The 71,288-nt window shown below is 48.7% G+C and overlaps 1 protein-coding gene across 2 annotated transcripts; it reads right to left on the reverse strand.

Moving 5' to 3' along the window:
• Positions 1-13,774: 13,774 nt before the first annotated feature.
• Positions 13,775-54,180, reverse strand: TBX5 (T-box 5). Of its 2 annotated transcripts, XM_026075196.1 has the most exons (9): positions 54,147-54,180; positions 51,584-51,759; positions 49,588-49,682; positions 46,573-46,692; positions 45,648-45,795; positions 42,887-43,039; positions 33,635-33,726; positions 23,258-23,484; positions 13,775-14,787 (listed from the first exon to the last, which is right to left on the reverse strand). In XM_026075196.1, exons 1-9 carry the CDS (start codon positions 54,163-54,165, stop codon positions 14,204-14,206), a joined length of 1,614 nt encoding a protein of 537 aa, XP_025930981.1. In that variant the 5' UTR covers positions 54,166-54,180; the 3' UTR covers positions 13,775-14,203. The 2 variants fall into 2 exon arrangements, with proteins under 2 accessions (XP_025930981.1, XP_025930980.1); XM_026075195.1 differs by lacking the exon at positions 54,147-54,180 and having other exon boundaries at positions 51,584-51,832.
• Between the last annotated feature and the right edge of the window lie 17,108 nt (positions 54,181-71,288).

The following is a 71,288-nucleotide window of genomic DNA, read 5'->3' on the forward strand; positions in this document are numbered from 1 at the left end:
GACGGCGCGTGGAGGAGATCTACTGCTGCTAGGAACATTGCTGTCAGCATGTCTGCAGCCACACGGGTCTAGTTCAATCCGCCTTCCCCCAGCCAGAACGGGGGTTCCCAGACCGGGGGGCACAGAGCACTCAGTACGCAGCCCACTTCAAAGTGGTATTTGAAGTGCTTGAACGCAGCCCAGAAAGCTAAGTGCCTTCTCCAGGGCAGCACGTGGTCCCTGCACAGAGCCAGGAGCCGCTGCTACTGTTGGCCCCTGCTTCCGATTTGCACACAGGCAGCTTCCCAAATGCCTGCTCCTGCCCTGGGGACCAGACGCTTCCCTCTGGCTGCATTTTGGGGTTGGTGAAATAAAGGGATCAGCACAGAGGGAGGAAAAATAATAATAGTTGTCTCTCTGTGTTACTGCTCTGAAGACCTTTGCTTGGGTCAAAAAATGAAAAGTTTCCTGAGTTGATTTTTTTTTTCCTCCATAGCTGATGATGAAATTTGCAGTGCATAGGAAGTTATCTCCCCACCTTGCTTTCCCAGGTTTATTTACTTGAGAGCACTGCTCTGAACCATCACTGGAGCTGCCTGAAAACCTTGGGTTGCCCCAACTCTCTGAACCTATTTGTGACACCGTAAAACAAAGGATTTCCCAGGAAGGAAAAAAAAAAAAAAAAAGTTTTCTTACCAGCATTATTATGTAGCCACAGGAGGCCCGGCACTTCTGAAATTTAGCCTGTAGTGCCTGAAGTGTGTTAGACATCCTATTAAAGTGGATCCTACCTAAAATAGCACAGAAGAGTCATGGTMTCTTCCCTTTTTACATCTATTGCCTAGTTCTGGAAACTATCTTGTGAGTAGCCTCTTCCACTTTAATAGGATGAATCATTGTTAAAGCCATTATGTGCTTTTAAATGTTTACGTGAGTGGGCCTTAAATGGAGAAATGCTGCAGGAAAAAAGAGAAATGAAGCTAGAAGTCAGAGCTGAGCAAAAGACCCTTGTCTGGAGAGTTTCATATTTGCTGTTCCTTGATTTGGATTCAGACTCTGATCTTGACTTGGAGATCCCCAGAAGTGGGTGCCTCTGCTAATAAATGACACCAGTAACAGCAGTGCCAGTCTACAGGGGTAAAGAGGTAGTTAATTCAAGGGAATCAACATCTACAGTACCAGGAGTCACAAGACTCTTCACACGCTGGGAATGGCTCAGAGAAGGGATGAAATCTGCGATGAGAAACCTCTGTTCATCCAAATGAGGACATGACTGAGAAGAAGCAAAGAGCAGCAGAGACAGGGCAGCCCAGCAGTGACTTTCCTCTGAAAAGCATCTGGAACACATGTACAGACACTTATTTTGCTCCAATGAATGATTTTGCCCTCTGCCATCTACTCTGAAGAAAAGTTTCCATGGTCCCTCAGTTAAGGCTATGTTTTTCTTGGTTTATCTCTCATTCAAGGTATCACATTATATTTTTGCATACGTGTGACCAATTCTAATCTTGGACCAAAGTTTAGGAAACTTTTGGAGACTGTTTCTTGCAACCACGCATGAGTTATTTTTAAATAACGTATGCACTCAGGATATGCTACTGGCCAGATAGGCAGGGTATATTTAAGGGCACAGTAAAAAAAGCTCCTCAGGGTTAGTGGTAAGATTCTCACCAACATGAGCAGCTTTCAGATCAAGCCCTCTACGAGATAAACTTTAGGCCCCTACCAGACTTCTCTGGCATCAGATCTGGGAGGTTTGCCGTTGGCTTTGAGACTTTGAATCAGGGCCAAATGATTGCAGCTCCTGGTCTAGGGAAAAAGGAAACAGAAAGGAACTACAGGCTTAAAGGATTAGAAGGAAGAGCTAAAAATAAAGTACCAGCAATGCCAGACCCCAAACTTTTACTGCTTTCCTTGCAAATGGAATGTTTTTTCCTGTTGTTTTTCTGAGAGGAATCAGACTTCGGCGCGACTTGGAAGAGCAGGACGCTGCGGTGGAAAACTTTGTGATATTACTCTCCAACAGCAGAGTTGTTCCTATTCTGTTCTTCCCTCTTCATGGGACTCTTCCTCCAGCTAAACACAGAGGATAAGAGCCTCTTCCAGTGGCCATTTTTCAAACACTTCAGCTTATGTTCAGCTTATATTGGTTGATCAATGGCAAAAAAAAAAGTTAAAAAATAAAAGCTGGACATTTCTATTTGTGCAGCCTATGATAGGGACTTTTGAGAACATAGAAACAGCCCTGCCCCGACTTTGTCCTGGGTTGTTGTGAATATCCTCCCTTTTCCTTCAGGCCTACACTCATTTAGACAGAGATAACACCCAGGAAATGCAGGCGGAAAAGAGGGGTCAGGAGCAGTAAACAGGAGAGACTAGGCTGTCTGGAAAGAAAACAGGATGGTAGGATAAGACAGGGAGAGCTGCATGGATGATGTAGACCTTGAGAGAGGGAAAGGCAGTCCCACAAGCACTGTGGGCTGGAGGGATGTTGTCACCTACAAATTAAGAACCAGACGTGATTTCAACCACAGAGGCATGAGTGGGCTCCAACACAGCTGTAAGCCCAGCTCCTGGGTGAGCACCAGCATAGTCGTGGGACGCGAGCAGGCACCTACAGAGCTTTTGCACTCTGCTTGCTGCTGACGTCAAACTCCAGTGCTGCATGGGGTGTAGACCACTGTTGGGATTACCAAAATCCTGCGCAAACCCTTGAACCGAAGTTCCAGTTTTAAAACTAGTTGAACCTGCCTTGGGGTCTGGGTGACCTTTTGCAGTCCTTCAGATTGTATCTCCCACCCTTCCACTGGGTCCCTCTCCAGGACAGATCTGGCGCAGACAAGAGAAAGGAGGAGCAGGTGCCAGTGGGCCGATATTGAGCCAATTCAGGCTCCGGGAGGGATTTTTCTGGGAATGAAGGTACAGAGATCCATGTTCAGCTTCTCTTTTCCTGAGCAGACCTGAACACACAGTTCATTCTTGAGAGGGAGCCCAATGCTTGGACCTAAAAACTGTACACACAGAGATACGTTACATATTTATTCGAGGGAGAAATTGGCCAGGAAATGGCTATAAAGCACACATTTTGAATAAAAGGAGGGAGATTTATGGCTCTTTTGCAAATCTGAGTCATATCTTTCTGCATCCCCCAGGCAGGAATACCCTAATCACTAACATACCCCAAACATGTATGCACAGTGGGCTGAGAATTGCTTCCTTCTGGCCACAGCTCCAGCTAAAGACGTGATAGGGATTGAGCTACTTTATCTGACAGTTGGTAAATGAATTGCCAATTCATTCTGAGCTCGGAGGGGGATTTTTTCCCCTTTAAAAAAAGGGTCCTTTTATATGTGTCTTTGATCAGTCAGGGCCTTGACAAATTATTTTCCAAGGAATTTCTTTAGCCTTAATGCCACAAGGAGGGGAAAAAAATGGATTTGCTCTCAAATAAAAGCTTTTATGTTTCAGAAATCACAGCAGTGTAAGGGGCTTTCCTCCATTTCCCCTTGTGTCCTTCACTTCAAGAAACAGAGGCAGGTAGCCTGAAGATACCCAAAACCAGAAGGTAGGAGGAGGATGGGAAGGAAACTCCACCAGGTCTCGCAGCCTTATTCCTCTCTGGTGCGGGGGAGCATCATGAACTCCAGCAAGACCAAACGGAAAGGTCACTGGCATCAGTGACACTAATAGAGAGGCACTTAGGCACTGGCACAAGCAATCGGAGCAGCAGACAGCTCGGGGCTGCGTCAACAAGATGCATCTGGAGAGAGGACACGCAAGCCACTGTGCCCAGCACTTTGGAACGGTCTAGATACCAGGAAACATCTCCCCACCTGCTGTTGGGTTCACTCCCCGAAGTGCAAGAACACAATGGTGTTTGCCTTTCTTTTTTAGTAGAATTTGGGGCCAGGGAGGTGGGGGTGACAGTTAGTTTCACTCTGGTTTTGCCACATTATTGTGGGTTTTTTATCCTATTGCTTTAATTCCGCATTTTCCTTTTCTCCAGAAATGTGTTAAATCCTTGATTGAATCCCAAGTGATGTGGGCAATGAGTTGCACAAACCAGTTCTGGGCGATGCCTGCACTTTTTGTTATTATTAATAAATATATGAATAACTTATCCCCCAGTTATCCCACTACTTTGTCCTCTGGGATGGTAGACTCCCAAAAGCACAGGATCCCAGGAATACATTTCTGCTATACTAAACCTTATCAGACTGGTTCAAAAAAAAAAAAAAAAAAAAAAAAAACACACCACCACCACCACCACCAAAAAAAACCACACGTATCTCCACACAAGAATTTTTCAGGCCTAACCCTGCATGGGCACATACATAACCTGCCTACAGGACTATTCCCATTTGAATATCAATAGCAAGGCTGCTTGATAAAACCTTTTAGTTAGAGGCTATTTGGGCCTTAGAAACTATTGTAGTTTAACTTCCTAAAGAGATGAGCCTAATCAAATCATAGCACCTGTCTTTTGGGAGCTTTTAAACTTCATCAGTCAACAAAAGGACAGAACTGAAATATTCAGGTTGACTATTATTGAGGGGCCTTAACAAGAAGACGTTAAGCCTGAAGAGTTTTTCAAGCTGCTTCGCTCCTTGTTAAAAAGTACCTGTTAGATTTTTTTCTGGCCTCCAAAAGCCTCTTGATTTGGCTTCAGTTTAAGCACCAATTTAGGTTAGATATAGCTAGCTTCAAATCTCAGCGAGATTTGACCTCTCAGATAGAGTGCCACCTCTCCTAGCTTTGGAAGTCAGGAAAAGACTCCAGGAAAGAACAGCAGGTCTATCAGCTGGTGTGAACAAGTGATAGGGCTATAAACTGGACCCAGCTAATGAACCAGAGGTTTCTTGCCCTGTCCATCAATAACTGATCAAGTTATTGCACTTGTCCTTAAACCTGCCCCAATGGGATGAGAAAGGAGATATATATATATATATATATATATATATATATAGCTTCCTTAATTCTCATTAACAGCTATGCAAATACAAACAGAATATGAGCAAATCAGCATCAAAAATAATCCCATATAGAGATCAGCAACACCCTGTGATGATGATGACCCTGCTCAGCCCAAGAGCTCACCTCCCTAGTAGCAGGAGTCTTCAAGTGTTGGCGTAGGCTAAGGCATGCTTCTGCAAAACAGGAAAATATTTAAGACTTTTTTTTTTTTTAAGATTTTCTTTTAAATGCTATGGAGTAACTGGAAATGAGGTGGCCCTTTTGGTTCCTAATCCTGACTTTGCTGCGTTTCATTTTTCCCTTGAAAAACAATTAGTGCTGAACAACATTTCGGAAAGGTGGGGCAGCATGGGGCAAGAACTGTGTTTCTACACCAAAAAAAAGGCGGACTGGATCAAGCTGAACAGTCTGTGACTTCTTGTAGCACTTGCTGAATCCTTTTGCCAAGCCAGAACTACCCTCACCAGCAGCAACACTTTATGTCAAAACTTAGGAAGCTTTGCTGTTTCCTATTTGATTGGGTGCTTTACTCAGAAACAGACTTTATTGTTTCAGGCGATTTGTTTAAAAATGGGGAGCCAGGCGGAAGTACAGTATTTCTTTGTAAGCTAAGTAAATGATCTCATTCAAGTCTAAGCAGAGTTTTGGTGCCGGTTATCTACATCACAAAAAAAAAAAAAAAAAAGCAGCGGTTATCCACATTGGTCCGAGAGTGGTATTTAATTTCCTTTATGAAGTGCTTTTAGAGGCTTTGAAGGTTGCTCAGCACTACAAAGTTCCTTGAAATGCAGCCTGTGATCCTGGCTCTGTCATGCTGCCTCCATCCCTTGCTACACAATCTCTACCAAGTGGAAGACACTTGGAAATGAATCAAACAGGGTTTTATTTGCTCCCCGCATAGGCAAGTGCTGCAGTCACTGCCAAGCTGAGTTTGTCATCACCACCTTGACTGGCATAGACCCAACAGTAATATTGGTGCCTGTCACTCAGCGAGGCTATTAAAGTGTCTGTGTACATGCACACACTTCCATAATTCACTGACCAGCTCCAGACTGCTTATGGCATCATGGACCATCCGTGGTCCGTTGACCCACCGCCTTAAATTAAAAGCTCTGAGTCTGAAATTCACTCTGCTTCCATGTCTGGGCATGCCAAGTGCTAGCCTGGGTCAGGGTAGCCAACGCTACTTTAACAGCGGCAAATACATCATGCTAACCCAGCTTTTCAATCAGGCCTCAGCCAGACTTGCTTTTCCAGGGTATGTGACCCATAAAAACAGTCCTGTGTTTAGCAGGCTGTAGTGTTTCCAATTAAAAGTTCTGATGAAAAAGGTGCATGCAGACCCTCTAAGGTTTACAGTGATCTTTAGATGACAAGYATTGAGGAACCGAGCCCAAGTTTCTGATGAATGTCAGAACTTGCGACTGGTAATGGGGAGACAGAGAATCACAGCGTAGAAGARTCCTGTAGTTCCTTAGGCAAAGGAACTACAGACAAGAGTAAACAGAAACCCTGACTTTAGCAAAGCCATTGACACAGTCTTATATAATATTCTTACAGCCAAATTGTTGGGGTATGGACTGGATGAGCAGAAAACAAATCTACYGGACCATTGGGTGCAAAGGGTGGTGACCAGAGGGATCTCAGCCAGCTGGAGAAGGGGAATGACAGGCACCTCATGAAGTTCAAAGGCAGAAGTCCTGCCTCCAGGGTGCATAACCCCATGCAGAAGGGCAGACTGGGGAAAACTGGCTGTAAAGCAGCTTTGCAGAAAACRGTCTGGAGGTACTGGTGAACAACAAGCCAAACAAGAGCCAGCAGCATGTCCTTGCAGCAAAGGAGATGAACTGCACCCTAAGCTGCACGAGCRGAAGTGTAGCCAGCGGGTCCAGGGAACTGACTCTTCCCCTCTATTCAGCACTTGTGAGATCACATCTGGAGTACTGTCTCCAGTCTCACTGATCACAAAGGACATATTAGAAGTCCAGACACTGCGCATAGGAGAAGAGGAAATAATGCTCCATCACGACCACCTTATTACCATTTGATGAGAATGTTCCACCAAAAAACCCCAAGGACAACAAACAAGTTTCTGAATCAGGACAGCCAAGGTCTGAGAAAAAGCTGAAGTGAAATACTGATTACTTGTGGTGCCCTGGAGCTAGCGATGAGGAGCTCATAACAGCGCAAAGCCCAGTAGTGCTATGAACAGAGTTAGACCTGTGTTAGCAATTGCATTCGCTGCATGCCAGATGACACAGTGTGGAGGAAGAGCAGCAATATGTTATCATCATAGTAAAAATAGTAATATATTTGGTTGGCCTTATACAACAAAAAGATCACAATACCAGCATTTATGGATATAAGTACTACGGGAGCCTTCAATCCCATGCTACTAAAGAGCTTGCTATGTGTTGTTGCACATTCCTGTCCCCTCCCCCCGCTCCAATTTACGGCTGCACTTTCCATCCATAATTCAGGCAATTCAGTTTTTGCCTTGAGGCAGGTTAAAAGTCATTTGTTTGGTCTTAAGTGGAGGCCAACCCCCCCCCGTGACTTTTAGCACATTAGACACCCCTGAGTAAGAGCACTGCACAGGTTACATAGAAACCCCATTCATACTAACCAATTTCCATCACAGCTTCACACCCTCATTTCTGACTGACCCCCAGCTTGTGCTTAACTACGTTCCCCAACAAGCAGCAGTATCCGTGAGAGCAGCCAGCCCCCCACAGCACAGGGCAGCTCGCTGCTGAGCCACGGGATCGCAAGGTGCTGCTGATGCAAAACCTCCACAGCAGAGCCCAGCTAGCAGGCTGCCTCTGCCTTTAATCACTGTGGTGGGAGGGCTCATGCAGGTGGGAACAGTGCTGGTGGAAAGCCTTGGATGGGGCCTCCAGCTCCTGGCTAGTTCAGGATGGCCAGAGACCCTACAGCCCTCTCCTCATGCTAAGAGGAAGCAACAGGCATTGCCCAGGTGTTCCTAGGGTGCTTTAATACCCAGCAGCATTGCCCCACTACCAGTCCTTCTGATCCAGGGTAGGAGCCATCTCACCTGAAAGTATTTATTTATCTCATGGGGGAACCACAACAGACACAGCTGGCTGACTTTTAGCTCTCTGCATTATTGTAGCTGAGTTGTCTCAGGTGCAGGGTGAAGCCTGTAAAGCCCAAAGCAAAATATAGTCTGTACTGGCTGCTGATGCTGTACAATATGTTTCAATCTAAAAAAAGGAAATGAAAGACATTGGACCAAGCAGGTTTGAGGGCTTTGAAGGGAAATACATCAGTATTTCGCTTTGAAATGACTTCAGGTTGAAAAATTGCCTTTGAAATTTCAAAAGACTAAAATATTCTAAATTTAAACAAAATGTTTCTCCCTTTTTTATTGGGGGGGGGATTTATTCAAGCCACTTTTTGGACATTTTGCATTCATTTCAAATTTTGATTTTTGATTACTCTAAAAAATGCAGCATAGACATAAGGTTTTCTAGAGAGAACCCAAAATACCAAATCTTTTTTTTGTCTCGTGATGAGTTCTAATCCCAGATTCAGACAAATCACTTCTCTTCTCTGCCTCACTCATTAAAATTCCCTACTTTATTATATACCCTAGGGACTAGGAAAACCCAACAATGAGAAATGAGGAAAACAAATCCCTCAGAATCCCTTTAGATTCTCACATAATCACAGGACTCCAGAAACTGGCATCTTAAAAAAGAAAAAAAAAAAAAAACACGCACACTTTGCAAATCGCATGAGACCCATCATAAAATTGTCAGAGTTGGCAGCACTGTAAAATCTATGATATTGCGGGCTGGATTTATGACCAAGAATTCCAAGGCTTTGGGTTATTTTTTCATTCAGCCCTTGAGGCACAAAGGCTGTTTTCTGCTTTTGTCCACCGCTGACCTGGGACGCGTGGAGGAAGGACGGCTCTGGCCCTGCCATCGCTTCCGCTGCCCGTACCAGCGTGCCCACCTCCTGCAGCAGCACTCGCGGGGAGAAGGGTGCCCGCAGCCTTGGGGTGCCTGTCTCTGCCCTGCCAAAGTGACCATGTCGCTAGGGCAAGGCTGATCGTCGCAGGGTTTTGAGCTGCTGATTCCCGCAGGTACCGGAGGGAAAAGCCGCCTCCCCAAAACACCCAGCGGTCCGGCTGATGAGACTCGAAATGTGCAGGAGAGCCGATAGGAGCACACAAAGAGCGCTCTGTTTGCCCACCCAGGGCATCTGTAAGCTCCCCAGGTACAAACTACGGTAACTGTAAGGAGTATTTTAGCCCAGGAAGGCAGCTGAAAAAACAACACTTACAACCACAGCCTGGGAATTCATGTTCACTCTTTAAAGGATGTTTTTAGCAGAGGTTGGGCTGGGTTTTTTTTTTCTCTCTTTCTCTGGTTGAAGGAATTGCACAGCCTGAACTTATTTATTATGGTAAAGCCCTGTTTTTCTACTGCCTGGTGATGTTTCATGGCTACTTTCCGTGCTGCTAGCATACCGCCTTGCTCCAGCACTGTCACCAAAAGGACCAGGGGAGATGTTTGCAGAGAGGGAGGTTACCTGCCTGGGAGGAGGAGGATGGGCCACCACTGACCCCCTCAGCCCGCTACACCAGCCCTTCTCCCTCCGCTTTGTAGGGCTTCTCCCTCTGTGCCAAGCTCCTTCCTCGCACAGCGCCAAGGTGAACCCATCAGATCACTTCTCTGAACTCTAAGCACAGCTGGTACTTGGCAGCAAGGGACAGCAGATGCCTTGAGTAGTTAAATGTTGCAACTCCAAGGTCCGTCTTCTCTGGAAAGCCTTATAGGCTGTTGCTGCTGAAGGAAAGGTCAGGACACGTGGTGTGGGTTTAACCCTGGAGGAGTGGTTACGTGCCCAGTAACAGCAGGTGCTGCTCACCGCTCTCACCGCTGTGACGTCCGTGCGACTAGCAAGTCCAGCTCCCCCGGCTCTCTTCGGTGGTAAAAGCTGCCTAGATCCAGCCCACTGCCAGCACCTTTGGTGTTGCCTACAGTGCTGGGAAGCCACCACCAGCTCTGACTTTGAGGATTGTTTTATGATGCCTGGGACTTATAGGCAAAGAAGAAAAGGGTGGTGGCGGCTGTGTTCGGTCCTATGTGCCAAGCTAGACTGGTCTTCCTCATGTTTCAAGCCCTCTAAMGGCTGAATTGCCAGTTTAGCTCCGAACAAGGTGAATTTTGCAACCTCTTTTGTCTCCTTCTTTCAATGAAAGTAACTCCTATATAGTTTTTTCCTCATTTTTGTTTTTTATTATTATTATCATCCTCATCATTCTCTGTTGCAGAATCAGTCTTTAAGAAGAGAAATGAAGGCAATTGCTTCAGGCTTTGTAATATACCATYGCACCCAAAGGGAGAAAACACCCTTCTTGACAGCTCCCAGTGTTGTTTTGGGCCAAGTGGTGAGTTGGTGGGCTGGTAAGAAATACAAGCTATTCCTCAAGGAGCAGGCGCAGATAATGCACATTCACTTCCCAGCCAGGACTGAACACTTGCCTTTGAAGAAATCCCCTCACCTTTTTCTTCCACATCCTATCTCACTCATTACTATCCTACTCATTCAAATTAAAGAGCAGGCTGTGCTCATCCACTAGCACAGCTGGGGTCAATTAATTAAGGCTAAAACCCAGAAATATCATATTGAAGCTGTAGCCAGCAACAGACTCTTTGAGAAGAGTAGGAGAAGACTATACTGTGTCCTCCCACCCATCCTCGGCTCCATCCCAAATTCTGCCAGTCAGTGCAGTAGGGACTTTCTGAGCCAGAGGTTGTGTCTCTCCCACTCATGTCGAATTGCCACTGTCAGGTCTACCTTCCTCCCATTTATGCTTCTGGCCTTACTCCTCATGCCAGCATAGCTCCACAAGGCTGTGGCCATGGGRAGCTCCCCAAGTTCAGCAGTAAAAAGTCCAGAGACCAGAGACCATCGCAGCATTGCAAGAATCCACCTCATCATTTCCCTGAAGAGCCAAATAAATAATGCAAGGAGCACAAAGGAAATTAGTCAGGTTGAAAGCTTGAGGCTTTTCCTTCTGAAGCTTGAGAAATAATTTACCATGTGGGTTTAGTTTCCTTAATACTCTTTAAGATGCATGGCACACATTTCTGGTAAGACCTCTTTACTTATGGAGTAACCACTGGCCATTTAATTACATGTAAATTACCATATAGTGATAAGATGATTACATGATTAGCAGTGGGATAAYGAAGCCTGGAAAGTACAATGTAATTGACAACTAAACACAGTGTAACTTTTTATTCCTTAACTCAAAATGCAATTTAGTCAGTCATTAATCTTGGATAACTGCATATTCTGGAGAAACAGCATGTGATTTACTAAGCAATGCAACATTTGAGTAATTCTCTGGGGGTAGCCCCACCAAGAGAAACGGCTTTGCRTATAACTTGAAATCCCAACCACGTCCACAAAAGGGTTACATGATTCCTATGCCTCCTTCTGCCTGGAAAGGTGGCTGATAACCAGAGACAGCTCCCAGCAAAGTCATGGTAGCACAGCACCCCGCTGGACTGTGCAAGTCAAGTCTAACCCAACCCTGGATTCAGTGCTTGCAAGTGGACAACAGTAAAAGCAGAGACAGATGAAGGAACACAACAGTGTTGCAGCTAGCTCTGGATAAYCCCAGTGGACACCATCCCCCCAAGTCCTGCCTGCCATAAGGTGGCTGGGTGGGAGCGTCCTTTGCTAAGTGGCTCTACAAGTCCTACTTGCTTTCTGGTCTCCTTCAAGTAGCCCTACATTCCCGGAGCACAGGAGGCCAGCTAAGGATGCTGGTCATGAGTTCACGGTGCAGCTCTACAGTCAGCTGAGTTGCTGCCCGTGGGGTGGGCTAGGCTGGACATGCTTCCTTGGCCAGTCCTACCGCCTGGCTGACCTGCTCTTGTGGATGGTCATACAGMCATCTGGAGGGATCTGCCAGCCGCCACCAGTCACGCCTCTTTGATACAGCCCACTTGCAGTCAACCTGTTTATTTTTCCGGCGCCAAGTTTCCATCTCATTTTAGATCTGCGAAGAGTGGSTGCTCCTGTTCTCCTTCGCTGAGGCTGGGATGTGCCCCACACTACCCATGTGCCAAGGGTGCCACCCCCCAAGATCACCCCTGCAGACCTCATCTGCATAAGGAGCTGGACCAGATCCTTCTCCACGAGAGTTTCCTGGTGMCACCCCAGCATCTACCTGGATTCCCAAGGTAGCTCCCAAGCCTAYCTCAACAGGAAAGGTGGCAAAATGATACTATCTGGAACGAGCCTGAGAGTGAATCTCCCTCCGTGTCCTGATTTGGACGGAAAGGACTTGGTGGACCTGGGCTTACATCACCTCCACGCTGCCTCAGGCCACTGTGCCAGMGGCCTCTTTGGGCAGGGGCAGTTTTGTAGGTGAGAAACACACAGCCCCAGACACGGCAKACTCAAGCTCAGCTCATCACCTCCTAACAGCTTTTCCCATTGTGATGATGGACATCCACTGGAAACAAATAAAAATCAAACTTACAGGCATTGAGCAGAAAGAACTATTAAAAAAAAAGGCAAACCAAACAAAAGGTGGGCAGGTCCCTTGCACTTCAGAGCATGTGGTATTTATTAGACATAAATTGGCACACAAGAATAGGAAAGAGTAGCTAGGYAGGGATTTTTTTTTTTCTTCTTAGCTACATGGCTTTGGATATCTGTCTATAAYCCCTCCCACACACATACCAGCATTCCCACGCATTCACACCCACATTCTCATTTGCTGATACACAGGTATGCCTCTTTTGTTAATTAGAATTACTTTTAATTAAAAATATATGTAAATTATATAGAGAAAGTGTGCACAGTTTAGAGAGGGAAAAAAAGAAGAAAAGAAAGCAGACTTCAGTATCAATAAAATTTAAACCCCTCTGAATCAGATGCTTTGTTGGCTTTATGACATATTATTACTTATTTGAACTCCCATGTATAAATAAATAGTACCAGTAAATTTTATGCCTGAAGATTCCTGCAGTAGACATTTTTACTTACACAGTTTTGCTTTTTCTTCTCTTCTTGCTTCCCCCACTCCCATTCTCCCACGATCATTTTCTGCTCCGTTTAAATACATTTGCTTAATGTCTCACTTAACATACCCAGAAGAGTATCCCTTTTTTTCTTCTTTTCCTTTTTCGAGAGGAGGGAAAAATAAAGACTGATAAAACAAAAGTTGAGGATTACAAACTAGCGGCATCATCGTTTTTAAGAACGTAGTTTTTCCCTTTGCTGTCCGCATCTCTTCTCCCCTCCCTCTCTTCCCCTTTGCAGCTGGCTCGCAGCCTCGCTGTCCTCATGCCGGTACGAATTCGGCAGGAGACAAGCTGTGGATGTTTTCCAGTTTGAAAGATACCCCAAGCTTGCACCTGAGAAAGTTGATGGAAGAGAGAGGCAGAGAGACATGAAGGAAAGACAAATGAGAGAATTACAGCACACAAATTGGAAAGGAGATGAGTTTACTGGGCTGGTTCCTTCCGAGATGCATTTTGGGGCKTGCGTGGCGTTTATAACGAAACATAGCGCACTGCGGTGAGCAATTTCACTCATGGTACAACGTCTGGTCGAGGTAGGTACCTTAGTTTTCTCATTTGTGGGTTCATAATACCTCTTTCTGTTGAAAAGTAACAATACTAATAAAAATAAAAAAAAACACTCCAAATCCACCCTTTTAAGCCTTGCTGAAAAGGGTCGGTGTCTTTTTGAGAAAATTGAAAGAAAATATATATATATATTATTATTTATTATATAACATTGTCAACATCAACACCACAAAAAAGTAACATCCTAGCTGTTTTCGTTCAAGCACTCTGACTCTGTTGAGAAAGGCAGCAGGAGTTTCGTGTCCCTTTGAAAACCAAAAGAGCAGGAGGGCAGGGGGGAAACGAGGACACGGGGGTTTCRTGGCAGCAACACAAATTCTGCGGGAAATGTGTCAGGGGAGAAGTGTGTTGATCTGCTCATTTTCTTTCGAAACAAAAGAAAAGGGGGGCAAGTCACAACGAGGCCGATGAACTATTTCATCTGTGGTTTCAAACAGCCGACGAGATCAGTGCCTGTCTCTCTCGAGTGCTACYGGTGAACATTCAGTTAAAGGAGTCTCGCAAAACGCTCTTGTTTTATTACCGACTGGGTATTTTTCCTTTTCCTTTTTTTTTTTTCCTCAATTTTTCATGGCTGATCCTCTTGCACTCTCCTTACTGCCTYGTTAGCTGTTCTCGCTCCACTCTGGCACCATGCCCACGCCGTGCACCGAGTGGTACTGGTGGGGCGAAAGGGTTCGAGGCACTCCGTGGGAATACAGGAACTCTGCCGGCTGCAAGCTGCTGGGGGGGGACTGGATACCGGTCTGAGGTCCGCACTGCCGCACGATGGGCTGGTGAGAAACCGAGGTTTGATGTTGGAACATGCTATGGGTATCTCCTATTTGGGGGGAAGTATGGTTGGCCACGCTGCCGAGACGGGGCATCAGCGGCCCGGAGGTGAAGTGGGCAGAGAAATGCTGGTAGGGTAACCTGTCCATCGGCTGCATGGCAGATACTGTGCAACTGCTGTAGGAGGGCACGCTCGGCCACGTGTTACAGCTGATGTCTTCTAGGCTGGGCACGGGGTCCGTGGGGGGAGCCGAGCTGGCGTACATACATGCTTGGCGCTGAGCTGATTCAGTCCTGTATGAAGTGTTCAGTCCCTGCTGCTGGGGGTAACTGGACCTGTAGAAAGGATCCTCTTCTGCCGGAGAAGTTTCCATGTAGGGCTTCTTGTAGGGATGCTCGGTGGTGGAACATTCCTCATCTGTTGAGAGAGAAAAATCCTGGTAGCAAATAACAATACCGTACCCTCAGCTGAACGTCCTGCTCTGCCATCTGTCAGTATTATCCTCATTTTACCAAGGCCACAGCCTGCACAGAGCTGATGCAGAGACTCTTCTCAGTCACATCAGCATAAATCCAGACCCATTTCTTGGAATCGGTCTGAATCGATCCTGCTGCAACAAAGTGGAGTATTTGACCCTGTCTGCTGAATTAGGGAGGGAGGAGGATTAGCTAGGAGCTCTGGGAGGAAAAGCAAGGCTAAAAGCTGCTGAAGGGGTGTTGAGACTTAACTTTCTTGGTGAAATCCCACGCAAGCCACAGCACCACCAAGTTCCTTGTCTCCTTTTGGCTGCCAGCATTTTCATCAGAAGAGTATCTCCTGCCTGCAGATACACTGTGCCTAACAGAGCTCCGCTTTCATAACTGAGAGTCTCAGAGCTGATGCTGTTAATTAAAAAGGCCTTTATAACAATATATTTCCACGATAAATGACACAAAATGGAGATCACAATAAAAATCACCCTGGGACGGCATCAGTGATGGCAGAGGTGAGATATTCAGATTTGGAGTTTTACAGCGCCAATCTTTAGTTGTGCCAAGGGAGCTGGGCACATAAATTCGCTCAAGGCTTTGTGCTGCATGCTAAAGCCAAGTGTAATGAAAAAGAAAAGTAAATCTCACAGCTAGAAACAGCAAGGCTCAGCTTGCAGAGCTCTTTGTTTCCTGCAGCATCCCTGGCGGAGCCGAAGTCAACAAGAGAAGGAGATAAACAAATTAGGTGAACTCTCTAGAGTGAAAAAAATGATTAAATGAATATATGCACTTATTTATTCATTGACAGGGTCATCAAATGAAATCCAGCTCTGCTGGAATGGATGGCAAAGTTCCCAGGGACAAGCACTTCACCAAGAGATTTTAAGGACAGTGAGGCGAGGGCAGGGGAACTTGTTCTGGCCCAKATTAGCTTTGCTGCTGCTTCAAGAACAGAAATTCAGGTTCAGGCAGAAAAACATCCCACTTAAATTAAAGCCCTTTTGAGACAGAAAGCCCAGCACCCTTTCAACAATGGTAAAATCTGAAAGAATATTGCTAGAAATATCCCTTTTCAATTGTTTTAATTAAAATACATTTTGAGTCGCAATACTTTTCATCCCCAAAATACAAAGAAAAAGAAATAGTTCCAATAACAGAGCTAAAACCACCTGCCCCGCAAGAAGCACTTCCAAGAAACACAGGTGTTTTTGTTGTGCTGGTCCAACTACAAGTGCCAACTTTCAGGAGGTGCCGAGGGGCAGCGCGGACGCTTCTTGTTTCTTGTAAACATGCACATACTTTTATTGCTGTAAACAGCCATGCGCTTTCTGCTGAAAGGTGCACCCACTCTACTTGTGAAATAACCCGTCACTCCCACTCAGGTGCCTGCTGAGTCCAGCACATACAGCTGGAACGACTGCTATTATTAGTCTTCTCGGCCTGACAACCCCAGGAAAACTTCAGGTCTTCTGGTGCTGTGATACCCACTGTGGGGACTTTCCCCTTGGTGTCCTCTGATTTTATCTGTAATAGCGGTTGCCTGTAAATTCAGCTGGAGAACTGCAGTCCCGTTAAACACTTTCTGCCTGACAAACGCAAAACCTGCCTCCCTGGTCCCAGCAACGCAGAACCCTTCAGATAATCAACGGTTATCTTGCACCTCTGGCTTCTCTTAAATATAGACTGAGAATAGGACAGGGGAACCAAGCAATGCAATCACATCTTAAAAATAGCTGGAATGGTAAGAACCGGTTTAAGTTCCTTCCTGAACATGGATCTGTAACAGAAGGTACATCTGCAATAATAGCCTGAGCTCTAGCTTTTACAGACAGCTTAAAAGTTTTGGATCCCTAACCCACCACTGAGTTAGAAGAACACTAGGATGGAAAAACAATGTCTTGTAAAATGGGGCATTGTTCTGCTAATAAAGTTTTCAGCATTAAACCTCATTACTCTGCTGGCATTAGAAGTCATTGGCTTGGGGTTTGACTGTTTATTTTATTTTTATTTTTTAAAATATACAACACAAAACAGTCAAACTCTGTGTTTTTCCATTGTGCAAAAATGTGCCTGACTTACAACCTGAGGTTGCGGATTTTTCCATTTAGTCCAGACATTTTGCTCCCTGCCACAGCACAGCCAGGCAGAGCTTCAGTGAGTTACAGATCCTCTTCCAGAATTAATCACAGGTGAAGAAAGAAAAACAAAAACAACTAGCATTTCAGTGGAAACCTTATAGGTGCCTTTTCTTTTGTAAACTCCAGTGATTGCTCTACCGGCCTCTCTAGCTCCAGGCTCATTGATGTCACATATGGGAAGGGCACTGCCAGTCCAGACCACAAGAGATTTAAAGACACCACACCCACCTCCAAAGAGAACACAGTGGCTAATGAAGAATTATAGCTCACCTTACCTGTTCCTGCCTACCTTCTGACCCCTTTCCCTCATGCTTTTTCCATCTATGTAACCGCAAGAAGTTCTCAAGAGAGAACAGCCCATCTCAAATCTAGATGGGATGAAGCAGACCAGAGATCCTCAGCTGGCATCAGCTGATGAATTTACACTGGTCCAGACTCCCTAGTCCAAGCTGGCATTTCCCCATGACTCTTCGCAGAGAAGACGGGAGCCAGAGCGGAGCAGGTGAAATTCATTCCCACAGTGCACAGGGCAGACCTGGGGTGGGCAGGGAACATCTTCAGGCAAGAGAATGGCAAAAGGGACAAGTCAGAAAATGCTCTCCTGCATTGCCCTACTGGAAAAAAGCCCCTTAAGGAGCCATTTCCATTTTGTGCAGTTTAGAGTCATCCCCACCTGTTCCGGTGCCTGGACAGTGCATCCCAAGGCCATAATCCTCTTCCTGAAAGTCCTCTCACCTTCTCAGCATAAGATGGACATAGCAGAGMATTGTCTGGTCTGCCCTGGGTTTGTTTCTTGATGTTGGTTCCCTGATAGCATTTCATTGTCTTTTTTCTTCTTGGCACTGAGCCCTAGGAGGTGCTGGACACCTCCAGGAGATGCTGACACTCCTGGGAGATGCTCACCATTCTCCACTTTCGTTGCTATTTTTCAAAGCAAAGAGTGGTGATCAGCTCTTGTGACCAGCCCCTCGATACTGTGCAAACCTCAAAAAGCAAAAGGTTCTGCCAAGCAGAAGGAAGCAGCCAGCACCTGGGAGAAGCTGCTCCAAAGTGTGTCCAAGGAAAACGGAGCCTGCAGAATGGGGTGGAAACTGRCTCCCTCACAAGGAATTTGATGATCTAATGAAGGAGCTTGAGCGAGAGCATAAGCTGTTCCAAGATTTCCGGTATTTACTACTTCCAGCTGCATTGTAAATACCACCACACAAATGGCTTTTTAAATGGAATTTCTCAGTTCCAAGATCAAGTCCATCCAGAGTGAAATACAAACATGTAAAATCTCTGGACTGCAGGGTACGCTGGGCCCACCTCTTCCCTTGGTATACATCAGGAGAGCTCTTTCCAGTTTGTGACATTCAGCTCCCTGGGACCAACGACAATGAAGAATGAGACCCAATTGTTTTGCTTTTTAAAACTTGCCCACGCTTCGAAGGCATAACAGTACTTTCATCTTGACATTGTGAGGGAGACACAACGGATGATTATCATTAACATTGCTGCTTTACCCAGTGTAGCTTCTGACAAGAATCTAGCAAGAGTCTGAATAGCCAATCGCCGTGTGCAAAGCTGGCAAGGGTTGTCAAAGAAGAGAAGAAAAGGGCCAATCTGATCAAAATGTGCTTCCCTAAAGAGTAAACCAGACCTGCTTCCTAGGATGTGAAACCTAAGATGTCTTACGGCTATGCTAGTTAAGCTAGCAATTGCAAGGTTTGCAATATGGCTGTGCTGCATTACAGGGGAATGTGACAGAAATGGTTGTGAGGCAGAGACATTCAACACCAAAAACTGGAGTCTCTTACAGAGACAGCGAGTTGCCAGTACTGCCTGCAGAGGAATAGGAGGCACCTCCTGATGGAAGAGTAGGTTGCCTGTATGAAGCTGCTGAAACTGCAGCCCCACAAGCAATGTGGCTACGCAGCACGGAGCTAGGTGCACACCAGCCACCAGGTATCTCCCCACCTTGAGGGCAGTTTCTGTTTCATTTCTGGTGCTGCAGCAGCAACCTTGCTCTGGGCTCCAACCTTTCTCAGATGTGTCTACCCAAGCTTCAGACACACCTCCAGCTGCAGTGTAGCTCAAGCCATGGACACCTCACTGGATCTCCTAATGCTGGCAGGATGAGCAGAATGTCCTCCAAAGAGACCTCATATGGAGGGTATCTGACTTCTTTTCAGTCCTGGTCCTACAGTTTCTTCAAGTCAAAGAAAAACTAGGTGGGATAAGGAGAAAACAGCTCAGAAAATGAAGAGGTCTGTCCACCCTAACAGTGCCTGTCCTTGAAGAGAAAGGAAAGGCATTGCTGTACCACCACTGACCTCAGTAAAGCAGGAAGGAGATGAAAGATATATTCTTCCCCATGGACGGGGTCATGTGCAAGCTAAGTGGCTCAAGGATACGGTCCTCACTGGTTGGAGCCGGTGAATTCTGCCTCGTTCCCTCTTCTCCCTCAGAGTGCCAACATGACAACTTTTATAACGTCCCGAGGGAGAGACTGTTCCAGTCGCCTCCTGTTCAGCATCACAAGCATCCCAGAAATCTGCCAAGTGGTTGAGATTGTGTAAGGCTGGGAGGGAGCAGAGGTTTAGAGAGATGACATTTTAGTTCACGAGAAGCCTGAGAGAGAGGAAAACACAAGGGAAAACAAGCCCTAATGCTGCAATTGGGAAGTGGGCTAAAATGAAAGACAGAAAGCAAGCTGTCTACTGGAAAGTCCTTTTGGGCTTCTCAGAGCATAGAAGTGAGAGACAGAGAGGTGGAGAACAAAAAGAAAAATGCCAAAACTAACTGAACTTTACCATAGCTTAAAAATCCATATCAAGAACTGAGGCAGTTCCTTGGTAGGATACAGTTTTGGAGTTAATCCATCCTTTCAAGACCGGTCTCTATGAAATACCATAAGCAATCTCTACATGGAGCTGGGATACGGTACTGGACAATTCATGCCTTGAGGACTGCCATTCCCCAGCCTCCCAGCCTACGACATGTTCAGAGGGTGCCAGGAGCAGCAATCCCCATTATACCGCACTGGGGTTATTCCCAAAGTTGCATCCCTGCACTGCTGCCCAGGCACCAGGAATTCCCAGATTTGGGAGTCTGGGACATGTCCTTCCTTCTTTACCCCGAAGAGGATCAGCTGCTCCCTGAACCACAGAGGAGCCTTCAGAGATAACATCCCCTCACAGCCCTGCTGCTCACCCATAATGTAATGCCCATATCAGATCTCTAGAGCAAATCCATCTTGACTTGACAGCTAAGAACAACAGTCACCCACAAAGCTATATCTCTGCCTTGAGTCACCAAAAAAATAGAAGAGGTTGAATAAGGTGCCTTTCAGTTGCTAGAATACAGACCTCTTCCTAACCAAGCTTAACCAAGATTTTCCCTCCTGATTAAAAGTAATAGAGGGAAATACTATGAGATGTCACAGCTGGAAGAAGTATCTGAGAGTCTGTCATAGAAATCAGTTGAGGTATTTGTTAAAGAAAGTAATGACAACAGCTGGTCTGGAACCCAGCTGAATTGCCCTCTGCCCTGCGAGCACTTGTCCATACCCACAGCCTTGCAGAAAGGAAATAATCCGCTTGAGACAAATCTTAAACTGACTGAAGAGGAGTCAATATGTTTGGGGCGCTAATGATGCAAGTAAATCAATCAAATTTCCAAGCCAGGAAAAGGTCAGATATGTATCAAGAGTGAACACACTGTTATTTTCATTTTTTTGTTAGATTGTGAGGCTTGTTAGAAATTATGCAGAAAAAGGTTAGAGTAGGAAAGTGGGAGAGGTGTGAAGAAAAGCTTAATATTTCACTGAAAAAGGAAGGACTGGGAAAGAAGAGGAGGAAAAAGAGGAATGTTATGGGTAAGATTATTCTTCCTAGTCTAATAAAGATCCTTGTTCAGTGCTAGAAGAAAGTACCATGCTCTGTCTGAGTTTGAGATGAAACCTTGGATCACATTCTGATTTATCTGAACCAAATTGCTCATCTCTAGTTACTTTTTTTTTTTTAATTAATTTCACTTTGCAAAGAGCTGTTTGGCAGCTTATGTTGGCTCTCTGTTTCCCATTAACTTTGTGTTTCTTTTCTTTAAGCCCTGGTGGCTGTTTTCGATTTACTAGATGCATGGGGAGGGGGAAAAGCACAATAAGGAAAGCAGCGACTCAGGCTCCTGAGACGTACAGCTTCGCGGAAGAAGCCAGTGGTATCGGACAGGACACTGCTTCTCTTTGATTAAAGCATTTGGCGGCTTTGATAAAAGGCCCTTAACTGCTTGTGCCACTCAAGCCATCGTGGAGATAATGAGGGGCCATCAGCAGTACAGACAAGGACTCTCTTTGCCAGTCTCCCGCACTTTTGCAAGGGCCATGCAGGCCAAAAGGGGCTGGGGCACTTATTACAGGGCAGATAGTCGTCTCTTCTGTGACAATAAGAGGAAGTGAGATAATTGGGGGATTGAGGGAAACCACCCATGGAGACACCACTTAGCGGGAATCCCAAAACTGGAAGGAAACCTCTGTTGATTCCTTATCGCTTTACAATGTGGAGGCGAATGATGAATTGCCCTGCGGTGCGGGGACACACAGCAGCCACAGATTGTCCAAAGGGTTTATTGGCATTCAGGCTAGCTTGTTTTGTTTAGTTTTTGCAAAGGGGAAGAGGACTGGTGAAAGCTCAGCTCCCAGGGCAAAGGAGCACTGAGGCCGGATCTTGGGCTGAGGGACGCCAAGGGTGAACGTGACCTGCTTTCCCATCACTAACAGTGGGGCTTTGTGGCAATCCAGCTGCGTCACACGCACATTCATACACCACTGTGGGGATAGGGGGATAACACACCACCTCCAATCTTATGGGACACTCTGGGAGGCCATTGCTGCTCCCGTTTCCCAACCTTGGAGCTAGCTCAAGTCCAGCATCACAATTTCCAATCACAGTTTTGGTACACCCTATACGAGTGCAAGGGATCCAGCCAACTGCAGGGGTTAGAAAATGATGCCTCTGTTTTCTACTGTTTGATTCGATTTCACATCAGGAAAATATTAAGATTCTCAAATTTTTTTTATGACTCTATATGTATATATACATGCACGCACACGTGATGAAACAGTGTTCAGAGGATTTACCAAGGATGCAAGAGACTTGCATTTCCATTAGCCCTCCTGCCTCATCTGCATGGGACTGCCAATACTCCCCACCATCTGCTGCCTCATATTGTGTGTCTACACTGCACATCACAGCATCCCAGGGGTTACATTACTAAAAATAATACCATATAGCTGACTGATAGGGCTGTGTGGGGAAGCAAGAAGGGATCTGTTGTAAGGAGAAGCTACTGGGACTTTAGCAGCTCTTGGTGCCTCCCAATGCCATGGTGCAGGTCGATGCCTGTTAATCATTTCCCATGGAACTTATAGTCTAAATCCTGAGAAAAGGGAACAGTGGTGGGCTGTGCAAGTTCCCCTTCTTGCCCCATAGGGTTGCACTCTGCCCTGCAAATTTCCTGTTTTCTTCTGGATGTCTGGGGTAGGGGTGATCTGAGGCTTTTTCTGTTCCAGTCCTATAAATGTTTGTGCATCTTGGCATTCCCACTGCTTTGAGAGAAAAAGGGAGAGACTGCAAGCTATTCACTCCTTCCTGAAAGCAATTATCCCATCGATACTGTGGGACTCATCATGCCAGGAACCGCTGACTGGTTAGAGTAAAGCACTCACATTTTGAGCCCTCAAGCTCTGTCAAAGCAGGTCACTCACACTAGAGGGGAACAAACATGGAGAGCATGATTTTCAATCCCATGCCCCGTTCATTAGAACAAGCATTTAAATGGAATTGCTTTCTGCATTTGGACAAATACTTCCCATCCGTAAGACTCATAGTCAAAAACCATGCAAAATCCAAGCTGTCAAGGTATCTACACTTGCAGATTAACCCTGTCTGAGGGGCTATGGAGACAGATAAGTCACCTCTATCTCTGGCACCAGTTATCTTCCTGAATGTGGATTCAACTTGGGTAAAAGGTACTGCCACCCCTCCAAACAGCTCACTCCCAGCCCAGCAGAAGAAAAGTGGTTTTAAGCTAACACCAGTGAAACCAATTTTCTACCCAGCTCAGGGGAGCTGTCTGCCTCCAGTGCACAGCCCTCATCTTAAATGGTGTCACCATAAAGCAGGCTGGTGCAGTCAAGCCTGCGGGCAAGGGAAAACAACACAAAACGACACTGACAATCGTGTTTGGAATGGGAAAGCCGTAGAGCGGGAGCGGAGCAGGGAGCCACCAAGGCCTGACCTTTTCTCTTGGTGCAGTGGTAGATCTGGCTGTGCTCCTGCGAGATCGGGTACGGGTTGGCAGGCGGCAGCAGGTCCTGGGAAGTGCTCGACACCCCGTTCTCGCACTGATATTGGGACCCCAAGTTGGAGGAGGCAGAAAGGACCCTGGTCTCACCACTGAATGGGCTGTGATTTGAGGACACTTTTTGTCTCACTGTGCTCCTGGGAACAACCGGGTACTCTTTACTGAAAAAACAAGGCAGAAAAGCAATTAATTAATAAATAGATCGGTGAATTAATAAATGAAAGCAGCACATTAGTGTCATGGTGTTTGTTTAGACTTTCAGGGAAATAGAGCCATCCGCCCAGGAGACCGCAGCCCTGCCACACTTCATCAGTACAATGCCCTCCTCTATTTTGCTTTCCTTTAAGTATCTTTCTCTTTAGATTTCTGCCTCTTCCACCATTACAGCTATTTTGTACACATACATAGAATAGACATATGTACTTATAGAGAAGTATAAAATATTTATATTTACATTTCATGATAGTTTTTATAAGTTATATACTATTTATATTGTATATGCATATGTGTGCACGTGTGTAAAAAAAAAAAAAAAAAAGAAAAAAGCTAATTGCTGCCAAGTTGTTTACAGGGAACCAAGCTGACTTGGACATGAATTAAATATTTAGGTTTACTTTTTCCGCTTACGGTAGTTGTCCCCATTCCTTTTCCCCAGTATCTGCCAGCCTGGCTGTCCTTGGATGGGGATCTCTGGACCAGAGAACAAGCACCATTCCAAAGCGCTCAGAGAAGAGAAATAAATCACAAAGACCTCGTGCACAGCAGAGCCGCATGCCTCAACGGAGCCGGACCAGGGTGAGCACTGGTGGAAAGTCTAGTTTGCTCCCTTGCTCTGAAATCTGGTTTGAAGTAGGGGTGCTTTGCCAATACTGGCTAGAAATCTCCTCTCCCAGAAGACCCTTCCGCACTTTTCAGATACACTTCTCAAATGCATCAGCAATGTGGCTGGACAAGATTATTCCTGTTCTGCAGAAAGCAAAACTGAGGCTGAGTTCTGGGTCTTCCACCTGGTAACACACAGGCCCCAGAGGAGACGTGAGCCTCCTCCCACGCTCTCTGAGTCAACAGGGCACTTGCTGAACCCAAAGACTTTCTAAAATGCATTAAGAGCAGGGAGCACCACAGCACCTCGGGGAAGTGCCATGAGGTACCAGGCTCAGAGCAGCCAAGAACCAGAGCCCAGATTACAACATAAGCTTTCTTCTTTGAGGTTAAAACCATTGGACCAAGCTGCCTTGGTGGATCCTACAGTGGAAATGACACCCTTCACAGTCATAGGAGAGGACTGTGGTGCTCCACAGGAGATGCAGCCGCAGCAGGGAGTCACGCTAGAAATGGAATAGGAACATCAGGTTTCCAAACTGCAGTTCGCAGGAGGCATCACAGTGACTTCTCTCCAAACTGAAATATTTCTGTTTCAGTCAAAGTATTTTCGGTATTCTTTGCCAAAAATCAACTATTTGGGGAGGGGAACTAAACTATTTTCTAACTAAATACCTAAAAATTCTCTTTCTTTCAGTTTGCCATTTTTCTACACAAAAAATAGCAGTTTTCTCTGTATTTCTACCTTTCTCTTCCTTATGGGGACTGAGTTCTAGCAAAGACATTTCTTTGTTACTTTCTAAAGCAACACCCATCTTGAAACATTTATATATTTTCCTGAGCACACTTAATACATAGCGCACACAGCTACCATTTTAGATTGTCCTTTGGTCTTTAAAAATGTATCCGAATTTTTTTTTCAATGCCTAAAAGTCACTATTCCCAAAACAGCTAATTGTAATCCTGGGCCAGAGTTTAATGGAATGAAAGGTTTGGTTCATCGCTGACACAAAATTATTGTTGTGTCCAGAACTTTTGCTTTGCAAAAAAATTGCAGTGAAGTGGGGAGGGGAAAAAAGCATTAAAGCCTGACTTACACTGGCAATATAGGCAGTTGTCTGCACAGCAAGGAAGAGACTGTTGTTGCTGGGCCAGAATGCGAGTTACAGTTTTATATGGGGGTGTTAATGGACCACATCTTTTTTGCATTAAAAATTGTAAAATTAGAAAAAAAAGTTGGTTAGAGAAAGAATTTACAAGGCAGGAAGCTGTCACTGGTCTATTCAAAGTCTGCTGGAGGGCTAATGATGAATATTCAGTTTCTGTAGTTTGTGTATTATAATAGCAGAGAGGGAGACCGAGGAAGAGGGGAACTAGGTTGTGCAAGGTGCTGTACAATTTCTGCACCACCRTGCTCCCAGCAGAAGCAGACGAGATAGCTGAAGGGCAGCCAAAAAAAGAAAGTTACTTTGCTTCCCATTTGAAAGGTGGACAGCTGAGGCCCAGGTAGGCAAAGCGACTTGTCCTGTGCCACATGGAAAGCTTGTGACAGATTTGTAACTGAACTGTGGATCTGGGGAAGCTCCCTCATCATTTGGACAACCTGCCTCTCTAAATTTGACAGGAGCCAAAGAGGAGGGAAAGGCTGTAGGAGAAAGACAGAAAGGGAGGCAGAAAGCCTCCCTCTCCATGACCCRTCTGCCTGCATGAGTGACACATGAGAGACCAGGTGGAGGCAAATCACCTGTCACAGCTCCAGGAATGATCCCTTGGAGAAATGAGTCTGATGCCACTGTGTCCTCCTGTGTGGAGACCAACAGAGTCTGCCAGCAGGAGACTGAGAATACAAGACGGTSCTACAAGTCACCTTACATTGGTCAGATGCTGTGTTCCCACCAAGAACCCARAGTCCTTGCACCAGAGAAAAGCCACAAACTGTCCTGTTTGGGAGCAGGAAAAAAAATAATGTTTGGGGAAAGAAATCTGGGAGTAGTAGATGAGTTGGGTTGAAGTTCAACTCCACAGTGAAGGAACTCAACCTTGAAGTCTTGACTCAAGTCTGAATTCCCATTTGGTTAGATTTTTCCCAGACCCATAGGATCGGACACCGGCATCTGCATGGCTGYTCCCTAGTAGTACACACACTCCTCTTTAGAGTTCATCATACAGCCCTAATCCTACAAAGAAGGCCTTACAGGTAACTCCTTCCTGCATTTCCTGAGCACTTCCACTGGAATCAGACATCTAGCAGGTGGAACAAGCAAGGTGGAACTCAGTCCCGTTCTTATGGCTCAGTTCTCCCTTCCCAGACAAATAATGCAGTCACATGACAGACTATGGAGCTCTATAAGATCATTTTTCATGGCTCTATAAGACCAYTTATGCCACAAATTCGTATCTACCAAGGGATTCAAAGGAGAGAGTTCAAGAAGGTTTTGTAATCTCAGAGCTGGAAACATCATTGACCTTGCAAAATAATAAAAAATTGTGGAAAAGAATAAATCTAGGTCTTCACAGAACAGCATCTAGTCCACTTTCTTGCTTATCACTACATTGTAAGGAGTAATTTTCAACTTTTTTTACATGCAGACTTGAAGTTTCCTAATGTACAAGCCAACGTATAGTACATGCAGCCTGCAGACAATAACCTTGTTAAAAATCTCTTCAAAGGTCCACAGATTATAACCAGCCTTTGGGTTGAAAGATCCGCTCCCTCCTGGCCCTAAGCAAATGGTTTTAGAAGGTACTTCTGATACTCTTGCAACAAAGCAGTATACATCAAGGCGCTCCAGAATTACAGTAGCTCATGGCAACAAGACTTCAGAAGAGCTATTAAATGTCAGGTCTCGAGGATCAAATCGATGTCTTTCTGAAGCCAAGATGAGGCATGATGTGGAAGAGGATTTCCCCGTAGTTAGCTGCTGCCGTGATCTCATAGCATCCTTCGAAGCACCTAAACTGGGTGTTKTCTAGATCTTGTTCACAACGGTAATTCCTAATCTTTTAAAATCTGAACTAAGGTATGTCAGTCAGGGATGGGAAACCGGGCCAAACACAGCAATTTCCCTCCATTCTTTCCAAAATATCATGAGATTTTAACTCCTCCCTAGTCAGTCACCACATAAAAACAGATAGCATATATCCTTGCTATCCTTTCAGTCCTGTCCCCTCCATCTGCTCAGGCGCCCATAGGTACTCTGGTGCAGAATCAGACCCTCATTCCAGATGTGCAGACATGACTCAAAGGCAACTAATTTTATATTTCCCAGGCCACCAATTGTTGTCYTTCCTGCTGAGACTAGGGAGTGGGAAAGAAATGGAAGTCAGCCACAAAAGATATAGAAAGAATAAGAGAAAAAAAGTGACTGGAATAAATATACCATCTCCCAGGAAGAAAATAAACCAGAAAACAATTGTCAAWTGCCAATGTGCATTCATTTCAGCTTATTTCCAGCAGATTGTAATAAAAAAAAGAACCACTCTCAGCAGACTGTCTGGAGAGACTGAACTGGATAATCTACAGCATGAGAGGACTTGGTGGGAGAGAAACTACTGAGTACTTCCTTCAGTCTTACCTCAWATCAAATATAAGCTCTCTCTGCATGGGGACCGCAGGCCAGCCCCACAGAAAATAATACCCTAGACTGAATGTCTAGCAAAAGAAGGCAAGATGTCCACTGAGAAATACAGGAGACAGTTCACAGCAGCATATTACTCCAGTCTATCAAATGTCCTGACCTTCTTGCCRGCATGTGAAGGGGCCCAGTAATGCTAGGCTCCCATAACTTCTGTGAACAGYGCATTACAATGACCATTACAATGAACCTAAGAACCAGCAGTGAAACTGCTATAGATCTAGACCTATCAWCACCAGGTGAGTAAAAAGCTAGAGTCCCACAAACGTGTACTGTTGCCTGTGTTTGGAGTAAGAGAAATGTGAGAGGAGACAGAAAATGGACATGATCCAACAGAGGCAGCATCAGTCTGCACTGATGCTGGGCTGAACTTCTGCAGATCAGTTCCTGCTGGACAGATCCCCCAGAAGAAGGGGCAGTGGAGGAAATCACAGCTAACCTGTGTTCCTTGAGCTGACTCTCTCACTTCTAAAGAGCTATGGATACCCTCCAGTGAAATCCGTAGAGCCTTATTTTGGATTTCATCTGAATTCCATTAAAATCTATAGAATGCAGTTCAAGCCTGCAGTTTCCACTGGGGCTTTGACCAGGAAACTTTCCTCAGGGACCAGTTTGCTGGAGGAAAGCATCATCACTCCAGCAGATGTTGCAGCTCCAAGTCTCACACTGAAAATGTTTCAGACAGCTTGTGGCTCTTGGGAAATTTCAGTGACAGAACACGGGAAATGAAAATGGATGAAAACATGCAATGAGAAGATGAAATGAGAGCAAGGTCATTTGCAGTGGACTGAGACCTGCTTGAGTTAAGCAGAATAGGTCTGTCTGCCCAACAGTACAGCAGCATGCCAAAGTAGATGACTTTGGGGAGTCTGTTTCATTTATTTTACTGGCACCCAAACATACACTATCTTCTCCATTATGCCAGTTCTGAATCATGGTACTAACTTCATATCCTTTGGGTCTGGCCCAGATTCTGTTCTCAGCTACACTGGCAAAAATTTGGAATAATTCCGTTGGAGCCAGGAAGATTACTGTGGATTAATGCCAAAGACAGCAAACTATGGCTCATGATCTTTGACAGAGAAAACATATACATAATGTCAAATCTACACTGCTGCTCTTTTTCTGTTGARTGCATCATTCTGGATCTTTGTGACACTTCGAAAAGGCCCAAAATACCCATTAAAGGAGCTAAGAGCCACCCTTTCTTGTAATTATCTTCCTATTCGAGAGCTTTCYCAATATGGATCTTCAAGGACTAATTGCATTAATTTGAATGAGTAGTAACTAGGGCCTGATTTTTCAGAAGCTCTTCAGCACCCATAATAACAGCTGAAGACAATGGGAGTTACAGATGATCATCAAAAATTAGTAAAAGCATTTAACAGAATTGCTCTTTCACAGTTCTCTAGACCCAGACCCACAAATACTTCTCCCCTGCTGTCTTTCGGCAGTCACAAATAAAAAAATAGAAGTTGTGACTTGCGTGCAACTCCCTCAAATCACTCAATAGCTATGGTTTATTAATACAGCTCCATTGACTGTCATGCATGGGGAATTCTAAGGGTAAAGTCCTACACTGACATCTGCAATGCAGACCTCATTGACTCTCCGCGTAAACTTCACCCTCTGGATTTCTCCCGATTATTCTTCTCTGGCTCTCCACACCAAATCCCCCTTGGCACAGACCAAAGTCCTAAGCAGAGACAAAAGGAATTCTTACAAGACAGTGGGGCAAGAGATCTGAGAAGAACATTTTGCCTAAAATTTCTGGCATCACAGTTACATAATTTTTACCTGATTTATGTTTTTCAATTTCAGCTAGACCACAGGATACAGATGCAGTAAAACTCACATCCCTGTACACATTTTCCTCTAACACGTTTTCCTTTTTTTAATCAGGGAAATAACAAACTTGATCTCGTGCTTGGAAACCAGAAAACTTAATGAAGTGTGTTCTCCAAGAGCACACATCCTGTCAAAGAAATTGCTTAAGGGTTCCCAGGTACCTTGGGAAGGAATGGAGGATGAACATGTATCAGAAGTCTGTGTTCACTGGTGTTTGGATCTTTCTGGAGTTTGTGACTATTCTTTTTGAATGAAATCATCTGATGCTGAAAGGCTTAACAACRCTCCTGAATGAAATTTTCTACCTGGACAGATCTATTAACTTTTCTTCTGAGAAACTGGAGGAGAAAACAAACCAAATAAACCAACAGAGCCTTGCARAGGAGAAAGGGACATACTTGCAAACACATCCACATCCGCCCTGCAAAGCTCATGCCCCCAGAGGACATTTGGGCTAATGTGCTGCTCTCGCTTGGCTGGAGCACGCAGAGGCACGCAAAGGCGGAGGGAAACATTCTCAACAAGGCACCCGAGACCTAGCTCTTAGCTCACCAGCAGCTCTGAAAGTTGTCTTTCTTTCCCTCAGTCCCTACCATTTGCCAAAGGGTAGGTGTTCAACAAATGAATCATCAGGCCAAGACTCCGCAGTCACCTAAGCCTGCTTCTACTGCACCCCACTGCAGAACCTKGCCTGAGTTGAGTGAAATAATTTTGGACCCAGCAGACTGGTTTTCCTCCCATGCTGGGATCTTCTGGCAGGCTAAAGGTACGAAGAGACCRTCAGAACAGGCCAGGTGAGAATTCCTTTGCTTTGGATGGGATTTATCTCATCTAATTTTAGCTGTTTAAAAGTTAGTCATCTATTTAAGCAAATCATTCAGACCTCCTCTGCAAGTGAGACAGGCAGACAGGGGGTTCCTCTCCCCACCCTAACACAGGTGTGATGAACTGCTTTCTCAAAGAAAAGCGGTTTTGCATGCCAAAAGTGCCCCTCGCTCTCCACTTTCTACAGAGGGGCCTGAACATCCGGCTCRGCTTGCAGACGTTACTTCTAGATGACGTCTTCAGCCACCATGCATCTGCTCCCACCCAATCCAGGCTCTGGTGAACATGTCAGGACCTGAAGGATTAGTGCTGAAAGTGTGTCTTCGCCTGCAGTCAGGCCCCTGAGGCTGCTCCGAGGTGTGGGTGTGGGTGTTGGGGGTGGTTCATGTTTTGACCATGGTTGGGGGCAGCTTTCCTGAAAACAAGGAACCCACCAAGCAGCTCTTGTGCCCAGCTGGGTCAGTGCCACCTCTCAGCCTTGTCTGCTGGGGTTTGCTTCTCCTAGGTCTRCTATCAAGTATGAAATGTTCCTCTCCAATAATCCTACACAGGGAATTAAGAAACATTCGAGCTTTGAATAAAGAAAACATAAAGGTGCTTAGGCTTTCCTCAGCATGGTAAATTCATTCTTTTTATGGCTGCATTCCCTAACGAGATGATCAGTGACCTGATGAATGTTAGGTCACCAGTTTCCRATACAAAATGCTGTGCACTGTTTTTTTAAAAGCGTATTTTTTTCAGCTATCTTTTCTCTACAGTGAAACAACTGCACTAAAAATATATCCAGCCAGGTTCTCCGAGGGCATAAATAGATATCATTCCACTGAAGTCAGGCTAGAAATACCAATATATGTCAGCTAGGGAATGGGTCCATCATTAGGAAAACAACTTTGCTATATAGGCACATACACACATACACATTTATATAGAGAAATTATAATTACATTTTAATATATATTTATATATGAAATATATATAAAACCGCAAAGGTAGGTCATACTTCTCCAATATACTCAATCCTGAATGGTTCTTTATTTTATATATATAATTTTTATATATATATATAATTTATTTTATATGTGTTTTCATATTTTTTTATATATAGTATATAATCATTTATATATATAAAAAACCCACAAAGGTGGGAGCATATTTCACTAATACTTTCAGCCCTGAATGGGTCTTTATTTTAATATAATAACCATATCCTTCTCTCCCTTAAAAATGACATCTTTGTAAAGGTACAGCATTATTTCTATACTATCTGTACAGAGGATAAGTTATTTAGGAAGTGAGCATCAGAAATTATCCTGCAAAGTCAACTCTGTGTATTTTAACCCTTTCAACCACATCAGTTCTGAGTGTGTGTATTTATATATTCCAAGTGTTTCTGTTCACTGTATCATCAACTGTGACCGCAGGCCTGCATAAAAATGCCAAGCAATTTTTAGCACAAGTTCAGCATGGCTAGGTGCCATGCTCTTCATATGGCATGAAACACTTCTAATAGTCTTCACTGTTTTACCTCCTCCCTCCCCCTCCAAAAACCCTGTGATGAATGTAAACCTTCAAGTCTTTCCATTGACCATAATGAAAGGGTAGTTTAACAGCAAAAATGTGTGGGGACATCGTTACTCAAGTTCCAGTGGAGGCTGGGGGGGCTGACATAGGAAAAAAATAAATAAATATTGACTTATTATGCCAGGATCTGTGCAGTCGTTGGAATGGGTAGGCAGGCAGGGAACACAGGGCACATTCAGAAGACCACAGAGATGATTTAGAATGAGAAGAAAAAAAGTTATATRTATGTATATATACATATATACACATATATATACACACGTATGTATACATATACATATAGCCAATTTATTGGCTTTTCTGGGTGTGAGCCTGAAAGCTTTTGTACACTGGAGTACGTCTGCCCATTTGAGTAAGGTTATGGGTATAAGCGTTTGCAGGATTACAGGCATTATTTGTTGCCTGCCAGTGCAATTTGCATGGTTATGGAGAGCCATATTCAGGTCACCAAATAAGGCAACTAGATGAGACTTCTGCATCTGTACTGACATCTGAGTTCAAGATTGCAATGACCACCTATAGTGTGGAGCTATCAGACTCTGGCTCGTTGGACAGTCAGAGAGAGTCCTTAAAACAGAAGGTCACATTACAGGTCCCTACAGTTCTGCATCGAGAGCAAGCTCCACTGTTCTCAGAGAACATGGGATCTGAGTCACTCCTGTCCTCCTGAATGGAAAATGTTATACTGAGCATCTACAGCTGTCTTAGGTATAATCATGGATATGGCATTTTCACTGCAAAACATTTGCACCAGGAAGTAACCTGATGCATGGATGTAGTTCCAAGTTAAGTAAAAGGCATGAAGTTAATTACTGGCAGGACCTGACATTTAAAAAGGGACTTTAAAGAGGATTTAGGCTTAAGTTTCAGCTTAAATGCTTAAATCCAAAACTAAGATCCAAAAAGACCTGGCCCTGGAGATCCCGACATTTTCTAATACCTTCCTTTGTTGACCTGAAATCACTCTGTGCACATCCAGAACTGACCAGACAGGCACTCCTCTCCTGCCAAAGACCCTCCAAGAGCCAAAAACCAACACAACGTAGCACCAAGGTCTCCAGAGGGACCTGGAGCATCCTTAGCAAGCCTGCTCTCAGAACAAGGCCTTTTACCAAGTATGAGCCTAACTGCTTTGTCTTTAAAGCACTGCCACTTGGGGAAAAAATACCCAACAGCTCTTCTGTAATAGCCTAGTGACCAGCAGTTGCCAGAGCTAGTCCAAGTCTCTTGTTGCTTTAAAGAGGTTTAAGCCCACATGAAGCAGCAGAGCGCTCTGGTTAGCAAGAAGCTAGAGGCTGTTCTGGATGGGGACACATGAGAAAGAAATACAAGGTTCCTGAGGCCAAAAGGACAACCCACAAGTAAGATCCTGCCTCTGTATCCCAGCAGCTAAGGCATTCACCCTGAAGTAGAAAGTCCTGGATTTTGGCCCCACATTCTGATGATATTTCAACAGTTTAACATAAAATGCACAAGCAGATGCCAGAGATGGGACCCCTGCTAAGTTCTTGCTTAACTCAAGCCACAAGTGGCATACAAAGCAAAACTCGGGTGGTTCTAGTGGCCCCAAATGTGTTACCACAACAGGATCACATGTTACCTCTGCATCCTGGACATCCTGTGGAGTTCCATGTCGTCACTGCCACGGAAACCTTTCGCAAAGGGGTTGTTCTCAATTTTTAACTGGGTGATCTGAAAGGGAGGAAATGGAACAGGTTCATCATAAGACCAAGGCAAGGCCTGGGTGAGAGAGGATGCTGTTTATTAAACCCAAGCTAACAGTTCTGGGATGGGGGGGGAACAGCTTTCAGAAACTCAAGTCATCCTTCAGCTCAGCCATCGACCATCCCCACTGGGTCTTCCTCTAGCTCTCCCCACTGGAAAAATATCTCCTATCAACAACCTTTCACTTCTCTCAGGTTTGTCCTCACAGGAGGAAAGCTGCTTTCTTAGAGTTACTTGCTTTCTTTTTTGCTCTTATGTCAGAAAGGGTGACACTAACCACAGGATCAGTGATGAAGGTGGTGTTGTCTAAACAAATCCCACTGACACCAACAGGCATTTTATCCTCAGTGCACAACTGTGACCCAAGCCTTGCAGCTCAGCCTTTGGATCTTTTCACTCAGATTGGTAAGGCTTGCCCTTTTTATATTTCAGACCATCTACTTTTATTCCAGGTGCTCTGCATGTGACAAGCTTCCCCAGCCCACTTCATACCTGTAAGCACTGCATCTCTAATAACTACACATGGTGCATTGAGGGAAATTCCAGGTCTAATCATCATGCCCTGGAGGAATTTTTCTCTCCCCATTAGCTCCAGAAGGAATTAAGGGGTACGAGCTTTCTTACCTGGTTAGCTACCCTTGGTGTCTGAAGTTTGCTGGAATGAACGCTGCCCTCAGGCACCCAACTTTGGTGCTCTTACAACGTCTAAATTAAACAGTTAAAGTAGCTGGTGTAGAGAACCTACCCAAAGCAATGCTCAAAGAGGTGCAGTGTTTTCCTCTGCATACCCCTCCTGAGGACTTGGGTGAGTAGGTTTTCTCAAGCCAAGGGTTTGATGTTTAAGCAAATGTGATTTGGGGGCTCCTACCTGTGGACCAGGACCATCCCCAAACACACCGCTCCAGGTGCTGATCTTGTACAAACTCGCTCTGCTGTTTCCAAATCTGTTGCAAAGCTTTTGATGGCTTTATACAGCAGGACTTAAACCAGATCAAGTGCAWTCTATCTGCACTGCCCTGAGTGCCAATCTCACACCAGCTGCTCCTCCACAGCTGGCATGGCAGTGCAAAGCCAGTACAAGCTCTCTGTTGTGCGCCTTGGCTCATTCAATGGAAACACAGCTCTGAGCCCACTCTGATATGAAACAAATCTGTCTGTGGCGCACAGATCTGGAGTTACCAAAGAGGGAACCACAGCCCTGGAGCAAGAGGAGAGAATTAGTCTCTGTAGAAGGTCCCTTAGCACCCTTCAGCTTTCTTTGAAAATTCAAGCAGAAGAGGTAGCAGTTCCCTTTCATCCCTTCCTCTGTAACTGCCTAGCAATCAGAGTACTCAGCCAGGAATCAGGAGAGCCACTTCCACTTGCCCAGGAAGGGATACAACCCCATATATGCCATCAGAGGACTTTACACACCCACTGCATTTTATGGGGAAACACTATCCTTCCTTCCTACTGAAACTGGGCCGACAGGAAGAAAAGAGCTCAAGACTAATGGCGGGAGAACAGAGAGAGGTTCATGTCCACCAGGTTAAGCATGCACAACTGGAGCCACCTCTTTGCCAAAATTCAAAGAGAAAATTCTGGCTCTGCTAGTGTCAACAGCAAAACCCTCCAGGTAACTGCACTACCAGATTATTTTGCTATTTTCTTGTCTTATAACTTTTTTTTTTTAAAACAAAGGCCACTGGTTTATTTGCTCTTTTTGCCTAATTTAGCCCCAAATCTCACACAGAGACCCCATCACCCAGACCCTTGTTCTCACAGGCATTCCCATTAAACCAGAACCTAATTTAGTACATAGACACAGCACTGTTTTTTTTTTTTTGTCACGCATTTCAGATTTCAAAGAGAAGGGTGAACAAACAATCTATTTGGTCCAACTTGCCATTTGAGCTGTTCTCTAGCAGTAAAACAGGGACACGTTTTATAATTAAAAACCTGGAATAATTAGACAACCAGCTGTGTATTTTGCAAAGGGAAAAACTGCCTATCAGTTTCCACCAGAGAGGTAGTGGCACTTATACAATGAACAATAGGCATTATTCAATATTTTGAATGTTTGTTCTATTTAACTTGCATTCTGAAACACACTAAATGTATGAGTTGTCCTTACTTGCCGAACCCAATGGCAATATTTGCTTGCATAAGTGAAGTCCTTCACAGAGTGAGTACTGGCACCAAAATACAAGTGTACAGGGCCTGGATTCATCCCAGGCTAACCATAGACATTTTCACCAAGGCGCCTGCGTTAGGAACCTCGTCTCCCGACATTCCTGCTAGAATCAATGGAGGGAGATGGGAACTGCCAGAGGGCACCTCTGCTCTGAGATGGGTAGAATTGCCTTCAGAAGTGCCCGCTTCCTTCATTCACCAAAGAGGGAGCCGTCAACAACCAGGTCCCTAATCTAAGAACCTCAGTTAAATGTCTTGTTTGAGGCAGGATGAATTAAGCCTTTAATCACCCACAAAATGTCAGACAAAATATCATTTGGGACCTTGAGCTTGCAAACACTTTGCTTTACGAGTAGAGGAGTGTCTTAACTTTCATTGGGAACACTCTTACAAACAACATTATTAACTTATGTGCTGGTAGCAGAAAGCCCTAAGTGAAACACAACCGACTTCAGCTGCCTTAAAATTAGGGATCTGCTAAGGATCTGAAGGTATCTGGAAACCAAGGACTACAGTAGGTCTTGAAGYAGATCTCAGCTCTTTGGTGTGCTTCAGATGGATTTCACCAGAAGCTTTCAGATCAAAGTYTCCCCAGCCGAGGCTCTTGTACCACTCATGGTACCAGCCCTGGCACAGAGCMGGGAAAGTCCAAGCTGGACTTAACAAAAAGTACATAATAAAAAAGTAAAGAGAGAAAGCTGGTGAATCTCTGCTTTAGAAAACAGCCAGAGGAAAATATTTTGTTTGGCTTTTTTTTGTCTGACTTGCAAACTATTTCAGAGGTGGAAAAGCAAAGGAACRGGTGGAAATTGCCTTCTTCCGGATCAACTTTGCCATAGCAAAACTCCGTTAATTGACTGTAACTCATTGGCGGGAGAGGGAAAGAGAAGAAAAATCTGTCAGAAAGTCAAGTGACAGTTACACCATTAAAAATAATAAAAAAAATACCACGTCCTGCAAGGTCATTAAGACAGAAGGCCCAGGGCTAAATTATATAGCATAGATTCAATAAAACTGTAGGGCTGTGTTTATTCCTTTGCARCTGAAAGAAACCGATGGCAAGGTTAGCTTCTGAACAACGATTTTTAAAGCTGATGCAGACCCTTCTAAGATGGGAGTTTTCCAAAATGAAGCCTTACAGACTTATACTTTTCACTTCTTGTCTGACCTATGGGTTCATCTTCGCTTTAATGGGAAGCGACAGCTCCCAATGAAATCTCARCACAGCTCCTCTGCACTCCTTTCTCTGGGCTAACTGACCACGAAGCAGTTCTGCTGAGACATTCCAAAGTCATCTTTAAATCTAACATGATAAAACTTAGTTTTTCATCTAGTTCATTCAAGGAAATACACTTTCTTTACTTTTTTACACAGCCATGTAGTTATATGGGGGTGTGTGTCTGTAAGCTTATGTATATCGTTATGGCCAGGGTCAAAATTACCACTTAGTAATTACCACTTAGTTTGTCAAACACTTGCCGTAATAAGATCTTTTTCAATTGCTTATAACTTTACTAAACTTTGTTAGGGCTGAAGTGTTTCACACCAGGTGTCTGCCCCAGGCTCACTTATTATTTATTTATTTTATTATCAGCCAAACTGGTCCCACATTTTAAGAGCACTACAGCTAAGAGAAAATACACCATTCTGACCCTCTCAAAAACTCTAAGAGACCTTTTCACAACTGTTCTAAAGGCTAGGCATTTTGGAAATGGATCTTCATTTTTTTGCAAGGAGGGGGCCTTTGTTTCTGGGACCTTGTCTGGTGACAATCTGCTCCACTCTGAAAAGTTAAAAGCCTGAAGAAGAAAAAAAGAAAGACAAAAAGGAAAAGAAAAAGCATGATTAAGGTCACCCTATTTAGCAATGTAGAGGCTGTTGTGATTCCAAACTTGGTGAGCCCAGCTGGGACCTGCAGAGCTGCAGGGAATACGTGTTGTCCATGCCCTGCRGATGACCATGACCTTGCTCAGCATAACAGAGATCGGCCAGGAGTTTTCCTATCATTGCTGCAGCCAACTTTTCTGGGAGTAACTGGTAGGCTGGACTTGAAAGTACAGAGCCTTTTTCTTCTAGTTTTCGCATACCCCAGGTGGAAACTGAGCCAGCATGGAGGAGGAAGCCGAACCAGAGCAGTGGGAAGGAAAGAAATAGATGAGGACAAGGTGCCTGCTGAGGCTAGCTCCATCAGGCYGGGCCAAATAGACCAGCTGGATGAGGAGCTGGAACTAAGAGCCTGAGGTAAAGGCCAGGGGAAGGGGAGGCTGCTGGCAGGGAGAAGACACTGAACCTAGAAGCCAGCGAAGGAAATGGGAGGGACTGAGAGCCAGTGGCTGGTCGAGTTACTGGTGTGGGACAGAGGGGCTCACTGAGGAGGCTGTTGGCTGAACTGGGAGACAAGGACTGAGGGCAAGAAGAGACAGACCTTACACAGTACTGAGGGCAGGAACGGGGAGAGAAATGAGAGAAGGTGGGTCAGGAGATGGGAAGGAGCAAGACYGGAGCAAGCCACTGAAGAGGTGTGAATCTAGGCAGAGCCTGAGGAGGGTGCCAGGATCTAGGGCCAAAATGGGACGAGRCACTCCACGAACGGGTTGAGCACCCTGTCCTGGGACTGTCGGGGGACAGGGACAAGACTGAGGAGAACAGGGGAGAAGGGAGACAGGACTGGCTCAGAGACAGCATTGTAAAGGACACTAGGCCTCTTGAAGGAAGCACTTTCCCACCAAAGTCTGGAAAGGGACTAAATGTTTGACAGCAAAGATCTATGGAGCCCCTGGCAAGGGCTGTTAAGAAGAGAAGAGCTCACTGTACTGCCAGGTACTGTGGTCCCAGAGCAGCTGAGGACTGTGCAAGAGCCGGAAATCCTAGCAATGAAGAGGAGCTACACAGTCACACGTCACTTAAACCGGGGGAGTCCTGCCTCGTTCAGTGCTTGGGGCACCCTGCCTCAGAGACGAACCAGCCTCGAGCGGCAAAGGAGGCTGCTCCTTCTTGCTGCAGAGGTGGGAAGGCACAGTGCAAATGACACACAGGATGRGCAGGGAGAGTTTGGAGGATAAAGCAGTTCAGTGAAGCTTTGGAGGACAGGATTGGGCCCAGTCTCTGCCCCTGAGGCATTCCTGCGGGATGCCAGCCAGGCCACCACGTTTGTGGCCTCAACTGTACTGAAGCGATGGATGCTTCTACCTGCAACTGAAGTCAAGAACTGAGCTCTCAAAGCAACACCTCCTGAGATCAAGGATCTGCCCACTCCTGGCAGCAGCTAAGCCTAAAAAACCCCRAGCAATGCCTCTAACTTGAAGGCCTTTTTGCCTGCTGAACACCGCTCGGCACACATCCGGAGTGAGGAATCACATGTTCCTCATGCAACAAAAGGCCATGCTGCATGGATGGGAAAGCAGCACAGACACTTTTCCAAATATTGGCAGATCACAACACCAGGGGTCTTAACTTGGCCATCTTAACAGTGCTCTTTTAGTACGGGGGTCTTTTGGGGGGTGGAATGCAGGGAGCAATATATATATTCAGAAAGCCCATCAAGCATGTTTCTCAATGAACACTAGCTATCTAGGAATAGGTCAGCTAGACCCTTCTCTCATCCCTATGGTGCACGTAACACTTCTGGGTGCATATAGCATTCTGGTTAGGACCAATGTTTCCTTTAAAAGAATTTGGGCTACCAAGAATGTTAAATAACTTAGAAAAAAATCAGCATAAAAACGGATATCCTGAGGGGGGAAAACCAATATAAAGCCCAAGTCCAGCTAACAGGGAAAGTAGGTTGTAAAAATTAATGAGAATAATTGTTGTGAATTCTTGCTTTTGAAAGAACCCTCATGAGGGCAGAACCTTAATTATTTCTGTCTATTAGGGTTCATTTCCTGGTCCTAAGCAGAGAGCTAGTACCTAATAAATAYGAGCTAGTAACACAATGATTTAAGCTATAGCAAAATGGTACTTAACTGCAGGGGAAGGTAATATTTGGGAATCAACCTGATTGCAAGCACCCATTGTATAAGTGGCAAGGAAATGAAATGTGCATGTGACCTATTTTAACACCTCAATATTTCTGGGGTGTTTTTTCAGGGCTGCAAGGCGGGGGTAGGTGGTCAGCCGAGCTGCTGACAACTGCATTGAAAACTTTACAAAAACTTTCTTCGTGGCTTAACCCTCCTTTAGGAGAGGAGGGTTGGGGAGGGGGAGATCCCAGAGTGCTTAAATATCTTTTCAGGCTGTCTAAAATATCAGGGGAAATAAGCACAAACCCTATATTGGGATTGCAGCTGTGCTATTGAAATAAATTGACTGATCTGAAATCAGTCAGGTCTTTCTATAAGCTGTGTAAGCATAGACTCAAATACAGTTACGGCAAGTCATACAATTGATACTGTAATTTAACTCACTTATGACATAGTTCTTGAAACCTGAAGCACATATGTAGTCGTTTGTGTGTGTATACATATGTGTGTGTATAAAAACTGTGYGTGATTGTGTGGATAGGAGGGTTTACATGAAGGGTGTTCTACAGGTGATAGGTGGAAGTGAGAGAAAAAAGCCAGTAAATGGGAATGCATAGGTAGCACACAGACAAAGAGATGTGCGGATGGACGGACAGACCAACCTCAGGGAGCTAGATACAGACTGGTGCGACTGCATTGATTTATGGCAACTAGAAATACATTCTGCAYTGCGCCATGAAAATATGTTTTGCACAAACAACATCTCAGCTGTGAAAGCTGAGCTCGGTTTCTGCCTGTGGAAAAGACCACGCTTGCGACTTTACTCAGCTGAGCGATGCTGCCCCTTCTCCCCACCCAGCGCCTGGAACGGCATCAGCTGTGCACGGCCTCAGCCTGGTTATTATTCTTCAGCTGCACTGGGGCAAGCTACAAATTTTATTCCCTTCCCTGGAGAGAGATGCCATTTAGGGTAGATCATTCCCTGGTTTATTTTTACGGCTCTATCTTTCTCAATTGGGTCTTTATCTTGGGGCTCCAGCCACTCTTTATTTGTTCCCCAAACGATTCAGCGCAGCAAAAAGCGGAGTGTGTGTATCGGGGGGAGGGATGTGAATGTGTGTAAAACGTGTAGCGGTGTCTGCGTGCGTGTGCACGTGTCTGTCGGGATGCAAGCCTGTGTGTGTCTGTAGGGATTCGTGCATTTGTCAGTGTGTATGCTTTGACAGAGATGGATACGCAGATGTCATTCCTTATCAACCAGATGTTGATGATTTACAAGCAAATATTCCTGCTCCTCCTAATATGGCAGTTTTCCCAAACTACTGTACTTACATGGTTTTGCTTTCCTTTGTTTTATTTGCATGATTTCTTTTCTTTACAAAATAGCCCCGTTTCACTTCAAAGGAAAGCAGTTAAATTCAGGTCTGTTTTCTCATAGAGAAATACATTTAAAGCAAGCAATGCGTCCTGTTTTATTAGCCCTCAGTTCCATTAATATTATATTCTTTCTCCGAATCCATCAAGCAGAAGTTAAACTTGATTTTATAGCATCCACAGTGGAGTTATAATTTAAGGCATAATTTGGCGAGGACTCAATTTGGATTCAGTTGGCTTGTCCTGGTCGTGCCAACAGCTCCTATTTTAAAGGGCAGGAAAGTATTTTCTTTTCTCCTTAGTCACGGTGAAACACTCTTTCTTCTCCAGCCTACCTCTGCTGCCTGCGTCTCTCTTGCCAACCGATGGACCAGGGAAACGGAACCATTTCATGAAGGTTTAGGAGCTTCCCGGTTACACCTCCAGGAAAGCATGCGGGATTCATCCGGAGTGTTAAATGTCCTTTCTCCGTTTGAAACTAAGCGCCTGATTTCACTCTTTGAAGCGCAATGGAGCCACCCCGCCTACCCGTAAGTACAATCAAAAGCCCCGATTTCTAAACGATTAGCGAAGGGATTTATCTGTTTCCAAAGGTCTGAAAACCTTCACTTCAGGGAGACGGGCGGGTGGTAAATGCCATCGCTAAGCGCAGCCCCTAAGCACCTTCCCTCTCCTCTCCTGCAGCTCCCTCAGCCTCCCCCCGGCTCGSGGCGCAGGGACCCTCCGGCACGGGAAGCCAAAGCGGAGCCGGGGGAGGGGACACGCGTGGGGCGCGCTGCGAGAGGGGGGCAGCGGCCCCACGGCGCGGACTTTCCCCGTGGAAAGGGGGCGAGCAACAGCGAGCTGCTCCCCCTGCCCCAGTAGCGCCGCTGCCGCCGGCGCACCCCACGGCGTGGGAGCCCACGCGTGTCTGCACACCCACCCGGCCTGTGGCACAGCCGGGGGCGCTCAGGAAAAAAAGCTCGCTTTGGGGGTGTTTTCTTTCTTTGCTGTTTTGTTTTGCTTGGGCAGGCTTTGATATGATTTCAGGCGCAGAGCCTCCCTTCCTTCCAGCTTCTAGCTGCCAACCCCGCAGCTCCCAGCCTACTTCCACGCAGATTCGCCTGCAGAACTTGTCAGAAAGGAACCGTTCCCCAAACAAAAGGACTAAGAGAAGCCAGACTGGGTTATCAGGGACCCGACTGCGGAGGGGAGCGCTGGGGCTCCCTTCTCCAACGCCAGATTACAAGCCTTTGACCGATGGGGGGAAAGAAGATAAAGCCAGCTTCCTTGGTTGGTCGKCTCATCTCTGAGCAAACCATCCTGTTGAACTCATTCCCCCTTGGCTCGCTTAAGCCTCGTCTTTAGACGCTTTGTCTGTGTCGCCAGGAATAACAGAAGGGACGGGACAAAACCCGAGAGACAGGGAGGGCGTGTGGCGAGGGCACACGGAAAGGAAAGGAAAGGAAAAGAAAGGAAAGGAAAGGAAAAGAAAGGAAAGGAAAGGAAAAGAAAGGAAAGGAAAGGAAAAGAAAGGAAAGGAAAGGAAAAGGGGAGCCAAGCACCTCAAAAGAAATTGTGCAAGGAGGGAAGGAGAGCAAACGCGATTTGCCGGTGCCAAGGCCGGCCCAGCCCCTTACCTTGTGGTTTTGGTAGGAGGTGACGGCGATGAAGGCGGTCTCCGGGAAGACGTGGGTGCAAAAGGCGGTGTTCTTGGACCCGAAGCCGTTGTTCTCGTCCGCTTTCACGATGTGGAGCCGGGGCTGGTATTTGTGCATGGAGTTCAGGATGATCTAGGGGACGGGGAGAAGGAAAGGACACCCCGTGGGAATGGAGGGATCACAGCGCGGCACCCCCGCCCCGCATCCCGGCCCAGCGAAGAGGCGCTGGGAGGAGGAGGAGGAGGAGGAAGAGGCCGGGAGCACAGCGGTGCTCCCGTAAAAAAGCTTCCTCCTCTTCAGGGCTCCCCCAGCGGGGCTGCTTTAGGTGCTGGGGTGGGGGGAGACACGTTTCCCAGCAGAAGCAGACTCCCCCCTGCCGAGGAGCCCCTCGRCCCCTACCCCTAGGGCCGGGCAGTGCTTGGGGACCCAGCAGYAGCTCTCCCTGGCTTTGTCGCTGCGAGGGACAGGCGGTTCCTGACCCGCCGGCCCAGCGCGGGGTGCGCTGCCGCCCTGCAGACACCCCCACCGCCACCCCCGCAGCTGCCCCTCCGTGTTCGCGGCCCGAGCCTGCACCTCGTGGGGACCCTCCGCCTCTCCAGGCTGCTCACCAGCCCCCAAGGACTCCCAGCTCCCCCCAGGCATCTCAGTCCCCCAAAATGGCAAAACAGGAGAAAAGGGGGGGGGGAAGGAGACGGAGGGGTTTTGTCCCTCACCGCGCCACCCGCAAAGGTTGAGGGGGGGGCGGGGAGAAGCGCTGCTTTTCGAGATAAAACGCCATCCCTCCTCCGTCCCAAGCTCGGGTTAATCTCCGGGGAAGGTGGCGGTGATGGTGGCCGGAGCGGGGGGGCCGCTCCGCGCTGATAATGACTGCTAGACCTTGGCGACAGCGAGACGCAGCCTGTGCCGCCAGCGCCGCGCCGCCCCGGGCCCGGGAAGCCAGCGGGGCTCGCAAGCCTCTGCCATCGCGGGGGTTTAGGCAAATTGCTTTGACATCCGGGTGGGTCGTAGACATCAACGGTGAGCGATCTAATGGGTTTTAATTTCATTACGGCGRCTCTAATTGAGAGACTAGCGGCGCAGTTCCTCCTCTGAAGCCCTTATTGTCTCACAGCGCCTTAGGTTTGTTTAAAGAGCCTTTTCCCGAGAGCCGCCTGCTCCCAGCGGGGGCCCGGCTGGCCCCTTCCCCCCAGGCCGGCTCCTAGCAGGCTCCCCCGCCTTCCCCCCCCCCCAACACCCCCCCATTTCCTGGTGGACTGGGGAATGTCCTGATCCCTGGAAAGCAGAGTTTGCAAACCACCTTTCCCAAGTCCGCAGGCAAACCCAAAGCCCCAGGCTGGAGGCGGGAAGGAGGGCTCGTAAAAGGATGCTCAGTCATTGGGGTGCGCTGGGGGGCTCCTCTGGCCCCCTCGCAGGGCGAGCGCCTCCGGCCTCCCGSTGCGCTGCTGTCCCTGGCAGTCCCCCATTAGCCCCAATCGGTYATTAGCGACCACGTGGGCAGGGATTTAATAGCACAAGATTTATCATTAAAAAGGAGGGGAAAAAAAACTTGGAAAAAAAAAATGAAACTGAAGTGTTGAAATGAGACCGGAGGAAAATATGCTCTTGGAAAGGGGAGATTTGGATTCGCATACCCGCTTAAGTAATTATATATATATTATACATACACGCAAGTATATATTTGCTCAGAGAAACACATATCTTTGGAGACCTTCTCAGGAGGGCTGCTTCTGGCTGCAGAATTCACACAAGCTTTCGCGGCCCCATGGGTCTTGCAAAGATCTTTTTACGTCCAAGAGCTCTAGTGGGATTTCATTATTTTATTGTCTTTTAATTATTGTTGCGCTTTTTTTTTTTTTTTTTTTTTGATCGAGGGATCCATAAGGTTTTAGGTCCTATTTCCTCGAATAATTACGCCTGATTGATTTTACCTGTTAGCCACATTCCCTGAAGCAGGGAGCAGGTTTTAAAGCTGCAAGACTCCCCATGAGGTTAAAACCAGGTAGCTAAAGAGTCGATTAAGCTTGGYGTGTTTCGCCCGCTTTCAGACTACAGGCTTTGATTTCTCTAATCAGTTCCCAGGCATTGCTCTGAAATAGCCCATTTTCAAGGTTTATTCTTCCTTTTTTTTTGGGGGGGGGGAGGATAAGAGTCTTTATTGAGGTTCATCTCACCCTCGCAGGGAAGAAAATAACACCCCACCGACGCAACAAGTTTTGGCAAGGGGGTGTCATTGCCACGACCTTGGTGGCGCTGCAAGYGCTGCACTTCGGGGCAAAACACGTCCCGAGGGGGCGGCAGGGCAGGGTGGGCTCTACCGGCGACGAGGCCACGCGTGGGTGCGAGGCGAGCCCCGAGACAGCCCGAGGCTCCCTTGCGCCTGGGAGATGCGGCCGCGAACGCGCGTGGGTCGGGCAGGCAGAGCCGCCCCGGGCTGCGCGCTGCCTTCCGCGGGCGCGGTGCTCGGCGCTGCGCGGCTCCCGCGCCTCTGCGTGCCTCTCATGCGGGTCGCTCCGCACCCAGCTCTCTGCAGATCCCGGCCCGCTGGGTTTGCCCGATTTCCTGGGGTTCTCCCCCAAAAGCAAACCCAGCCCCGAAGTTTGGGAACTCCCTGCCCCTTCCCACGCAGCGCTGAGTGCAGGGCCGGCTCCCTGTGGCCACTCGCTTTTCGGGGCCACTAACCCCCGCCGGGGGCTGCAAGAGCCGCACGCCGAGCATCGCCCCTTCCCACCCGGGTACTTACATGTCCGAAGGGGTCGAGGTGGTTGTTGGTGAGCTTGAGTTTTTGGAAGGAAACCAGCTGCCTCATCCAGTGGGCGCCGGTGGCGGGGGAGTCGGGGTGGACGTACAGCCGGCCGGGCATGGCCGGCTCTGCCTTCCCTGTCACCGACCTGCGCGAAGGACACAGGGGCGCTGAGCTGGCCGCGGGGAGCCCTCCGGGAGCCGCCCGGCCCCCCCAGTACAGCGCTGCACCCCCCGGGTACCCCTTCTCCCCACCCGCTTCTTCCTCCATCCGTCCCCCTCTAGCTGGTTATCCCGCCGGCCTCGRGTGCGCCCATCCCTCACCACTCCTATAGTCCCCTATATCACCGCGTCCCCTATATCTGCAAGGCAGGGCCGCGCTGGCTGGTCACGTCGTGCTTTGGGAGAAGACGACATTTACAAACACACACACGCTGCTCCGAGAGTTAATCGGGATCTCTGGCACATTTCCCGTCGCAGATCGCTCTCTCCGTTTCCCCGCTTAACCCCATCCTTCCCCCTTCCTAATCACTGAGATCGAGCCAGGAGCAAAGAAAGGACTCTGCAGCAATCCCTACACATCTTCTTTCCCGGCGATATAATTAAACTGTTGGGTCTACAATAGCCAATAATCTCATCGTCAAACAGGATTATAGTTATCGTTAGCTAATCACAATGTATTTTTCTCCTTCCTTTTTATGTGTTTCTCGCCCGAGGAATCTGCCTGGCAGCCGGGAACCATCTTGGGATACACAGCTGCAGAGGCTTCACCTGAGCCTTCGCCTAACATCTCTCCCTTTGCAGCCGAGAGAGAGGATGAGCCGCCGATTCCAGAGTATCTTTCAACCTATTTTGCCTAGGTTTGGCCAGCCGAGAAAGCCCGATCCAAAGCTCCTCTCCCACCCCTTTCCCCCATGCGTGCATACCATTTATTATCTGCAAATTTGTATCTGTGGTCATCCGCTGGTACAATATCCATCAACAGTATGTACTTAGTTTTTGGATTAAGTCCAGTGACCTTCACTTTGTAACTGGGGAACATACGCCTATAAAAAAAAAAAAGTACATAAATATAAGTGCACAGAAGAGAAGTTTTCCGAAGGTGGCTGCGCGTGTGTCTCTATTTGCAAGAGGGAGAAGAGGGGTTCATTAAACAGAAGTGCAACGCCGCACACTCGGATGCGCCTTCCAAAAACGCTCGGGCACACGCAGAGCGCAGCTTTCCCTTGGTGGTGCCGCTGGGACTGTTTGGGATTGGTTTGGTTGCCGCTGGGTATCGCTCCCTTGCTCTGGGTCCTCTCTGAGGCAAAACAGGCGATTTATCGCGGGAGAATCATAGTTATGGGGCTGGCGAGTTTATTCGCTTACTTGTGCGTCTCCTTAYCTGTTCATAGTTTTTATTGTTATTATTATTTATTTCGCCAATACTTCGATTCTCCCTTGTTTTAACARGTCTGGTCATGAGAACTATTAGGAGTAAGTTACATTCCTGTGCGCATAAACCACTGGAGCAGTAGGGGATATTTGCCAAAAAAGTAAAAAATATAGATATATGTATTTAAAATACATTTTTTTAAACAAAACCCTGCCATGCGTATCAACGATTCCGTGTGTACAGATAGGAAATAACACACGCACTCAGGTATTACATCCAAACTGCGTGCGCAGAGGAACGCGCATACAGAGACATCAGCAAACACACCTGACAAATACTTGGAAACATTCAAATACACACTGAAGACAGGGGCTTTTCGAAATATTTTCCATTACTGCAAGTCAGTGACTTAAAACACTGATGTTATTTTAGTTTGAGCTTTCCAAATATTTAAAAATAAAGCAGATGAAAATGTATCCCTTGACTTAMAACACGCATAAACAAAAACCCCTCACCTCTAAAAATACTGCACTCTTCTGAAAGGCTTGGTCTCTTATCTTTGCGATGTGGCTTTTTTTTTTTTTTAATTCGGATGTTAAAAGCTGGGGGTGGGGGGAACTAGTAACGAACAAAGTGGCCGTTTAGCGCTAAAATTTTGAGGGAGAAATCAAATCCTACCTGAACAGTGATCTGTAACTGTATCGAAAACACCTGACCAGCAAGAACAAGAACACGGACTTCTCCAACAATAAACATAAGGAATTATATAAATAAGTAAAACTACCCGGTATCCAGTCTGGCGAAACGCGTGCACTCTTCCCCAAAGACACTGCACTGTAAACGTCTACTTTACTGCTGTCCAGATGAGGTTTCTATCCACCGCAATATTTGTGTGAATTTGCTGCAAGGTGTTTTATGTCTCCCTTCATACACCGCTTTCTGTAAACTCTGCTTTTTCCCGAGGTCCCTCCATCCGCCGCTCTCCGAGCGGAGCCAGCGCGGAGACCACGTCCCGGCACCGGGCTGCGGGGCTCTCGGCAGGACACTGAATTTCATCAGCTTCCCTCCGTGCAGACAGTTTTCCCTAATGCCTCTCCAACGCTTCTGTTTATATCGTGTCCCCTTTTATGCAATACCCTCCTTTAAAAATCGATCTTTTCAGCAGCGGACGCGTTCAAAGGGAAGGCGAGCCGCGAGACAGATCTATTTGCAAAACTTTGTACAGCCAGCTCTATTTTTTTCCCTCCCTCTTCAGGCAAATTTTGGAAGACCACAACAAATGCCAGATGACAGAGCAAAATGAAAGTTTGACTCTGCATTGTTTATTGTGCCCTTGCAAGCTAAAGCTACTACTATTTCTGTGCGTGGAGATTTTTTTCCCCTTCCTCTGACGAGCCCTTGGGTAGTGGCAATAATGCTGTTTAATTTAAAAATCGCGACGAAAAGACCCTCTCTCGGGTTGTCCCGAGTTTACTGATGGGACTCGAGAGACTGTTTTACTGGGTCTCGCTGGCTTAGACACTCTTCTGTTTAACAGTCCTCCAACACATTAATATTAAGGATAATGTTAAATCGCCTCAAATGCACTCAAAAGAGTATGCCTTCATATATAAATATCTATGGATCACGTTTACTAAGCCAGTCATGGAATCGATTACACACAGTCCCAATAAAGTGGGATTTGCAAGGCTGTATATTTTTTTACACACCCACGCAGACAAACACACACGTATAGAAAGTGTATCTGGCACAGTTAGATACGCATGCTATTTATTTGCGGATACATCTATCTATGTATCTAACGGGCTACACTATCAGTATATAAACAGTAGCTTAAGACCACATATACTTTTAATGGGATAGTGTGGGTGTTCTGGATATATTCGCCTCAAAGTGCACGTAATAAACAAGAAACCTCTAGAAAGAGGGGAAGGCGTTGCAAAAATTGCAACAGGACAAAGCTGCTCCTTTAATTAAAAGTAATAATAACGAAATCGCCCAGCGAACTGCTCGAAACGAGATTAGCTTTTGGCCAAGTGGTTGCAACCAGCGTTTGCCTGGAAAGCTTCCAGCGGCCTGAAATTGGAATTAACGATCCCACTGTTCTGGTTAAGAAAGAAGCCAGAAGAAACAATTTCTTCTGGCCGCAGCCGCCCAGGGAGGGCTCCCACCCGGCCCCGCAGCCCCCGGCCGCCGCCAGCCCCGCGGGAGCGGCGCCGCCGCGCAGCCCCCCGCGGAGGGAGCCGCGGCCCGTGGGCGAGCGCGCACAAAGGCCGTGAGCGAACCCGCGGCCGCGACGCTGGGGACAGAGCAAGTGTTTGCACCTTGTGTGCGTGTGCAGACACGCGCAGACACGCCGCTGCGGACGCGCACTTGCGGCACCTCCCCACGCGTGTCTCCAGGCACGCAGCCGGGTGCACGCGTACGGGAAAGCCTCCCCACGAGCACCCGCAGAAACGAGGACAGGTTCAGACACACAGACACAAAGAGGGACGCGGAGCGCGTGGGTCGCCTTCCTCCCGGGAAGAGGAGGCTCCGCTCTCCATCGCTTCAGCCCGTCTCTTACCTTCCAGCCTTTGTTATGATCATCTCGGTCCCCACTTCGTGAAATTTCAGCCACAGCTCCCGCTCGTGCAAAAACACTTTTATGCCCTCCATGCCCTGCAAAGGAGGAAGGCAAAGCATCGGCTCCCGAGCTCCCCGCAGCCGGGCGAGCGGCCCCCGCGCGGGGTCCAGGGCTCGGGCGATTCCCGGAGAAAACCCGCTGTTTTCCCAGAGGTTTTGCAAAGCGGGGTAGGGAAGGGGGTTGCAGGCCGGAGCCTCCCATGCCGAGCCGAGGGGGCTCTGATGTAGGATCCGGAGGCCTCGGGCCTCCCTAGGAGGGAAGGGGCAGGGGCCACCCGGCGGGTCCTGGGCCCACTCCAGCCCCCACGGTCCCCAGCCCGGCTCGCCGCTGGGAGAAACACCCCTCTGCTTCGGGCCAGATCCTCAGCTGGTTTCAGGAGCCAGCTACAGGAGGTTTACACCCCTCTGATGCATGATTTACACCCGCCGACTCTCCTACTTTTGTAGGATGTAGGAACAAATGGGTCCCACGCACACGCGTTAATGTAGGTGATCGCCGCTGCCCGTGTACTATAATTTTATTAACCCCCCCAGCCCGCACCCCAGAAGTGGCTGATCTCCTAGCGGGACCGTGTCGGCGGTTATTATGCAGGGGAAGTCCTGTCACGACACAGTCCTGACAACAGCGCAGCTAGCACCTGCATTCTTCGAAACCTCCCCAAACAGCACCCGCAATAGCAAAGCCACCTCTGCTCTCCGCAAAACACAAAACATGTTTCCCCCCGCAGCCCCCGACCAAACGTCCAGCTAAAATCCCCCCTCCCAAATGCATCGTGGCTCGCTTTCCAAATCCGCACGGCTCCCCCGGTTCGGCTGCCTGCCCACGCCACGCGCGAAAACACCGGCACACGCTGCGCCTCGGCCGCCGTGGGCATGCCCACGCCTACACGGACACCCGCGGGGGCTCTCCCTAGCACCGGCACCCGGCCTGGATTTTCCTCCTGAATATTTATCTGCGTGGAAATAAGCGGGGCTCTGCGGGGAGGCTTCCCCCGCGGCGCCCCCCGCTCCGCAGCCGCGGAAAAGCCGCGCTCCGCTCCCGCGCCGCTGCCGGCGGCTGCTCCGAGCTGCGGAGCGCCGCGACCGGAGCCGGGCTGCGAGCGGCGGCGGACGAGCCGCGCTGCCCCCCGGCGCCCTGGCCTGCTTCCCTCGGCAGCGGCGGGGTCAGCTGCCAGCCGCGGCCGGAGGCTGCGGCGTGGGAGCCCACGCGTGCCCCCAAGGAACACGCAAGACCGCGGGGACGACTGTGCGGCTGGAAACTGGGGGAGACCCGCACCCCCGGGGGGCTGGGAGAGCGGCTGCGCCGCGCCGCGAGCGKGGCCGCCCGTGTGCCCGGGCCTGTGCGGAGGTGCCCACGCGTGACAGCGGCGCGCCGTTGCGGTCGGGCCGCTCCGCGTGTGCGGGGCTGTGGGGGGCTGTACGCGCGAGCGGCTTTGTAAATATTTGTGTGTGCCCGTGGGTACAGCGCGTATACATGTTTAGATGTTATATAGACACGCGCGGGCGTTCATAACGGTGGAGGTAAATATATATATATGTACGCGAATGTGGTTGTGTGTGTTTGAACGCGTTTGCGCATAGCAGTGCGGACGCCCGTGTTTGTACATGCGGGTGGAAATGCGCTGCGGAAATGTGCGCCTATCTCCGGTATTTTGAGTGCGTGCATTTCCACGCACCCCAATAGACATGCATACAGCATTTACCAGCRCGTTGAGGACTGAACACCACCACGGATAATATTAAAGCAGGAATAGGACTACAGCTTTGATAAACAGGTAAGAGTTTTCAGTCCCGTGGGGCCTARAATGACTCATCCCTGCCCAGAGCAGGAGCAGAGACACAGCTGAGCAGTTATTGGGGGAAAAAAATCCAGAGAAGGGGAAAAAAAAAGAGCGAGGGGGAGAGAAGAAGGAGCGTATTCGTGCCCAGGTCCTTACCTGCTGGGTGAAGGCCGCCTGGGGAGAGGTGGGGGACTTGCTGGTGGCCCCCAGTTGAGTGTCCTGCTTGCTTTCAGCCTGCAGCTCTTTGGACTCCGAGTCAGCCGGCGTGGTCGGGAGCCCAAAGCCTTCCTCGGTATCCGCCATGTTACGAGCTTCCTTCGCCGAATCCCCCGCTGCAGGCACACATCGGGGAGAGAGCAGAGATAAGAGACACATAAGTCAAAGCTGACGTTTAATAAAATATATATACACATATGCACAGAGAGAGAAGGAGCGCTGGATGCGGCTGCTGAGGCAGCCTGTCCGACAAACCCTCTCTGCCCGCGACTCACTTCCAGCTGCCTGGGGAGGGAGCAAGGCCCTTTAACTTTCGGTGAGGGAGAAATAAAGACTTTTATTTATTATCGCGGCCCGCAAGGGATGATAGGATTTGGGGTGGGGGAGGGGAGAGGGGAGGCGGTATTATTAAACGCATCTTTTGCAAAAGGTAAACAGCATATTTCGGCTGCCCGCCCGGGAGGCCGTGAGCTAGGTCTGTCTGGCAGGACGGGGGGAGGTGGGCGCTGGGGTGCTGGGCTGGGGCAGCCTGGTCGTGGACGGAGCAACTCATCACACAACTGCCTTTTTTCGGTGCAGCGTCCGGGGCGGACGGCACAGCCTTCCCTGAGCCTTGACCGCTTCCAGAGCCGCGGGCCRGGACCGGGCTCGCTGCAGCCGAGGTGGCTTAAAACATCCCCATTCCTGCGAGGGAGGTGGGAACTTTCACCTCCCAGTTTCGAACAGGCAAATGCTACTGACACGTGGTGCAGGTTATATAATCTCATTTTCAAAGAAAATTAAACTTCTCGCTGGCGACTTGCACCCCCGCGAAGCGCGACATTTCTGCAAGAGAAGCGTTTTCTCTCCCCCCCCCCCCCCCAGTTGGAAGTTGCATGTAAAGCAGCGTTGGATGGACGAGACGATTAAAAAAAAAAAAAAGTGCAAATAAATCAGTCAGTCGAGATACTGTGCAAGGTAACATGCAGCACGGGTGTGTGAGCGTGGTTTGCACTGGGGCTGAAGTGAACTGAGCCATAACATTAGAGTAAAACTGCACTAGCCGAGAAAATAAGCTTAAAAATACAGCGCGGGGCTTACATCTAATGCAAGTAACAACAGTGAGTTTTGAAGACACTATTTTAATGTAGTTTTACAAGCTCTTTAGCCTATCGGGAATAGTAAAAGTTTCCGAACAGCAAAATACGATAAAAGCAATTGAATTATCTGTTAGTTTTTTTGTTCTTAAGCAGTTTAGAGTTTTAGTAGCTTAAAAAAGAATCTTTCTTGCATGTTTCAAAGAAGGGGATTCATTTTTGAAAGGCCAACCATATGGAGACAATATTGTTTTTAAGTACTTGAGAATGTTCTGAAATGAGCTCTCCCTTATCCCTGCAGCAACATTTAAAAGCCATTCTTAAAAAAAAAAAAAAAGGCAATTCTCCTTTAAATGTAGAGGAAAAACCGGGAGCGGAAAGGAGGGGAAAGAAAACCGTCTTCCCTGCGAGTGGTGGGCAAGATATACATATATGTGTATATAACTGAAAAGGACAAAAAGCGAAGGGACACCAGCTCCGCACCTCCGCAGCTAAAGATCGTAGAAAGCGAGGGCCTGGCTGCCCGCTCCGCCCCGGCGCAGCCGCTCCGTCCCCGCGGCCCCGGGAAGGGCCGCAGCCCGCGCACACGCCGCGGGCGCGGGGGGCACGCACGCAGCCACGCCGAGACCGAGACCATTTAAGGCTTTCTCTCCCCCTCCTCATCTTTTCCTGGGCTGTTGTTTTTATTTATCTCCCCCCCCCCCAACACACAGCTTCGGAAGTGCTGGCTATCCATTTTTCATCGATTTCCCTCCGGCTTGGATCTATTATTCATCCCGAGCTGGCAAAGTTAGGGGGAGGGTGCGGGAAAAGGCACGTTTATTAAAACAAAGAGGGACCCAGATATGGCAGCGCAGGGGAGAATGTCTCCAGCGAGCTTCCGAGACGCGCTCCACACGTCGGGGGCCGAGACATAATTAAGCAGATAAAAAAAAAGGGGGGGGGGGCTTGAGACGGCAAAAAAATAACCCAACAACTAAGAGCAACCGGCGATCCGTGGCTTCTAATTTTTTCCCCTTTAAAGAGCTTCTGAGAAGAAATGGAGCTTGACAGAACCAGGCCGCGATGGCTGTATGAAAAATGCATCTTGCGCTGCTAAAGTAGCACCAAGTGGGTTTGCAAGGAAGAGAGAGAGAGAGAGAAAAAAAAAGCCCTCTCCTTTTGTTCCAGCCTGCGCCTGGGCTCGCCCCGCATGCCCCGGCCCCCAGCGCCGCGCACAGCCGCGGGAGCGCAGGGAGCTGGGGAGAGCAGCCCCCCGCGCCCCCGCTTCTCCGCTGCTCTCGAGGCCTTGCCGTTCCTCGGCAAAGACAATATGTGGATAACAATGACCCCAGCCAKCCACTTTCGCTCTCCCTCGGTCACACACACACACACACGCACATATTACAGACACCGACGGACATACATGGCAATGGAAGAGCTGTTACCTTGCTTGTTGAATTCCATGCAATCAATGCATCTCCATATATATGTGTATGTGTATATTTTCCCCCTTTGCAATGGAAATTACAATGGGATCAGGCTTCTCGTGTGCATATTTCCTTTTATTTATTTATTTGCAGATCAGCATGTGAAAACCCAGCCTGGAAGAAAAAAATCTATCCAATGCAAGCCTGCTTGCCTGCTTCTCCCTCTCTCTCTCTCTCTCTCCTGCTCTCTCCAAACACTTCCAGGTTGTCAGACGCACTRGAAAGGATCCTGAGACCAAGATAAAGCCCCCACCCCCAACCCTTTCTCAGCCTGATCTGGAAGATACAGTTTTCCCCACCCCACTCTTCCTACTCCCCCCTCCTAAAAAAAAGACAGAGAGAGAGAGAGGGAGGGAGGGAGGAAGAGGACGAAAGAGAGGAAAAAGAAAACAGCACCCCCTTAAAAAAAAAGAGTTTCGGGCTGACAGCAGCCGCTCCTCCAGGCAGGTTTGCAGCGGGCCGCCGCCGCCGCCGTGGCTGCGCGGAGCCGGGCGCGTTGCGCGGCGCGGCGCGGAGCGCGCTGCGGTGACGTGGGCTCGTCCGGCTCCGCTCACCAAGTGCCGGGACCCACCGCCCAACCAGCTGGGATCCTGCTCCGGAGAGACTCGCTCTCGCACAGCCCTGCCTCCCCACCCCCTCCGCCCCCAAACCTCCTTTTCCAGCGTATTTTTCTGGCCGGCAAACGAGAACAAGACACAAAGACCATCAAATTCACCAGCAACTCCCCCCCCCCCTTACCTCCTTCCCCGCTCCCTCCCTCTTCCATCTATCTCTCCCAACCAAAGAGAAAATTCAGCGCCTGGGAATATCCCCCCCCCTCCTCCCGCACGCCACCTTTAAATAAATCGCTGGCTTCCCCAACCTCACACCACCCACGACCCCCCCAGCCGCTCCTGCCCTCAAAGGCAGCCCGGAGGTGTGTTTAAACCAAACTCCATCTACATTTGTTAATACTCTCGGAGGCCTTGGGGAGGGGGAGGGGAAGAAGAGATCCCCTGACCCAAACGGACTCGGCTAATCGGTATAACCTGCAAAAAGACGCCTGGGGATGAAACACGGCGGAATGGGACTGAAACACAGTGAAGGTGGACGCTGGTGTGTGTGTGTGCGTGTGTGTTTGTGGCTGTCGTCCCTGTCGTCCCTGTTGTCGTAACAGCAGAGGCAACAGAGAACCTTCATCCACCGCCCCAGCCCCACTCCATCCTCTTCCTCACCCCCTTGGACCGCTTCTCCACCCCCACCCCCCCCGACCCCAACCACCACCTTCGCCGCCAGCCAGCGGGAATGCTCGCCCCATTCCCCGGCGAGAGCAAAGATATACAAAGCTCCGAGCCTCTGCTATATTCAAATAATCAAGCCGTCAGCGAGGAGCAGGGATGTGGGTTTATCTGCATCTTCCTTCTCTCCCTCTCCCTCTCTTTTTAATGTATTATTTTGAGGGTAAAGTTGAATAGGTCAGCGCAGGGTAAACAGCCTCCCTGTCGCATTCTGCAGTCTGAAGAGAACCAGATTGGCGAGGCGGATTTTTGATAAGACTTGGAATAAATGGCATGGTTTAGATCTGCTCTGCCCACCCTCCTCCTCTTCCCCCCCACTCTCTTCTTGCCCTCCCCCCCCCCAATCCCTTCTCCCTTTTCTGCCTCTCGGTCATTTCTTTCGCATTTCACGGAAGTTTCGGCAAATCAGCTATTGCTCAGAGCTCTCGCAGGGCAGAGCGATAACACTGGAGCCCTCTGAAAGTTTGAGGTGAGGAGAAAACACTTGGGCGAAATGTCTGTGTGGGTGAGTGTCTATTTTGGGGAGGGGGGGGGACGGGGTGCGTGTGTGGGTGTAGTTTGGCGTCTCCTAAACCCTCTTCGTGTGCACGCTAGCGCAACAGCTACTTGAGAAGAAACAGGGACCTGTAAACGGTTGCAAATAATAACAATAAAATAGCTGCACTTGTAACCACAGAGAATAAGCCAGAGAATGCTACTTAAACAAACAGAACAAAGCTTGTCCCATATTTCATTATTTTTCGAGGGAAACGAGACGTGGAGCCCTTCCAAACACAAACAAACGAGCGAGCAAATCGTGCGTTTCTTCCCCCGCGGATAAGGCGAGCGCTGTCGGAAGCAGCCCGATCTGTGGCCTTGGGGCGAGTGTGCGTGCGGCGCGTCTTGCGAACCCCTTTGCGATCGCACGGTGCGGCTCTGAGAGGTGTGAGCTGAAAAAGCAGCCGATGGCAGGGCTGCCGCGGCTGGGAGTTCGCCCTTCCCCCGGGGTTTCTCCGTGAAAGTTCCCAGCCGAGGGGGCAGAAACGCAGGCTCCTGCCCTCCGCTTCTCCGCAGCCTAAACCCCTGCCCAAAACTGCACGCGTGCTCGGAGGGGAAGGCTCGCCCCGCTGTTATTCGGCTTGCCCGAGAGGAGATTTTTAAAGCACAGGTCAGATAATAATAATAATAAACAAAAGCGCAGAGGTAAAAGCTTGCTCCCGGCTGATAGCGAGAGAGAACATTAACCTTCCCTCCCCTCGCCAGAAAGAAAGGCAAAAGTGAAAATCTCCAAGTTGCCACAGCGAACGTTAAACACGGCTACTGCCCACTGCTTCAGAAAGCTCTGCTGTTGCAAAGGAAGTACTCACCTCTTCAATTCCAAACTAGCTCCCAGACGCCTTGAAGACAAGCTGAAAACGATGCRAATAAACCGAATTTATTCCCGTCTGCAGGTTGGGGGGGGGGGGTGAACAAGGAGGAAAAAAAAAAAAGCTGGGAAAAGGACCCCAAGTCCAGGCTCTCTAGGACTGTATATGTCAAGGCGAAGGAGCCTTCCAGCTAGAAACCGATTTGTGGTCTCAGACAAATTAAATATTACTGTTTATTACCAGCCATACTCCAATAAAATAAAGAGAGTTCAAGGCGATAGCTGCTATCTCACGAGCTTTGCTCCTATAGGACACAGAGACGTCACCAGCCACGCAACTGGCCTATTCTGTCATGGTTGACTGCAGCAGTAATGGAAGGTTAATTTGTATTTTTCTCCTCTTTTTGAGCCCTATCAGTGAGATTCCTGCTTTTTTTGCAAAGAAATCATACAGTGCAATGCAAAATACTGCTAGGCTGACTGTACTTGTGTGTGCACGCTTATATATATATATATATATATATAGGTGTGTGTGCGTGTGTACATACAGATACACACATACATATATTAACACACTAAGATACACAAAGCATGCACATATATATGTACATATATGCGCGCGTGGAGGAGTCTATATTATATGTGAATCTGTATCACACAAGAAGGCATAGAGTCACTGGAAATTCCAGGAAAATCCCGCTCTTTCTTGGAATGAAAAAGCGGGAAATTAGTAGAAAAGCTCCCTGTTCACCAAGATCAGCCCAATTAATCCAAGTGTACCGGCATTATCCAGCTTAATTTTTTTTTTTAAATATGCTATTAGAATGAACAGGAAACTTGTCAAATGAATGTTCAGGCGCCTCTTGGAAGCAAGCACGCCGGGCTATATATAGCAAACGATAACCTGGTTATTTGCACAGATTCAAGTGTGCTTCGGGAACCAATTATTTGCTCTGATAAAAAAAAAAAAAGTAGTAAATCGAGGCAATTATTTGCTAAATCAAATTGACAAGGGAAAAAAAACCCCAATCCCTCCAGCTCCAGCGAGTGCCTGCAGATGAGCAGCCCGGCGCCTTTCCCTGCCTTTCCCCGCATTTCCCATTTCTCTCCCACCCGCTCCCTCAACCTGGAGTGATTTTGCGATGCGCTCGCGACGCGGCCGCATAAAGATCCCGCAAAAGATGCTAAAACGTTGTTTCCTCCAACAGCAGGAGAGAGGAGGAGGAGAAAGAGGGAGAGAGAAGATCGAGAGCAACACTAAGGAAGAGCGAGAAGTTGCTGCAGGATCTGGACACTGCCAAGATGGTAAGTGTTCACAGCCGGGGACCCCCCAGCCCTGCTCCGGCCGAAGGGGGCCTCAGCGCAGCCTTGCCCTCCCCACGGGGGCTYTCCGGTGTGTATTTCCCTGGTTTTCACCCCTTTTTCCCCAGGCTGCTCCCGGCTCCGTTCCCAGCACTGCAGATAAACCCGGCTGAACTGCCTGCCCCCTCCTCCAAAAGCCAGGCCCTGCCGAAAAGCCCCAGCCCCGCGGAAAGCGGCGTCGGGGAGGACGGGCAGCAACCCCCGACGGCTGAAGCCCGGCCGCGCTGCCCAGCTCGGGGCACCCCAGGACCCCTCCGGGGGCTCAGCCCCTGCTCAAAAATAACCGCCATGCGGGGAAAATTCACCGCTAGCGTGAGGATACTCGCTGCACTTTGCAACGCCTTTTCCTTCTACCTGCGGGGAGCCAGGCTAGCATTTACTGCCCAGAGGTGCTAGCGCTGGTTAAGCAGAATAAATCCCGCAGACTTACTCCAAAACGAAAAATAAGTCTCTTCCTGCACGCCAGATCCCCCCATATGTGTCCTGTCAACTCCCCCGGCCCCAGGCAGCGGGGACGGGGGGCATTGCCGTCACCCCTTCCCAGCTCCAAAACAGCCAGCCTGCTCCGAGCCTGGGCTGGGAACCATCTGCTTTCCGCCTTTAACCGGAGCCCCAAACCGCCCTGCTTAAACAAGTTGGACACTTATGGTCGTTCGGATTTTGGGCCGGCAAACACAGCCCAGTATGGGTAAAATCCAAGCAACACGAGCGATACTATACATGGGCATATATATATATATATTTATATGAATGTATATAAGTAAGCATGCACATATGAGTGCGGGTGCACATACACGCACAGTTTGCAAATATACACGTACTCACGATGTCTTTTCCTTGCTAAAGCGTGTACACGTATTTTATATGTGCAGACTGAATACGTAACACGCGTGAGTGTACAGGCGTATAGGTATGTGTGAATGTGCATGTCTGTTTATATGTGGGTGTATATACACAGTCACACATATACACACACATCACAAATAATGTATGTGGGGATATCCGCAGATAATTAAATCGTTATGTACGCTCGCACAACAGCATTTATACGAGTGCACGCCAGCCATGCCCCATCGGTTATACACARGCATGAATATTTACATTCTCATATATATTTTATACACACCTTTTGGGTGCGCACAAGTATCAGCCTGGCTACCCGCTCCGCACAGTTCAGCGGGACCGTTCCCGGCCATCGGTCCSTTGAGGGTGTCCAGCTCTGCGGCTGTGCGCTCCCAAAACGCGGTGCGAGTGCATCAGCGTGTGCGCGCCGCCTCTGCGGCTTTCCTCGCCTGCACAGCAGGATCTCGGGGTCTGCAGACMCGCAGGCACAGGCACCTTGGGCACTCACCTATAGGGGTGTGTGTGAGGGGGGGTATATCTGGGAGGGGGGGTCTTGAGCCCTGGCAGCACCTTTCGCTCCCTGTTCCCAGCTCCTCGCCGCTTTCAGGAGCGCAGGATCAGGCCCCGGCAGCCCGGGCCGGCCGCCCTGCCCGGGGGCCGCAGGCAGCGGGAAGCCCCTGCTTTTGGGGGCCGCATGGCTAGAGACCCGCCTGCAAACTTGGGAGGGYGGCGGTCGCCCTCGATATTTCTCCATCCCAGCTTTACCTTGGAGGAAGGGGGGGATCGCAAGGGTGCTGGCATGGAGTGGGGTCGARATGTCAGCAGCAAGAAATAGTGTCTAGTATGAATTCACTCCCCCCACGACACACGCACACCCTTTAAAATCACTTCTTGCTACGTCTTTACGAAATCGAAATGCGTCTGCATTTCGCCCACAATCTGCTGCTCCTAGTAACAGCACTGCACGGGGAAACAGGGCAGCGCGCATCTGCCCGGCTGGGAGTTTATAAGAAAGAAATGCTTCGGCATTTTTGGCTTTCTAACTACCATTTCTTGCAGAGACTATATCTCTTTCCGACCCCCATAGCAGGAGTATTCTAGGGTTTTTTTGTTCTTTTTTTCTCTCCTTCATTTTTAGACAATTAACTTCCCCTCTCATCCTCTCTGACCAGTTCACCTTTTATTTCTAACTCTCTCTTTTTAGCCGCATACCTCTTCGGTAAAATACGCACCTGGAAGAAAAGAAGTATTTTAAATAATCATCATCTCTGGAAGCATTTTGGTCCATTCACTTTTCTAAATTGCCGGGGCAGTGACTCACTACATTGCTTTGAGGGTTTATCAGAATGATGTTTATGTCGAAGTTACGCCAGTATAGTTCGCGTAGTGTCAGTCTTTCCATTGCAAAACTCTATTTTAGTAGTCTAGAATTTGTGTGATTAGAAGACCCTTCCGGGGTAGATACCTGGGTCGAACTTTTAATTTAATGTAATTTTTTTAGTTACAGGTGAGCAGAGCTTTTCTTTTAAAGTTTGTGGTTTCGGGTCCTTTCCCCGTTCTTCTCAAGATTTTTTTTTWAAAAAAGCTTGCAATTAGAAAGCATTTTTTCCCCTTTCAGCCCATTAATTTCCCAGGCGAACTCGAGGCTTTGAAATAGTGACGAAAATGAAAAAATAAACAGACGGGCAAACGCAGGCGGGCTGAAAAGCCCCGCGTTGTGCAGGCACGGTGCTATCGCTCACGGCGGCTGCGCACATGCGTAGAGCGGCCGCGGGGCTCGCCGCTCTCCCACGCGTGGCCCGTGGCGTCGCCGCTCCTGGCCCGGGCGCGGCCGCGCAGCTCTGCCCCTCGCAGGGCCACGGGCTCCGGGTCTAACCCGCGGGGCCGCCGCAGCCACCGGGAGCGCGGGGGGCTCCTGGGGTCCCGTTTTTGTCGCCGGCAGGTCCCAGACGGGCACCAGGGAGGGGAGCAAGGAGGGACCCGTCGACCAGCGCCAGGCGAGCACCATCCCTGGAGCAAGAGGCACCTATTTTTCTCTCCTCTCTCTGCCCCCAAAAGCCCCCCTCCGCCCGGGATGAAATGCAGCAGGGAGCGGCCCGGAGAGCCCCCCCGGGAGAGCCGCGCTCGGCCCTCTTTTCCCTGGGCACTGTGCTGCCCAAGGCAAGGAGAAATTAGGCTGCACTTCGTGTTTTTCCCCTTCCAGGAGCGACTTTTTGTGCTGGTTTCAGGGTCCCTATAGGATCCCCCTCCCCGCCCCAATCAATGCCTAATGCTCCCGCGGGAGAAAGGCACGTTATTGATGCCAGAATAGAAACGCTAATCTGCTATTGCCAAACAGGGTGTCAATCAGGGCTTTATCTCGGGCCGAAGGAGAAAATAAAAGCAGATAAGGCCTCCTCTCCAGCCCTGGGAAGAAAGCTGAAGGGGCAAGAGGGGGAAAGTCTTCAGTGCCCTGTGTCTTTGCCTGAAAGTGATCTTGCAATGACCTTGAAAGGGGGAATTGGTGGGGGGGGGGGGAGAAGGACCCAAACCCAAACGGCTTGAATCAGGCACTGAAAAACGCTGCCCAAGCGACACCTGTGATTTTTCTTTTCCCTCCTTTCCTATAACACGAGTCGGGACCGGCCCTTAATCCCACTTGCTGTCCGGCTATTTCGGAGAGACAAGCACTTAGCGCAGGGAGGGAACAGCGAAGGTCACTCGCACCGCTCCGTCATCCCGGCAAACCGCGCCGCTTGCTTTCTTCCTCCCTTTCTTTCCAACTAATTTTTCTTTCTCTTTCCTCCTTCCCAATCAATCTTTCCCCCTTTCTTCCTTTTTCCGTTTTCGCCCCTTCCTTGCCCCCGTTCCCTTTCTTTCCCCTGCCCTAAATAACGCGGAGCGAAAGCGCAGACAAGCCTGTCCAATCTGCTATGACTGTATCCTTTATATTAACAGGATACCCACGAATTTCGGGCGCCGAAACTCGGACGGCGTGTGCTCAGCCAGCCCCCCTTCCAGCCCCAGAGTAAGGACAGCAGATAGAAACGAAGAGTAACCTGGGTTTGTGCAAAAGCATCCTAAGAAAAACAAAAACAAAAAAACCCTTTGTCCTCACAGTTAAAATACAGATATATTACGCAAACAACTTCTGAGATTTTTTGCTGATGTTGTCTTCGACAAATATTAATTGCATTAAAAAAAAAAAAGGAGAGGGAGAGAAGGAAAAAAAGGGGCCTTTCCCCCCAGAGAGAGCCTTTATGCAAGTGGAGGATGAGGACTGGGAAACGCCGCTGCGGATGGGCCCTGGGTGCGCTGCGCGGCCGCGGAGGCAGAGCGCCCGCGGGCACGGCCGGCTCCCTTGCTGCCGCGCAAGGGAAATCCATTGCAAACGGGCAGGGACACTCTGGTGTGCGGGAAGAACCGATAATATTTGCAATCAAAGCACCTCGGCTTTACCCTGCTAGTTGTGTTTAGGTGTCCCCAGCTCATGCATTTCAGGTAGCTGTGCCGGGGAGCTTTCCTGCGCTGAGACAGGTCGGCTCGGGAGCGGGACTGAGAATTTGGGTGCAAATAAATGCTCGTGTTGGCACTCGGTTTGGTGAAGCTTATTTTGTATATGCACATGTGTGCGTCCATCTACATATCGCCGTACGTTTATACCTGTTTTTCACGTACGCTAAGMGTTTATGCTGCATACGTGCTCGTCTGTTTTGATGTAGGTCTGAAAGCGGTTGTCTGCATAGAAGAGCGTGCCTGCATGCATTTGAGAAGTTGTTAGGAGCTCGTTTCGTGCACATCTGCTTTTTTAGAGAGAGATGTATGTGTTTACCTGCGCGGGTGCACGTCTTCGCGCGTGGGTAGGGCTGTGAGCAGAGGGGTTGTGGTTTTATGCCCTTGTGAGCRCATTTTTGGTAGCGTGTGCTTGGAAATCGTTCATTTCCAAAGAATGATTTTTTCAGGGGAAAAGAGCGCTCAAATCTCCGCGCAAAACCCTCCCACGGCAGAGSCGAGCGCTACCTGGCAGAGCCGAGCCCCGCTGCCGCCTCCGGCTTCCGGGCGCAGAAGCCGCGAACTTCCCCGCTCCGCAGCCCGGAGTAGCCGCCGTTCAAGACAATGCCTATTTTCTGTCATTAATAACTCGTTTCTTAAAAAAAAAAATCTCATTTGGATCCAAGAATGTTTTTTATGATTCAGTTGGACAAGACGGAACACATGTTARTTTAAGCGGGTTCATGAAATAGCTGTAAATCAAATAAAGTTTACGAGTTTAGCAGGAAATACTGAATAGATGGAAAAAAAATCCACAGAGGTAGAGAACAGCAGGCTAAAATGGTTGGTGGAGTTTGTCCTGCTCTGTGTTTCTCTCTGTTCTCTTGTGCATCTTGCCGATTAAAGGCCTCGAGACCCCGTGTTGGCGCCAAGTGGCATGTTATTAATCAGCTATCCGTAGGTTCAGTCCACATAAGAGAGAAATTTAATCACCAGAAACCAGACCYAACATAAAAGAGAAATCTAAAATCAATTCCCGCCCGTCCCCCACGCACCTCCGAAGCGAGCAGAAGCAATCAAGATCTCTCTCTCTCTCTTTTAATTGCACCGGGAAAACTGCAAAGTTTTTAGAAATTTACCCCGAAGAGCATTTGGGGGGGGGGGAAGAACTAACGACCCACCATCACAACGCAACACATCAAGCTTGTCCTTGATCTCACCATAAAAACGTGACGGGGGAGAAACAACCCAGACGGAGCTTTTCATAATGAAGAACAACAACAACAACAAATCACGACAAAACGCACTACTAAAAGAAACGATCTTTGAAGGCGCCCCGAGAAAGGGCCCGCTGAGGAGCGGGTCAGCCCCGGCTGCGGGGCGGCTTTTCGGGCCCCGGTGACCGGCGCTGCGCGGGGCTGCCGAGGCTCCCGGTGGCGGCGGCTCGGGGCACCGGGGCCGCCCCGGGGGGGCTCCGCCGATAGGCGCCGGCGGGGGGGTGCGCGGCCTCCGCGCTCCGCTTCCCCTCTGTGGAAGTCGTAAGCGCTGAACATCAGTTTTGCGGGGCAGCATTTCCTCCGAAAATGAGAGGAATCCGGCAAGATCGCGCTTCGAGACACGAGTGCCCCGGCTCGCCACGCAGCGGGGCACGCTGCGCACACGGGCTGGCAGAAACACTGACATTTACACAGCGATACCCACCCGCGACAGGCTGAAACGCCGGTCTGAACGCCTCTCTCGCTTCTGTATATAGCCCTGTATCTGGATGTATACTATACATACAGGACGGGGTGCGTATGCAATACCTATATGCAATGCTTGCAGCGCTGGTACCAGTGAAGTGATTTCGCCTGCTTGTCTCTATCCAGCCCCAGCTACCAGGACGAACAAGCAGAATGGGGGGGGTCCTCCCCCCAAACTGTGGTCGGCACAGAACACARTTCCTTCCTCCAGGCACTTCCCGACCCACCCAGCAGTGCACTCCAAGGTGTTTCGGGTGTAATTTTCCAGATTTTTGGTCAGGTCGGATAGTTAAAATATGAAATTCTTCACCCTCCCCCGCTGCCGCAGTGGCAGAGCAGCCGGTGAAGTTCCCCCTTCCTCCGACAGCAGGACAGGAGATGAAACCAAGGGAGAAAGGGCCCCGAAATGTCAAAAACGGGGGCGAAAAGATCCCCTTCGCACCAAAAAAAAAAAGAGAGAGAGAGAAAGAGATGAAACAAGAACAAAGTTGTCTTCCCATTTCAGAAGAGGCAAAGGGGGTCGGGTTGCCTCAGAGGGGGTCACGGGTGAACTTCTGGCTAACGCAGTGTCCAGCTGTCCCTGTAGCCCCCCCCTCCCCGGACTCGCTGCAGAGAACCCGCAAACTCACGACCCGCAGCGTGCAGCGCCCTGCGCGGGCGCCTGCCCTGTCCTCCCCGCTCCGCTCTGGCCCTCCACACCGGAGTGACTCCACATATCCCCTCCGGCGAGAAATCCCTCCCTCGCCCCTTCTGCTTGAAATCCCGCACGGCGGGGAGGGTGAAGCGGCGCCCGCTCGGCCCTGCACAGCCAGCGGCAGCGGAGGKGGGGCCCGGGGAGGTGCGCGGAGGGGACCAGAGGTTTTCACGCGTGATTTTGGCGAAAGGAGCGCCAGGGGCAATCAGCCCGCTGGGCAGGGCTTAATTTCCCGGCCCGGCTGCCGGCCTGTCCTCCGGGCACCGCTCGCCTCCGGACGGGGGATTTGCGGTTATCACCACTCTGCTGCCTGCGCATCGCTCCTCGCCTGCCCTAAGAGCCTGCGATTTATAGTCGTGAAGGGCACACGGAGGCAGGGAGGGAGGCAGGCAGGCAGGCAGACGGGCCCTCCTGGGCTATATTTGGAAAAGAATTTCGAAGCCCTTCCAGCAAATCTGTGCAAAAGGTACCGGCCCGGTGGGAGAGGCTAGCTCCACGTGCTGCCCCTTCCCGAGGCACCCGCGTGGGCACCCCACGCTCCGGGCCGCGGCGGTGGCCCACCGCGGGCCCGCTTGCCCGTCCACCCCGGTGCCAGGGACATGTCCCCCTCCCCAGCCCCGGAGGGCGACGGTATTTTTTTTCTTGAAAGAGAAACGGTGCAACACAAATTCCCGTGTTCCTCCCACCCCCAGGCACGCTCCGGCACGGGTGGCTTTGCTCTCTCGGCCCGGCGACTCCTCAGCGGGACCCACCAACACTTCCCCTCAAAAAAAAAAAAAAAAAGAAAGAAAAAGAAAAAAAACTAGAAAAGTTTGTGGTGGACTGGCTTGGTTTGGTTTTGATTGCCTGATTTTTTTTCCCTCCACGCTGTATCTGATCGTTTTCCTACAGCCCAAACAGACTGGAAACCACAGAGAAAATAATCAAAGTGCAGCATGTTTTCCCACAGTAGGAATGCGTGTTAGCACTCTCTCCACGTCTTGATCCTCTATTTGCGTGTGGGTATTCCTACAGAGATGCATTCAGTGCGGAGCTTGCACAGATGCGGCGTGCGTGTGCATTCTCCCTGCCTTGGTCCCGGACATGCCTGGACACACGCGTGCAACTACAGGTGAGGACGTCTGTATGCATCTGAATATTCACATGTACACGCGGAAAAACACATGCGCAAATGGGCACACAGCCGATTTCTACACGATGCGGAGGACAGGCATGGCTCTGCATAAACGCATGCACCCCCCCAGCTAGACGTGAACCCGTGCTAACATGAGGCACAGCACCCATCCACGCCCGTGGCTGCTCCTTCCCTGCTCAGAGCCGATATCCCTGCCTCTGCCTCGCCACAGCCCCATCCCGCCCCTCTRCCTTGCCCTAGTAACTCATCTGCTTCTCTCTGGTGTGACCGAGCTCCACCTTGGCCAGGGCATGATAAAGCGGGAAGGAAAAGAGAAGGGAAAGGGAAGATTTTGCCCTGCTTAGCGCCGCTATGGAAGGAGCGGGGACCCGCGGCTGCCTCCGGCCGGAGGGGAAGAGCCCGGCCCGGGGCGGGCTGCAGCGAGGGGAGCCGGGGACAGCTCGGGGCCTGCAGGTTTGCTCCGGGAGAGAGGGGGAAGGAGAAGACTCGCTCTATGCAAGCAGAAAATGAATTTCCAAAACCCCTCGCTGTCAAAAGCGTCCCGTAACTCCTCCTCTGTCTGCGGAGCGGCTCCTCTCCCCTCCTCCCGGCTCACGCAGCTGTGTGGCGTAGGTAGCTCCAGATAAGTGAAAGTGGTATTTTTATAGGCTGATAAAAGAGACTTATCTCGGCTTTCCCGAATCTGACAAAGATTCCCTAATTGGTCTTTTGCCCACAACAGCCTCCCCAGCCTGGGTGCCGGCATACGCTATTTTCAGCCGCCAAAAGGGGGTGTCTTCGCCGGGGCCCCCTTCGCTACTCCCCACCGGGGAGATGTTTTCCCAGCAGCCCGGACGCACTAACCAGCCTCCCACCCTGCCTTGGCGGGCAGCGCCCATAAGCCGGTTATTGGGTCTTTACACGACACCCAACACGTTTTATCAGCTGGAAAAAACTTGCCCAGCACGTGTAATGCGTGTTCAGGCAGGGCCAAAACCCTCTCTTATGGACGGGCAAGGGGTGCAGATGCGCACAGGTTTTGCAGCCATCCTGCCGGATGCGCCCCACCGGGTGGGGTGAATAAATGGAAATTTAATCCATAGGATTAAATACAAACCAGGGAACAGCAAGCCGAGACCACCTTTTTTTTTCCCCCATAGCTTCCCGGCGACACCGGGTCCCCTTGAAATCCGGTAGGATCGTCTCGGAGCTGACCGCCTGCGGCAGCATTTTCACCGCGTTTGCCCGGTTTGCCACAGGCACCCGCCGCGACGCCCAGGCTGGCACCCTCGGCCCCCCCTTCCCCCGCCGCCCAGCGAGGCCCGGCAGACACGGCACCCTCGGCTGCCATCGCAGACCAAGCCCGGCTCTGTTGCACGCATCAGCTGAGCTATTTTTCCTCCTGGCCATTTTAGTCACCAGGCTACCAAAAAACCAAAGTGCTTCGGAAACACATTTATTTCTTAACACCCAGCCCTCGCAGCCAGCTCAGATCACAAGCCTTGAAGAGAGCCGGAAAGTTGCCCGCTCAACTTACTTGTCGGTCTGCATTTTATTTTATTTTCCTGGGGAACAGGGGAAGGGGAAGGAGGAATTAACGGCCCATCTGACCTATCAGTGGTGTACGCACATGAATCAAACACAATCAAAGAGCCCAGTGTCAGCGTTAGCCTGACCCCTACGACTGACTCAGTGCTTCTTGCTCAGCAAGGCCTGTTCTGGCCAGACCAGCTTGAACCTCTCCTCCGGGCTTATTAATGGCCGACGAGCTCCCAGCTTGGCCCAGCTGGTTTTGGGTTACAGTCTGGCGCAGCCGCCCCGTGAGTGCGGGGCCCTCCGGGAAGGACCGGGCTCTGCCCCAGCCCCCAGCCCACAACCCGCATGATGGCCCCACTGCTTTAAGTAAAACGCATCTCACTGCTTAAAAATGTCCAGTGAAAAGAATAAACCGTGGACAGCAAGAAGTGTGTGTGTGGGGGGGGTTGTTTGTTTTTGGTTTTTTGGGGGGACGTGCACAGAGACCTGGGAGTTCTGTTCATGTCTTTTGTCACTCCCCGATTTTGCTGCATGGTTTCCCCCAAGTTTTTCCGTAAGGAAAAGCAGCTGGTCAGGTCCCCTCAGTCCCTGCGTGGGTGGGAGTGCGGCTGCAAGGTCAAGCCCCGTGGGAAGGGGCGAAGACCCCGGCCCAGCTCGGCCATGTGGCCGCTTGGGACCCGCAGCCCATTGATGTGCTCCAGCACCCGGCCTTGAGGCTCAGCAGGTGCCAAAGCACGGAGGCATTAAACCTCTTTAAGGACTGTATAGATTCCCCAAACCGAGCCTGCGTTCAGGGATCTTCGTAAACAGGGGGCTTTGGAGCACGCCTTTAAATACTTTCGCTCTCACAAAGAGGAATCGACAGAGCCCATCAGCTCGTTCCCAAATCAAGTCTCCAAAAGAAGAGCCCGGTCTGTCTGTAGGAGCTGATTCCGATACGAGTCTTTTGGAAAATATCCCGTGATCCCTCTTCTCGGTGAACTTTCCCCAGACCCTAGAGAGGCATAAAAATTAGCAAGTGACTCTCAGGAGGAAAAGCTGTGCAGCCGTTGCTCTGCAGGAGCAGTCCCCGGAGGGGATGTACACGGTCCTGTCAAAGTTTCAAGTTCAACCTCCATTTAAATGTCATTTTTAATGGAAATAGTGCAACCTCCTCTTCTCCTCAACTAGTCCGACCTGGGCTATTTTTATTACTTTCATGCAAGCTTTTACTTAACACTGACTTTTGCTTTTAACCTGCTCCTTTCATATATATATATATATATATACATATACACACATGCACACATACATACACACATATATATAAAACGTCCTATTAAAAAAAATAGACATCCACCCTCTCTCAGCTATGCTTGGCTTTTCATCAACTTTAATGGGTTAGCTATCCTTTATCCTTTTTGCAACTAGATGAGCTCACATGGGAAAAGCCAGCACCCACAATCCTTTTCCTTGGGGAGAGGATTTGCCACCTGGGTCAGCTGGCACTGCAGCCTTCACCTTTCACAGGAGCAGCCTGGCCTGTCTCTGCCCCAGCTCGGAGCAAGGACCACACTGCTCCTGGCTTTCACCAGGTGTGAGAATGGAGGCTGCAGCAGAGCTACCTGCTCCCAACCATACCTAGTGCCAGAAAACTCAACACGCTCAGAAATTAGCCTGAGCTTGCTGAGAGTGAACTCAGAGGGAGGCAGGCCCTGGATGACAAATGGGAACAGATCCAGGGCCAGGAAGAACCATGAGCACACATCCCTGTTTCTACCAGTTGCCCTGTCTCAGATAAGCACTGACAAGCGTGCCAAAAACACCACTGCTGCTCACAGCACTCTGCCAAAGGTTTTCTGCCACCAGATTTCAGCGGAGCAGTTGGATTACCAATAGCAATCACTGTCCAGGCTGCCTGCGAGTCACCATCCTCTCTCCTGTTGCCAAAGAGGCTCCTTAGCACAGTCAAAGCAAAGGGTAGGTCCCTGGGCTGGACCAGGGAGGACAGATTCACTGATGACAAACACTGCGGTGGTATGGCTACAACCTCAGTCTGTGGAAGTCCTTAGTTGTGGTCCCTCCTCCCCTGCTCTGACTTGTTCTCCCTTGGCTGCACCAGGGAGGACTCTCCGGCATCCATGGAGCTGGAAATTTTAGTTTCCTGCATGGATCGTCACAACAAGGACACAATTATGGGACAAGATCAAGAGAGTTAGGCATCCACTTCAATTTCAGTGGGATGGGCTTTCTGAAACTCTGAGCATAACAACTGTTGCCCATCCTATTTGGTAGCTTCTGAATTAGTTTGATGGTGTCTGTGCAGTCCCTAGTGCATAAGTGTCCTTATTACACCATGCAGTCTCAAGGCCAGCAGCACTTGCTGTCCCAGGCAGTCATCCAATAAGTTGTGGCCACAGACTGGTCATGTCAGCCCAGATCCCCCAACCTGGCAGAAAGAGCTCTGCTGTGTCTAAGACACTTGGCAAAAGAGCATGGGAAGTCCAGGACTGATTGTTAATTTGATGCAATTTGGGGCTTTTTTTTTTTTTTAAACACCTGACGTCCCATCTGTAAAATGGCAGAGTAGCCTGGTGTCTTTCATAATGTCACTACTTAGTCCTAAAGGCTTGGATAGGGCAGATGCTTTGAGATCCCCTGGGGGGGATCATCCACTGTGGAAATAGGGGACTTCAGCATTATGTGGCTTTACCAAAGGATGCAAGACAACAAGTAAGCGTCTAACCATTTCTTCACAGCCCCACTCTTGATTCTACCCAGAGCGTATAGCTGGCTACATAAGAAAGGTTGGATATTCAGCAGCCCCTCTCTTTTGGGGCAGTATTACTGGGGAATGATATAAAATCCATCTGCTTCTACAGATATGGTCAAATTGCAGCCCAGATAACCCCCACTGCAACTGGTGCCATTGCCAAGAGCAGAAAATCAAATCAAAGGGAACAGAGARGAAAAGGAGTGAAACTGGGTTGGGATTGCCAGAAACAGAAGCAAATTTGCCTTGAGAACAAGTCCTTCAGTATCCGTTAGTTGGATTTAAGTGGTACTTAGGACTTTTACAAGCCCTGTGCATTGGAGTGAATTTTGCCCGAGGTAGAGAGTAGCTGCATTATGCAAACTCAGCCAGGACAGATGTACCAACCCTGGGCAAGGTTCCTCAGGTCATGATTTTGACTAAACTTCCCAAAAATCTTTGTCTTACTTTTCTAAGACTGAGATTGATTATGAGCCACAAGTCTAATGAACCGTAGCTGTCTGGGGATCCTGGCAAAAGAAAAGCAGCTCTGGAGAGTAATATCTCTTACCCCAAGATACATGGGGGTCTACAGAGGGGCCTCCATCTCGAACCAGTCACGTTGTGCTGGGATGGAGGTACCTAACTCACTGCAGCATTTCTGCAAAAAAATATAGACTTTCAATTTCTACTTCTATGGGAAGTCCTTAGCACACATTTGGCGCAGTCTACAGGATGATGATGACAATGTGTTTCTCTTAAATAAAATCCAATTTTAAAGAGTACATGTGCAATTACTTTGGGTTTTGGCCTGTATTCAGGAAAGAATTTCCCCTCAGGTCAGATTTGGCACGGACTGGTAAGGTTTTCTTACTTTCCTCTGTAGGGTGGGCCATGGTCCACTTCCTAAGATCAAGATCATCTGGACATTTTCACCTCACAATTTCCCTGCTACTGCCGGGACCTGGGACACTGGCAATGCCCT

The sequence above is a fragment of the Apteryx rowi genome, unplaced genomic scaffold, assembly GCF_003343035.1.
Source record: "Apteryx rowi isolate R43461 unplaced genomic scaffold, aptRow1 scaffold_40, whole genome shotgun sequence".
Taxonomy (NCBI): Eukaryota; Metazoa; Chordata; class Aves; order Apterygiformes; family Apterygidae; genus Apteryx; species Apteryx rowi.

Excerpts from the sequence above, each read along its gene's own strand:
- TBX5 (XM_026075195.1), bottom strand. The coding sequence starts at position 51,802 with ATGTGTCTCTTATCTCTGCTCTCTCCCCGATGTGTGCCTGCAGCGGGG. Across the intron at positions 23,485-33,634 it reads AGGATGTCCAGGATGCAGAG|TAAAGAGTACCCGGTTGTTC; the intron begins GTAACATGTGAT and ends TTGTTTTTTCAG. Across the intron at positions 14,788-23,257 it reads CCACTGCACCAAGAGAAAAG|ATGAGGAATGTTCCACCACC; the intron begins GTCAGGCCTTGG and ends CTCTCTCAACAG.